The sequence below is a fragment of the Dermacentor albipictus genome, chromosome 2 (assembly GCF_038994185.2).
Source record: "Dermacentor albipictus isolate Rhodes 1998 colony chromosome 2, USDA_Dalb.pri_finalv2, whole genome shotgun sequence".
Classification (NCBI taxonomy): Eukaryota; Metazoa; Arthropoda; class Arachnida; order Ixodida; family Ixodidae; genus Dermacentor; species Dermacentor albipictus.
Window position 1 is genome coordinate 70053984 of NC_091822.1, and position 71500 is coordinate 70125483.

Consider the following 71500-nt stretch of genomic DNA (forward strand, 5'->3'; position numbering starts at 1 on the left):
TCGTTCCGCATCACGCGACGGTTCGCACAAGCCAGAGAGGAGGAAAGGCTTGCCGCAAGCCCCTTTCTTCCTCGCCCAATGAAAATGTCTAAATAGCTTAGATGACAATCGTAGTGCCTGGTATAGGCTCATGAAACTGAATTTTTTTCGTGCATAATCCGCTCTCGAGCGAATATTCTTTACCCCTGCCGCTTGTGTGTTGTCAGCGACACCCTTGACGAGGAACTGGTTTTTGACGTTACACACTGACACTGCTGCTGAGCAAAGCCCTAGCTGACTCGCACACGTCGGGCCTGTAAAACGCGGCATGACGAACAGAAATTATGGATGATATACAGGCTGAAGAGCACAGCCTGATAATATTTTTTATTCGAGTAGGTATCGTATGGTATGCGGTATCTTATAATCACGATAATTACAGTTCGAAGCGAAAATTCGGGACTTTTAGAAAGGGTGCGTTGCCTGAACTCCTTCGACTGGCATTCGATATACACCCAGCAAACCGCCACTCACCGGCCCCCACTGGCGCGCGAGAACGGCTCCGAGACTCTCTCGAACAGCTGCGCTCTACGGCTTACACAATGTAACGTATGTTATTCAACGGTGAGAACTTAACACATTTTTCTAGTGTTTTGATCCTTCTGAACGAATGTAAATACCAAATACCATTGAGTAAAAGCTTCTTTTTCCTTAACTTTATGCAGAGCATGACGTTTACAACAATAATTTGGCTAACGCTAAGCGCTTCTTCCCTGAGTTTGGTATGAAACTCAAAACGTCGAAATGCGTTTTTGAATTGGTGTTTTACCATGCTATACGTCAGCCCTTATGTAACTGCACTAGTGATTCGGTTAGTTAGCTTTACGTAGTTTCCCTGCACGCATTCATGCCTAACACGCCGGAACGCGTGGGCGTTGGAGGCAAAAAAGAAAAAAAAATGAACACTGTGGAGGCACAGACGCAGCAATTGAAAAAATAAAAGTGTCATGGAGGTGCCGGGGTTCGAACCCGGGACTTCTCGCATGCAAAGCGAGCGCTCTACCTCTTTTTTTTTCTTTATTGCCTGACTTTGACAAAGACAGAGCAGCAATAGCAATACATAAAACAAAACATAAAAGATACAATGAACACGTCGTATTGACATAAACAGCCTGGTGGGAGGCTGGCTTCGCCACATTAAAATTCATTTAGAGCCATCAATGGCTCCACCCTTGACAGCCACTCGGGAGTATCCCCACCGGCCTTCAAAATCTCAACAAACCGATGCACGGTTTCACGGAAATAAATTCGCGTTGGTCGTGCGTCGGGATCGCAGTAGTATCCTGCCATTAGAGAGCGCCAAATACTGTGGAGGCCAATTAACATGATTAAATCAAACGGAAAACCATCCTCGTTAGCAATGGGTAGATACCGTATTCCATGAGGGTCGAGGGGAAACTGTTTCTTTAACGTTCTTTGTAGTACGTCCCAAAAAAATACCCCTCCCCAACAATGAAGAAAAACGTGATCTATCGTTTCTGGTTGTTTGCAGATAAGGCAGTGAGATCCCCATGGAAGAAATAAGCCCTTTTCCTGTAAAAACATTTTTACTGGCAATGTTCCAGTGTGTAACTTAAAAAAGAAGGTTTTAACCCCTGGCGCAACTTGCATTTTTTTACTCTCTTTAACACGTCCCTACCAGGGCCTCCACTGTACAGGGCTCTGTACATTGGCTCTGGCAGAACAACGTCACACAAATCTTTGTACAATTTTTTCTTTTTTACAGTTGATAAATATTCATTTGAAAACCTCGTCGCAAGGAATCGTACACTTGCGACAACTTCTCTAAAATATCCAAAAATGCCTCCCGTGAGTGTTTCGGTTGAAACAACAAAGTCTGGCAACGCGCGTCCGAGCCTTACTTGGCATGCGGTGCGCAAAAAAGGATCGCTGACGTCGCGAAGGAAAAGAAACCTGTTCACAATCTGCCGCAAAAAAAGGTGTCCCAGGCCCAATCCACCATTCTTGACTCCTCTGAACAAATTTGTTCGGCTGCACCTTTCCCATTGCGCATCCCACACGAAAATGGCAAAAATTCGATGCAGCTTCTGTACATTGAGTCTTGCACAATGTAACACCTGCATTACATACCACAGCCTACTAATAAAGAACAGATTGCACACGGTGGCTCTAGCAAAAATCGATAAGTTTGTTTCTTTCCACCTTTCCGCCTTTCCACGTGTATCATGCGTCTGCGCTGTCCAATATGTCGCGCTATCACGGTAGCATTCTAGAGGTACTCCCAAGTACCTCGTTGGGGTCGTAACCCAGGACACGTTTGCGAAGCGGTCGGGCGTCGATTGCCATTCTCCGTGCCAGAGCCCTAGTGATTTTGCTAAGTTCACTCTGCTGCCTGTGACTTGGCAGAAGTTCTCTACACATTTAATAGCCTCGGTTACACCTTCCCTACTGGTTGAAAAAACCGCCACATCATCCGCATATGCCAACAGCTTGACTTCCGCTGCTTGCAATCGGAAACCGGGAATTGTCTGTTTTTTCATGATGTTTAAGCACATCGCCTCTATGTAGATGCAAAACAAAAGAGGGCTAAGGGGACAACCCTGGCGTACCGACCGCTGCACGCTAATGGGGGCCCCCAGACTCTGGTTAACGATCAATCTCGTCGTGCAGTTCCGATACGCCAGGGCCACACCCTCGCGAATAACAGAACCAACGTTAACATGGTCTAGTATGCAAAGCAAAATTTCATGCGCGACACAGTCGAAAGCTTTTTCAAGGTCTAATTGTAAGATGGCCACGCGGCTATTTGTAATATCGCAGCATTCCAGCACGCATCTTGCTGTGTGAATATTAGTCGTGATAGATCGTCCTTAATCCCGCACGTTTGATGCGGCCCAACGATTTCCTGGATTACTGACTGTAATCTTCGCGCTAAAACTTTCATATAAATTTTGTAATCCACATTTGTGAGTGCGATTGGCCGGTACGCTGTTACGTATCGTAACCTCGCCGCTTCGTCAGTTTTGGCGATTAAGACAGTGTGTGATCTTGCATAAGACGGAGGCAATTCGTTAATTTTGTAAGCTTCATTAAACACTACCGTCAATATTGGCGCGATTCCACGCTTAAAAGCTTTGTAAAACGCCGCGCTTAACCCGTCCGGTCCTGGCGATTTACCAGGATTTAAATTGTCTATCGCCGTTTCTACCTCTGATTCGGTTATTGGCAGCTCTAACCTATCCTTCTGCTCATCGTTGAGTCGCGGCAGTGCCCCAAGGAACTTATCCTTAAACGTGTTCATGTCGGCAACCTGTAATGCGAACAATGCCTGATAGTACTGAAAAAATGCACGCTTAATATGTTCGTTGTCATCCGATAAGACGCCCCCCCATTCTATGTTGTCTATCTGATTTCGACGAGCGTGGGCTTTTTCAATTCCGAGTGCTCGTTTAGACGGTGTCTCCCCAGCAGCTACATGTTCGGCTCTCGCCCGGACCAGCGCACCACGATAACGCTCCTCTTCTATCACTTCGACTTTTTGTTTCGTTTTCCTAATGTCATCGATCCATTTACCAGGCGCTTCGCATTCTTTCTCGAGCAGTTTTGAAAGCATAGACCTTAGATTACGTTCATTTAGTTTCTCCTCGTACGCCATAGAACAAGACCGCTCTATTGCTTTTATTTTAAGTTGTTCCTTACAAAGCTCCCACTGTTGCCATGTTTTCAGTTCTTTATTCGGCTCTATTTTGCCGATTTCTTCAACTACCGCAAGGTTGAAAGCATCGTCTTTGATCAGCTTGTTATTTATCTTCCACAGTTCCCAGCTAAAAGCACTGCCACGTTTTTTTGCCCCAATCCCGCACTCTACTAAACAGTGGTCTGAGAAAGACACCGGCACTACTTGATAACTGTTGCATTTTGGAATCGCGTCCAACGTTACATAAATGCGGTCCAGACGGGCATGACTTGCACGCTGGAAATGTGTGTACTTCACACCACCCGCGCCTTGCATACACTCCGCCACATCCTCAAGGTTCCATTTGTCTATGATTTGCGACAGTACCTCAGTACTTGCGTCCCTGAACCCCCGATCACTAGTCTTATCACATGCACTCAGGACACAGTTGAAGTCGCCCATGATAATCAGCTGTTTATCGAAGCTGAGACGCTGCTCAACACTTCTAAAGAAATCGACCCTTTCATCCACAACATTTGGTGCGTACAAACATAAAACACGCCATTCTGTATCGCTGAGTGTGAAATCGACAGCAACACAACGACCTGACAAGCACGAGAAATCAGCATGCACGACCAGAGCCGGCAACTTCTTAATAAAAAGGACACAACCAGCAGATGTGCCGATGGCATGGCTTACAATAGCATAGAATCTAGACGTGAAACGTCGCACCATGCTCCCGGTCTCTTCCTCACCGTCAACTTTTGTTTCCTGCACTGCCAATATATCAATGTCGTGCTCCGTTAAAAGCCGATACACCTGACTTTGCTTTTTCTTTCCTGCCAAGCCCCTGACATTAAGTGTAGCGACCCTCAACGGAGATGCAGGAGCCATTTTCGCAAGGAAGTGAAAAGGCCGAGAGCATGGTGCTTACCCTCCGCGTCTAGCGCGTGGCTAGACGCCATCGTTGAAGCCGGAGCCAGCCTGTGCAGGCTCCGAACCTTGCAGCGTAGGTGCTGTATCGCCGGTTCGCCTCTCAGACGAAACGTTAGGTCGCTGCCGGAGACTGGCCCGCCTGGCTTGAGTTGTTTTTGCAGGCGGCTCCTCGACGCTGGTGGCTGCCACCTTATCCCCATCGTTGCCGGTGTGGCCATAAGGGCGCTTGGCTGGCGCGGAGACGCTGACTGCGCGGCCGCCGCTCGGGTCAGCGTTCGGCGAGCTGTTCGCTGGGTCGACGACTGTGGGTGCCGGAACGCTCTTCCCATTCTCCGACGCCTTCGCCCGAGACGCAGGCAATTCCTGCTCCTCGGGGTGCGTCTCTCCGTTGCTTGACTTGGTTGTGTCACTGCTGGCAGGCAATTCCTTCTCATCGGGGTGCGTCTCCCCATTGCTTGACGTGCTTGTGTCACCACTGGCAAGCCCCGACGGGTCAGTCATTCCTGCTGGCTTGCCCACTTCCTCGGCTCCTTTCGCTGCCTCCTCCGCCTCGTCGACGTCCATCAGCAGCTCCGTCGACTTGTCTTGCGATGCCGGCTCCGTAGCAACCGCATACGTGCGGACGCAATCGCTGTCGACGTGACCATAGCGTCTGCATTTTGAGCACCGTGGCACCTTGCATTCACGTCGAACGTGGCCCGTACCACGGCAGCGTAGGCATTGCATAGGCCGCCCAGGTGCCACCACAAGGGCCAACTCTCCTGCAACGCGTAGCTGGTGAGGTAGGTCATCGACCTTCAAACCGGGTTTCAGCTTCAGGAGCACGGTCCTCGTTGTGGAACCTTTCTCCTTGACGCCTGAGACACGCCATCGCTCCCGGGTCACTTCGGATACGCTGCCGTAAGCAGCGAGAGCCGTCCGAATGTCGTCGTCCGCCACGCCGTGCAACATCCAGTGCAGCCGTAGTTTCACCTGTTGGCTATCTGGATCGAAGATAATGCAGCGGCGTCCTTTTACTTCCAGTTCTTTGAGAGCGGCCAACTTCTTAGTTGCTTCAGTGCTGTTGAGAGTCACCGCCCAAACATGGTTGATTTGGTACGCCCCCAACGCCACGACGTCGGGAAGCGCACCAGCGTTGGCTAGGGTGTCGCGGAAGTCCTCCACCCTGTAGGGCCTAACTCGTACGTCGCCGTGCAAAAACACAGTATTAACTACAACACGTCCGGTGGGCAATGTAGGCAAAATGATCTCGTAGTCCTGACCATCATTGTCTTCAATCCTGTTTCCGCGGCTTGCAGAGGCCGCTATCGCCGCTCCGCTGGAGCACATGATTCCGCGTCCGCACCGAACGGTAGCCGGAAGAAGAATGAGCGCTCTACCTCTGAGCTACACCCCCCCCCCCTTTTTTTTCTTTATTGCCTGATTTTTGGTACATAACTATTTACAAGAGGAAACAATCACCGTAACAAAAACCAAAGTAGAACATTCATTTGCTGTTGTGCACGTATTCAACCAGTATTGTACTGGCTGAGTGTAATCAAAATTCACGCAAATTAACCAACGGCTCTACTCTTGGGAGCCACTCGGGTGGTTGCTCTGTCGCCTTATGGAGAGCGACAAACCAGTGCATCTGTTCCCTGAAATACATTCGTGCAGGCCGCGCATCTTTATCAACATGGTATCCCGCCATTCTCGCGCGCCAAATACAGTGGAGGCCCAAGAGCATAATTAGGTCAAAAGGCACCCCGTCCTCGTTATCTATGCTTAAGTAACGAATGCCATACGCGTCTAGTGGAAAGTCTTTCTTTAGTGTCCTCTGCAATACATCCCAGAAGAACACGCCTCCCCAACAGTTTAAAAAGACATGATCTATTGTCTCTGGCTGCTTGCAAATTAAACAGTGTGTTCCCCACGGTAAATACACTCCCTTTGCCTCCAAAAACTTCTTAACTGGTAATGTTCCCGTGTGTAATTTAAAGAAGAAGGTCTTTGTTCCTGGCGGGACCTGCATTTTTTTTACTCTTTTTAAAACATCGCTGCTTGGGCCTCCACCGTACAAGGACCTGTACAGTGGCACTGGGAAAAGGACGTCACACAAAGCACAATACAGTTTCTTTTTGTTCACAACGGAAAGGTAATCATTCGAGAAGCGCACTGAAAGAAATCGGACACTCGATACGACCTCTTTGTAAAACCCTCGAATCCCTCCCGAAAACTCTGCGGTTGAAACCGCAAACTCTGGTATTTGTCTACTCAGCCTTATTTGACATACCGTGCGCAAGAAAGGGTCGGTTGAGTCCCTAAAGAACAAGAACCGGTTTACCAGCTGCCGCACAAAGAGGTGGCCCAATCCCAGCCCCCCATCTTTTACCCGGCGGAACAAGTTGGTCCGGCTACAGCGCTCCCATCCCGACGCCCAGACAAAGATGGCGAAAATCCTGTGTAGCTTCTGAACGTTGGACCGTGAACAGTGCAATACCTGCATTACGTACCAAAGCTTGCTGATAAAGAACAGGTTACAAACGGTGGCTCTGGCAAAGATAGAAAGGTTAGTGCCTTTCCACTTCTCAGCTCTCTCCTGTGTGTCTTTGACCTGCCCTTTCCAGTACTGCTCGCTATCACGATAGGCATCGAGCGGGACGCCCAAGTACTTGCCTGGGGTCGTCACCCAATGCACGTTGGCAAAATGATCTGGCTTCGTTGGCCATGATCCATGCCAGAGCCCGAGGCACTTCGACCAGTTAACTCCACTACCAGTGACATGGCTAAATTTACGGACACATTTGACAGCCTCGATTATGCTCCCCTGATCCTCCGCAAAAACAGCGACATCATCTGCATAAGACAGCAGCTTCACTTCAACTGCGTGAAGCTTAAATCCCGTAATTCTATTGTTTTCAATCAATCTCATGCACAGGGTTTCAATATAGATACAAAACAACAGAGGGCTGAGGGGGCAGCCCTGACGCACAGAACGTCGCAGGCTGATGGGAGCCCCTAAACTCTTATTCACGATCAATCTGGTCGTGCAGTTACGGTACGCCAGGGCGACCCCCTCGCAGATTACAGATCCGAGATTGGCATAGTCTAAAACGGCAAACAAGATTTCATGAGCCACGCAATCAAAAGCCTTCTCGAGGTCAATCTGTAAAATGGCAATCCGACTATTACAATCATCACAGCACTCAAGTACACTGCGCGCCTTGTGAATATTAGTAACAATGGTCCGGCCTTTAATCCCACATGTCTGGTGAGGCCCGACGATGTCCTGTATCACTGTCTGCAATCTTCGCGCCAATATCTTCATAAAGATTTTATACTCGATATTGGTGAGTGCTATGGGACGATACGCCGTAACATATCTTAATTTCGCTGCATCATCAGTTTTAGGAATGAGTACTGTGTGTGACGACCCATAAGACGGAGGCAAAGTGTTCCATTTGTAAGCTTCGTTAAAGATTACATTCAATAAAGGGCTAATTCCGTGCTTGAATTCTTTATAAAAACCGGCGCTAAAGCCGTCTGGTCCAGGCGATTTTCCTGGGTTTAAGTTGTCTATGGCCTGTTCAACTTCGGATTCTGTTATCTCTAGTTCCAATCTTTGCTTTCTTTCGTCATCCAGTCGGGGTATAGCACGCAAAAACTCATTCCCAAATGTGGTAGCGTCTACTTTGTGGTACGAGAATAGCGCCTGGTAATGCTCATGAAAAGCTGCTTTGATGTCGTCAGTGTCTGTTGATAAGGTCCCGCGCCATTCTATGCCGTCGATGTGGTTCCTTTCAGCGCGTGCTTTTTCTAACCCTAGCGCTCGCTTCGAAGGCGCTTCACCTGCAGCTGTGTCTTCAGCCCTTGCCCTCACCAGGGCTCCCCGGTAGCGTTGCTCTTCGAGTTGCTTTAAATGTTGTTTCACTTTTCTTATGTCTTCTATCCATTTGCCCGGTGCCTGAGATTCCTGCCTGAGCAGTTTATGAAGAAGCGTCTTTAACTCAGTCTCTTTTTGTTTCTCTGCAAAACGAATACAGGTGGCCCTCTCTATTGCCTTTATTTTTAGGGTTTCCTTACTCAGCTCCCACTGCTGCCATACGTGAAGTTTTTTACTGGGGTCTATTTTCCGTATTTCTTCTCTTACTGCTCGGTTAAACGGTTCATCCTGAAGAAGCTTGTTATTTAATTTCCACGTTTCCCATGAGAAAGGGTTGCCTCGCTTTGGGATGCCTATGCAGCACTGAACTAAACAATGGTCAGAAAACGCCACTGGCACTACCTCGTAACTGTTACATTCCGGAAGGATGTCAACAGACGCATAAATGCGGTCGAGCCGTGCGTGACTAGAGCCCTCAAACCGTGTGTACTTTACAGCACGCGCTCCTTCGAGGCACTCTGCAACATCCTCAAGGTCCCAGTTCTCTAGCATTCGCGACAACACTTCCGTGCTTTTGTCTCTAAATCCCCGAACACTTGTTTTATCCCGCGCACTGAGGACACAGTTGAAATCGCCCATTACTATGAGCTGTCTTCCTTTGCATAGACGCTCTTCTATGTGGTAAAAAAACTGAGTCCTTTCATCCACCTTATTGGGCGCGTACAAGCACACAATACGCCACTCGTCGTTGCTGAACGAAAAATCGACGACAACACACCGGCCCGACACACACGAATAAATTGCATGCACCTCTAGCCCCGGCAACTTCTTAACAAAAAGGACACAGCCAGCGGATGTGCCCACCGCATGACTGACTACGGCAGAAAACCTAGACGTGAAACGCCGCACCAAAACGCCGGTCTCTTCTTCACCGTCGACTTTCGTCTCCTGCACGGCTAGCACATCAATGTCGTGCTCCGTTAGAAGTCGGTAAAGCTGGCCTTGCTTTCTTTTCCCTGCCAGTCCTCGAACATTTAGAGTAGCGACTTTCAACGGACACGTTGGAGCCATCTTAACAATAGGGGAAGAGACCGGCAATATGGTGCTTACCTCTCGCGTCTAGCACGAGGCTAGACGCCGCCATCGCCGCCAGTGCGGTCCGGCGGAAGAACATGAGCGTGTCCTAGGGACTCCGAATTTCCGGCACGCTTGTCTGCCGGAACGTTAGGGCGCGGCCGAAACGATGAACGCCGGCCTTGAGGCGCCTTTGCCGGGAGCTCCTCGGCTCCAGGCGTCGCAGTGTGGTCACCGTCGGCGCTGGTTTGGGCGTGGGAACGCTTCGCCGCAGCGGAGACGCTGGTCGACGTGCGGGCACCACTCTTGTCCGGTTGCAGCTCGTTCGGACCCTTGGGCTCGACGACCTTGGGCTCCGGAGTGTTCTCCCCCTCCTTTCCGGTTGTCTCGTTTGACCTAGGCACGTCATCCGCTGGTTGTTGGCTCGCTGAACCATCCCTAGCGAGGGCGTCTCCACCGATAGACGCTAACGAGTCGAGTGGCCCCGTTTGCTTGCCCGCCTCGTCCGTTCCCCTCGCTGCATCCTCGGCTTCAACGACGTCCATGAGTTCGGCGATCTCGTCCGTCTTTCCCAGCCCGGTAGCCGCCGCGTAGGTACGGACGCAGTCAGCGTCCGCGTGTCCATAGCGTCTGCACTTCGAGCACCGGGGCACCTTACAGTCACGGCGAACATGGCCCGTGCCATGGCAGCGCAGGCACTGCATCGGCCGCCCGGGTACCACCACAAGGGCCAACTCACCGGCGACTCGAACCTGGTGGGGCAGGTCGTCCACCTTTATTCCCGGCTTGAGCTTGAGCAGCACGGTTCTCGTGGTTGAGCCCTTCTCTCTCATGCCTTGGACGCGCCAGCGCTCCACACCCTGGACTTTCGGCAGGTTTTACTTATTGTAATTATTGCGTAACTACATTTAGTTACGAAGACATGAAGCCTGCTTCGTACAGGCCGTGGATTGGACAACCTAATTCCTGAGCTCTGGCAGTTCGTGTGTCGCTTTGTGATAATCAGCTTAACCAGTGAGTAAATCAATGCCGAAACTTGAATAGACGCTGAGGAATGCGCAACGAACGAAGTATAGTAGATGTAACCTTAAAAAATAAATACGTTGATTAGTGTATTCGATTCAAACGCAAAGAACACGATGTCCTATTAAACATTAGGATCAAAGGATGGAGCCCGGTAGCTAATCCGCTCAGCATAACCGATGACCGCTTCTTGATTAGAGTAAAACGGTTGCGAAGGGGTAAAAATGGCAGTAGACGGCGGCAGAGACCGGTCTCTCTAATAGATGGCACAAGGCGAGCGGCACTGGCAGGCCAGTCCATTCGCGCCAGCCTGGACAGAGCTGTGACCTCAAACCGCCATTTGCACCGAGTCTTGAGCGCAGTAGGTTCCGGAGAAGAAGCACAGACACAAGTGCTTCTCGTGCTTAAAACAAAGTTGACCCAAGGGTTTTAAGGAGACGAGTGCATCGGTAATTAACTAATGCACCAACGGGTTCTCTTAATGCGCTGTTGCACAAATTGGGCAGCGCACTGCAGCAGACACGTGAAGAGCTCAGCGCACCTCGCAATACCTCCGCGCTTTCGAAGGGCGAGGTTGCATGGTAAAATCTGCGTGGCATGGCCGACAGCACGTCCTGTTTACGCATAGGTGGCGAGAGTTCCTACGAGAAAGAAAAATCGTCGTGCACCAGGTCAGCGACGCGGCCTGGGCCAAAAGAAAGGAGACCACCAATATGGCTCTTGCGTGCTCTGTAGGCACTGTTTCGACGTTTCTCCTAAAAAAAACGCCAGAGAAAGAGAGCATCCACGTTTCCTTGGCCGAAACGACACCTGAAGATATGAAGATACGACACCTGAAGCTTTGACGACCATGCGTCTTACGCACGAAGGACAATGAAGTTGAGCTCGGTGGACACGCACTAAGGCGTGGGACTTATCGCGCGGTTGGTAAAAAATCCAGCAACGGGCGGCGTTCGTGGTATGGCCACAGCCCAAGAAGCCGACACGCACGTTGGAAAAACACAGGTGTCAATTTTCGTTCTTTTTTTTTGCTGCAGCAACGGCGTCCGTGGTGCCTATGCCTCCGCATACTGTCTGACAGGTGCAACCTCCTAAGGGTCGGAATAGCAGTCGTCAGCCACTGACTGCCGGCCATTGCGGCCTCTCGTCGACGCCGGGCCCGTCGAGGAGCAAACTGAGCCATGCCGTAGCGGACGCGTAGCGCGTTGAAGAAGGAGCCACCCGTGAAAAAATATGGGATCAGAATTCGCTCCAGCTGCGCTCGCTGGGGATGTTGTGTTTCTAAAATCGTAGAGGGGCAAATGCAACAGCAATCGATCGCTCACGATGATCATGCGCAGTGACTTAAACGAGCTGCGGGTAGTCAGGCTCTTTTTTTACTGCAATGAAGATGACGCATCGTTGTTGAAACAATCTCTGCCCATTTTCACTGCTCAACTAGTGAGACTAGCGTGGGTACTACGCCGTAGGAGATTATTTGTGGTTCAAGTGCCAGACAAACTGACGAGAGAGGGCCTTAGTGGTACGGTTCTTTCAGTAGTTCCCTTGTCAAGGTAGTACATAACTGCTGCTAGATTCACGAGTCATGCAATCATATTGTTACGTAGGATGACGCAGACGAAAAGCTATGTACAAATATATTTACAAGGAAAATACGCTGCGCTAGGCCAAGAGGCAACAGCCCGCGCTAGCATCTAATCGTCGTCGTCGTCTTCACACTGCTGGCCTTTCGTGATCGCACATATTGTGCCGTAGCACTACCCCCGGCTGCAAAAGCGCCGTCCCGGAGCGACTAAAGATCGGACTCGGAAGCAGTGTAGTAGGCCTTGAGCCTACTGACGTGTACGACATCACTAGATGCCACAGGAGAGGACGAGGTTGAGCCCACAGGAGCAATTTCGTAAGTCACAGGCGTCACCTGGCGCAGCACGCGGTAGGGCCCTGTGTATCGTGAAAGAAGCTTCTCGGAAAGTCCGACGTGACGAGAGGGCGACCACAGGAGCACGAGCGCACCAGGTGAAAACTGTACGTCACGATGGCGGGCGTTGTACTGACACTGCTGAGTGGTCTGTGAGGCTGTAAGTCGAGCACGGGCAAGCTGGCGTGCATGGTCGGCGAGGGCGATGGCGTCGCGCGCATACTCGCTTGTTGAGACCGCAGCAGGAGGAAGTGCCGTGTCTAGGGGCAAGGTAGGTTCGCGACCGTACAGGAGATAAAAGGGAGAAAATCCGGCGGTGTCGTGCCGGGAGGAATTGTACGCAAATGTTACGTAAGGAAGGGCAATGTCCCAGTCGTGGTGGTCCTTAGAAACGTACTTGGCCAGCATATCGGTAAGAGTACGGTTAGCCGCTCTGTCAGGCCATTGGTTTGAGGATGGTATGAAGTAGTCAGTTTGTGTTGAATGGAGCAGGAACGCACAATGTCAGCGATAACTTTTGAGAGGAAGTTTCGACCACGGTCAGTAAGCAGCTGTCGCGGGGCGCCATGAAGCAAGATAATGTCACGCAAGGGAAAGTCCGCGACGTCAGTGGCGCAGCTGGTAGGGAGAGCCCGAGTGATAGCGTATCGGGTGGCGTAATCAGTCGCGACGGCTACCCATTTGTTCCCAGAGGATGACGTGGGAAAGGGACCGAGCAGGTCTAATCCAACACGAAAGAATGGTTCCACAGGGACGGGGATCGGCTGGAGATGACCGGCAGGTAGCACCTGAGGTGTCTTCCGACGCTGGCAGGGATCACAGGCAGCAACATTGCGTCGAACGGAGCGAGCGAGACCAGGCCAATAGAAGCGGCGGCGGACGCGGTCGTACGTGCGGGTTACCCCAAGATGTCCTGCAGTGGGTGCGTCATGCATCTCAAAGAGCACAGCCTGTCGTAGATGTTTTGGCACGACAAGAAGAAGATCAGGGCCATCAGGGAGAAAGCTCCTTCGGTACAGAATGCCGCCCTGGAGGACATATCGGCGAACGGATGCGTCGGTAGGTGTAGAGCGCAGACGCTCGATGAGTACTCGCAGCGATAGGTCTCGGTACTGCTCATCGGCGATGTTAGCGAAGGCAGACACAGAGAAAATGCCGTCGGCGGTACTACTTTCGGCGTCGTCAGGCTCGTCTACCGGGTAGCGAGACAGGCAGTCAGCGTCCTTGTGTAGCCGGCCAGATTTGTAGGTGACAGAGAACGAATATTCTTGGAGGCGTAAGGCCCAGCGACCAAGTCTTCCTGAAGGGTCTTTCAATGAGCATAACCAACAAAGCGCGTGATGGTCTGTGACAACGGAAAAGGATCGGCCATATAAGTATGGGCGGAATTTCGCAACCGCCCAAACTAGGGCCAGACGCTCAGTGATGGAATAGTTGCGCTCCGCGGGTGAGAGGAGCCTGCTGGCGTAAGCGATAACACGGTCGTGGCCACGCTGGCGTTGTGCTAGTACTGCTCCAATTCCGTGACCGCTGGCATCAGTACGGACTTCGGTAGGCGCAGAAGGATCGAAATGGGCCAGAACGGGAGGCGTTGTGAGAATGTCGATTAGATGAGAGAATGCAGAGGCCTCGTATTCGCCCCACTGGAAAGGAGAGTCTTTTTTCAAAAGGTCGGTTAGTGGTCGTGCTATGAACTCAGTAATAGCTAATTTCGCGGAGTATCGATGTCAACTGTTCCATGGGCTCTTAATTTAACTCTTGATTTGGAAAAACTGAAGTGACTTTTTGTTCATTAATTTTATCCAAACCATCCAATTTTTCGCCGGTACCCTACGTGCCATTTGTACAGGGGACCATCATCATCATCATCATAATTATCATCGATTATGTTTTCGAATACTTTCTTAAAGACCAAGGTTAGCGTCGCTCCATTACCACAGTGCCCACTCGGTGAATAAGACACAATAATATTTTACAGCAACGCTGTTAGCCTCTCGGTGTTCGGTATTTTCGTGTCCGTCCGTGAGCAGAAATTACCATCGTCAGTAATGGCTCATACCCCGCTAAGCAAGCAAGAAGCTGCAGAAATGCAAGCAAGAAGCTGCAGTTTGCAAACCGCTTGCAAGCTGCAAGCGAGAAGCTGCAGTTTAGCTTGGTTGCTTTTTTCTAGCTTATGCGCATCTACCCACGGGCTTTCCGGTGGCAAAGAATGCTTGACCCCGTATTCAGAAATCTATGTAAATTTGGAGCCCATGCTTGACTTGATATAAAGGACGCCTGTTGCGAACTCGCCTAAGACGCTCATTGCGTTTCCTTCTGCGCGTTCACGACAGGGGTCACTTAAATGAAGTCAAGTGTGGGCTTCAAGTTAATATGCATTTCTGAATACAGGGGTTAGGCTTTAGTAGGCGCATTCTGCCTCTTCAATACAATCGTATCAATTGGGCCCGAACGCCGGGCTCGAGCGCGCCTAGACGGAGCAGAGCGGCCTAAAAGGAACAGCAGCTGCTGCAGTATAGGGCGACAGGCGTTGCGTGAGGGGAGAGTGCGTCGCCGCGATGCCACGTCACCTTTGCTGTCGCTCTCGCAAACCTGCGTTATGCGCGCGTTCCTTGTGTCCAAGCAAGCTCTCGCCTGCGTTCTGATTGCGCCTCGGTAAAAGGCCCAATGAAAGTGCGCCAAGCAACGCACTCGCTTGCCCGCTGTGTGTTCATAGCTCGAAGGACACTCAGCAGCGTTCAATTGGACATTGAGCTACCCCAAAATCTCAACATGGCCCACTCCCAAATTTCAGTTGGCCCACCCCTACTATAAGCTGCCCCCATGCATGTTCCAGGGAGCCCTCTGTATCTCTATGGGTATTCTCTTTATCTTTTATTCTTCTGCTTTAAATTGTTCCTTATCGCTTAAAAGCCTCCAATCATCTACATTTATACTATCATAACGATTAAATGTCTTAACTTCACTTTGCAAACTACGCATTTTTGTGCAGATACAAGGCATTGCAATTTTCGTCTGACAGGGCTCGGGAGCTCGCCAAAAATGCTTACTCATTAAAATTCAATGGTTCATCCCCCTCGTAAAGCAGATGCTACAAGCACTCAGCAAAGCGAAGCGAACAGCACATACATTCATTGGAATCACGCACACAACGTACAGAGCTGCGTGCGTTTCAATAACGAACAATCTGAAAACAAGCATCTATCATCATCAGCAAAGGCTCATACCCCCATAAGCAAGCAAAATATGTAATGGCTGATGCCCCCACCAGGCAGCGGCTACAAGCGCTCCGCAAAGTGAAGCGAAAAGTGCATACGTTCACTGAAGTCACCCATACGACACAAAACAGCATGCGTTTCAATAAAGAACAAGCTCAAAACAAGCATCCGAACCATCAATAAAGCATTGCATACCCCCCTCAGCTGTTGTAGTGGTAGTTTCGCAACAGCTTCGCCGGACAGCCACTTTCACAGGGCGGGGATGGCGAATCAACTTTTTACATCCTAAGCTATTACGGGCTCATTCCAACAACCATTTCGGGTGGCGATGGCGGCCGCCGCCGCCACCGCCGCCGCTGCCCTGTGTCCGTAGCAGCTATCGCAGTGAGTGAGTGAGTGAGTGAGTGAGTGAGTGAGTGAGTGAGTGAGTGAGTGAGTGAGTGAGTGAGTGAGTGAGTGAGTGAGTGAGTGAGTGAGTGAGTGAGACAACTTTATTTGGTCCACTATAGACGTAAGCGAACTCCACGTCACCTGGCTAGGCCCACTGGGGGACCATCAGGTGAAACATGACGGCCCTCTCGCGAGCCCTCTGGACTGCCAGGATTTGAGAGGTCGGATCCTGGGCCCTAATTAGCTTCATCATTTCCTCTTGGGTGAAAGGGGGACCGGCAGAGACGCAGCCCCACAGGACATGTTCGAAGTCCGCATAATCACCACACAGAGGGCAGTCCGTGCTTGGGGACCGTTCGGGGTACATGCAGGGAATGAGCAAAAAAAATTTCGAGGACGCTTAAGCGTCCCCTTTAAGAGTAGAACGCGATAGCTTTCAAATATCCCTGAGTGCTTGTCACGCTTACCGGCAAGCGCAGCTTTCTTGCGGATGCGCGGAGCCGAGTGAGCCGCGCCGCTCGAAAAAGGGGTTTGTGTTTGAGTTTCCACGTAACAAAATTATGTTTTTTTTGGCATATTCAAATTAAACTCCGATTCTATGATGTCTGTAGGTTGTGTTTAGGTCATACTTTACGATTTTTCTGACGTATATTACTTTGAGGAGCTCAATTAGTTCATAAACGCATCCGCGCCACGCGGAGCGCCTGCGTCGATGTGGTTCGGAATAATCTTTCGCGAAGCGACGTCCGACGCCGACATCAGATTGTTTGTGACACGGGGCACCTAACGCCATCGCGTTAAAAAATGCCTAGTTCCCGCCGGGATGGAACACGGGTCCGCTGTGTGGGAATCGGCTGCAATACCACTGAGGCACTTGCTAGCATGCAGCGGGAAAATTCCCCATGAACGCGTCCTAGCGCGCGAGGAGAAACGCGATGTGACATGCGCGCCGCGTAGCGTCGATAAGTGCAACGTTTTGGTATGCAGTTGCATGTTATTACACCAGGTAGAACGTCATGTAAGCAGACGCACAGGTAGCAGTACAAGGCAGTTAAAGAAGGCTTAAGGAAGATAAAGAAAGAGATGTATGCTAGAAAAAAATATACATTGCGTACCTGATTAAATCAAGCTGGCTAGGTGACTCTGTCACCGCCGAGTTTCGAACATGATGCCAATAAATCATCGTCATCATTAGCATCGTATCGTGCCGCTTTCCTTGCGATTAAAGTTATTTTATATGCTACCAAAGGTATATACCGTAACTCTACTTGCGATGTGAGATGCGCGTCACGTAGCGTCTATCGTGCGCCCCATTGCAGTTGCATATTATCACACCAGGTAGCACGCCACGTAGCAGTTTTTAGGTAGCGGTACAAGTCAGAAAGAGAAGTCTTGAGGAAGAAAAAGAAGATTACGTGTAAATATTGATGTAATGAAAACATGTACGGCATACCTGATTAATTCAAGCAGGATAGGTTATTGTTTTCCACCATACCGTTCCAGAGGGAATGCCCTAAATCATCATCGTCATCATTGCCATCGATCGTACCATTTGACATGCGCGCCGTACAGCGTCGATGCGCACAAACTTTGCATTGCAGTTCCATTATATTCCACCAGGTGTCCCGACATGTAGCAGTTGCATACTGCACGTAGCTGGACCTGGTTAACCCAAGGAGGCTAGGTGACTATTTGTCACCATCTTGTTTCGAAGGGGATGCCAATAAACCATCATTATCATCATCATTGTCAACAGCAACGTACTGTGCCATGGGCCAAGGGATATGACACTGGGATGATTGTGAGGTCAATCCCACCGCTCGTAACCAGTTGTCAAGATTGGAGTCGGGCATGAATTAGATGGTAGCTGGCCCATGCCGTCGTCCAACTTATCCACGCTGAGGACGTTGTTGAAGGGAAGGACTGCTTCTCATCGAGAACGAGGAATATGGGCTTATTTACAGTATCTACATAAGCACGTTGCAGTTCATCAGTCTGGCATGACTGCGAGAGAAAGTACACTGAGTAGCCGCACAACAGCGGTTTATAAACACTCGGTCCTCCCTCGATCAATAGGTGAGGGAAACGTTCGACCAGTCATCGCAAACAAGCCGCCTCTCTGCGGGAGAACTTAACCTTTTTATATAATTCTTTTTTTAATTTTCTAAGGTTAAACGCGTACGTTTTCTGTGTGTAATTTTCGCTGAGGAGAGCTCTTAGTTCCATTAGCGCGTGTCCTGCGCGGACGGAAGGAAGCTGATTTTTGACTGGGTTGCTCGTGTGTTGAGGGCAGCCGTGTTCGGACTTCTCTAATAAGCGTGCGTGGAAGTAGCCATTAGAAGACGCATTTGTTTAAGGGTTCTGCGGAGTCCGTAAGTAACGCAAGTTTAGTTGTCTTTTAAAGTACGTGTCCTGTATGGACTAGAGAAAGGAACGAAAGTTAGCGGGATGAAACGTTTGCGTACGACGCAAGTACGCGTTTCGAATAGTGACCACAAAGCTAAAGCGCTTGTGAATACGTACTTGTGGAGTTGACCAAACTGTTCAGTGGCATAAGTAGGTGCGATAAGTATGCCACAGCGATAGGGTGAGAACAGGCTGTTCAAGAAGTTAGGCCACTTAAGTTATGCTCGGCTGTTTTATTAATTGTTTGCAACGACCCTTTGTTTTGCAACGACATTATCACTCTTCGGGGAGATATGGATAGCAAATTAGAAAGGTGGTTGGAACTGCTTTATCAAAATTCGGGAAAGAAAAGATCAGGATTCAATTTGACTTAGTAATAGCCTGGCGAGGCAAGGGTGAAGAGCCTGCGCTTACACGTGGTGCAGCGCTATGTTGTTTTGTTTGTTTGACGTACGTTCTCCAGTGCCCAGGATCCCGAACTTCGTCACACGAGGCTCGACACCAGTGCCCTACAGGTTCTTTCAGCGTTCCTCATGGCCAGCGAATTGATTTCACCGGCCATCCCGAACTTCCGGGGCGAGGAGGAGCTGTTAGATACGGGACCTTTTCCTGAGCCTCCTTCGAGTTCACCAGACCACATCGAATCGCATCACAGCTAATTAAGGAGCGCAGAAACACATCTACCACGTTCCCGAGGCGCGGCACGTGCAAACAAGTTGGCGGCCCCCACCTCTTGCGCCGCATCTGGCGTTATTCACTGCTTGACTCCTCCGGAAAGCGTAGCAGGAGCCTGGCATTGTTCCAGGTAACGTGGGTCCCGAGGAAAGCTGCTTTGCAGCTCTGAAAGTTCAATCGAAGACAACCCGTCTCCCCCCATCCGCCTATTGTGACGGCGCTTGCAAGCCGCAAGGCAACGATGGCCGTAATGCACCGTGAAGCCCTGGGAGCAATCCCCCACGTCCGCCTTTGTGACGGTAGTTGCAGACGAGGAAGGCAATACCGCAGACAAATAATCCCTCGGACAATTGGAGCCGAAGGAGTGACCCTCTGAGCCGAATGTGACGTACACTCGCACAGGCGCCTACCAATGGCCGAAAATGACGACACCTGAGCGGGCTCGCCGATTGGCCGAACATGACGTGACTTCGAGACAACGAAGGGGTTAAAAGCCAGAGACCGGGAGCTCCAAGAGAGCATTCCTTCATTCATCTCTTTCGAGCTTCTTGCCAGGGGCCGCAGCGTCCGAGTTGCTGCCGCCTCGTAATGACTTTGTGACTGTTAATTTCTTTGTAGTATCACTGTAAATAATGTAAATAAACCTCCTGTTTTCATCTCAAAGTCCTCCTGAACCTCGGCCAACTCCCGCACCCAACGGCAAGGTCCAAAAATATCGGGGGGGCAGCAATTGGGATTGTCCTCCAGATCCAACAACGCGCAAGACGTTTGCGTGCTTGCGGGCCTACGTGCGTGTGGAGCAAGTCTTTGCTTAATCTATATTACCCTGTTTTTGCAATCACTTAAATAATTATCTTAAATACTGACACAAAAACTTTCACATATTAGCGTGAAGCCCTCCACCAAGGGAGCTATTATGACTGCTTTGAAATGGCAGCGCGATTGAAATTCACTTGACTCAGAGGCAAGTGGAGGGAGACCAGCACTTGCCACGCTCTTCTTGAGTAGCAGCTCAAGGTACATGCGTTTGCATCAGCTACTATTTTATCAGAGGTGCGCAACGGGCAAAATTATACTCCCCGGTATATGCGGATGCGTAAAGTGTAGTGGTGCCGCAGTTTACTTGAGCCTCTAATAGTCTGACGCAAATTTAAATCTGCACGAAGACAGTTATTCAGTCGTAAACGAACATAACTTAGCAATGACAAAGTGATCACGGGAGGTTGTCACCTATACGGGTGCGCAACCTGCACATCCGCCCACACAAGTTTCGCGAGCTTTCTTCGACAAGCTTCAAGAATTAATTCCCCTCCAAAGAGGCAATGCCGTTCCAAAGCCAGGTATTAAGGCAACATCTACGAAATAGTAAACAGGCTACGATAAACTATCCACAAGGCCAGAACTATCATTAAACAGCAGTTTTTACAGATCTGTTGAGAAAACTAGCGCGTGAAAAAGTACGAGTGTTCCCATGCTCAAATTACACCACATGTCGGTTTCAGTCAAGCGCCACATCTCTTAAAAAACGCCTCGTTTTTACGTCAGTATTTTCAGTGCAAAACTCGCAAGGAACCGTTAGGATTGTTTGCGCACCAAGTCTAAGCGTAGCATTGGCTCCTTTCTTTCGACTGTGGCGCTTGTACGCAGACTAACGACCGAATGTTCAGGGCTACACGGTACACAGCCGCTACATTAAGCTATACTTTACTTGTCACGGCTATAGGCAAGTCACATCGCTCACGCGGTATGTTGCTTCACCGCAGAAAGTTTAACGCGATAGTCCAGCGTGGGCGCAATTTGTCTGTATTGATCACGGCGGAGGACGCAGCACGAGTTGTTCTCGGGGGCGCGGCCCTTTGGAAGTGGCTCGGCTGCCGAGCGGGCCGCCCCGCTGCAGCACACCCGGTGCCGCTTCAGCTGAACCACCTGAAGTAGAGCCACGCTAGAAGGCTGACGCAGGCCCAGTTGTAGCACGTCGCGAGCACGTCCAGAAAACGGCACATCATGCACTTATCCTCGAGGTGACCTGCGTAAGGCAAAAGTTCAACAAATTTTGGGCCAGTTTTTTTTTTCAGTCAATTTGAAAGAAAGGACGTTTCGAACGCCCAAACCTAGACCAGTGCGGATGCCTGAAGGCATTGTTTTGAAAAATGAAAATGCAATACATTATGCGGGCCTGAAGACACCTCACATACCGCTGCTGCCCTAAAAGTGAGCTCAATGCTGACCTCCGATTGCAGCGCCCGGCACGAAACAAACAGCGCGATTGATTCCGCACGGAAAGCACGAATGTGTGTCACGATCGCACTCATGATGCCTCGGCTTAAAGATCACATATTGCTCATACGCCCATATATACGCTCACACTCATATATACACTCACATGTGCGCTCATGTATACGCCCACAAATAAGCTTAGATATAAGCTCACGTATGCGCTCGCATGTACGCTCGAATATACATATGCTCACATATACGCTCGCATATATGCTCGCATATACGCCACGTATACGCTCGCATGTACGCAAGCATGTACGCTCAAATGTACGCTCACATATACGCTCGCGTATACACTGTTATATACGCTCGTAAAATACCACCAACGTACGACCTTTAGAAGTGCTTCGACGGGGGCTAGTTACTGTGGCATTACTGCATGTTGATGCTTGTGCTGCAAAAGTGATGCACTCAGGTACACTAACACGATAAACAAGAGACGAAAACGTACCTTGCGCACTAACAACTGTTCATTCATTCGTTTACGCTCGTCCTACACACACACATTTATTAGATAGTAAAATATAGCACGTTCAGATGCAGGTAAATGTTGGGGTGGAAAAGTAACAAGCACGAAACTGCATCAGAAAACGCGTATTACACACACGGTATTTACGTGGATTTTATCAAGGCTTATGATAACATTGACCATAATATACTGCTTAAGAAACTTGACAGTTATGGTATCAGTGGGCACGCGTTAAAGTTGGTCACGTCTTACCTAAATAGCTGAAAAACAGAATGTACAAATTAAAAGTTAAGGCCCACACTTGAAGCTTATCGCGAAAGGCGTAGCACAGGTTAGTATTCTCGGACCTGTTTCTTTTTATATATACCTGAACGATCTTGTAAACACCCACAGCGAAGGGAAATGTGTTCTATGCGCTGATGATGTGTCATTATTTATATTCGGGAAAGAATAAAATTACCAACTTCAAAATAAAGGCAGCTTAATTCTCTCTCAACTGTATAAATGGTCTGACGTAAGTAATTCAGAAATAAAAGTAAACAAGACGTAAGGTATATTATACAGACCAAAAATAAACAAGTACATCGCGTTCATAACCCCTTATATGCAGCGACATCTACAGAGTTGGTCGATAGTATTAAAATATTCGGGGTAACTTTTCCGCAAAATACTACTCGGAATGACCACATCAATCATGTTTCAAAAAATTGGCACAAGTCGTCGGTACGACAGGTCGGTGTAATAACACATTACTTACATTCAGACTAAATACTCTTATTTACCATTCTCCATTCTTCTTGTACCTTTATTACTGCCTTATAAAGCGTGGGGTACTCCGACAATCACAAATATGCAAAACATATTTACTGAAAAAAATGTATAAGAACACATGTTTAATGTTTAGAACGCCTGCATTACGTCTAACCGATTCCCACAGGCACATGTGCTGCCCATATTTGGCTTGTACCAGTACAGACTAATCATGGCTTTAAAAAAACAATTAAGGAAAAATCGCAGATTCCTGAATAGCCTTACCACATTTCAACATAAGGCGACGTCATTTGCCATTCGACAAAGAAATTTCCAAAACGGTAGCTGCAAAAACGAAAACAATTGTCGAATACACTGCCTACACTTTTGAATTAAGCCAACAGAACTGGAATTGATATTTCAAGAACTACACAACCAAACATTATAATTTATTTTCTCTTTACGTAAATAAATCATTTCATTTGAGTGAGATATCGCCACGTTACATTTACTTATTTTCATGCACGTAAGTATGGTTTCAGTCAAGACATTTTGTTAAGTTTTTTTTTCTCCTTGCTATCTGGTCTTTTTATCTCAAATCAATTAGACAATGGAACAGCTTATCAAATGATATATTAAATGTGTGAAATAACGAACTATCCTATTCTATGCTGTGACGGCGCTCTTGTAAAACAACTGTAAGTGTTATATATCTTGAAAATCTGTTTTTTTCACCTTACTTGTATGTCTTTTTCTGAATGCTATTGTTGTGCTTCAGTTTGTAAGTATAACTGCGCAAAAGCATTTCTGTTTTGCTGGTTGTGTTTTGTTTCCCCCTACGTAATGTCATTATGGCGATGTAGATACTGTGTATATAAATAAATAGACACGTGTTTCTACAAAAGCGTAGCAGTTTGGGCGAGTTGGTATGTCATGACTGTTTTAGGCTTGTAGCGCAGCTCGGAAGAGCAAAAAAGGAATAAGGTAGGGGTAATCAAAGGGAACGGGAAACAGAGTGAGCGCTAAGTAGCATACGGGTCACGAGTTGTAGCAAGAGAGGGGCCCGTTGAACTAGAAATGAAGGTCAAAAGCGTAGCAGTTTGGGCGAGTTGGTATGTCATGACTGTTTTAGGCTTGTAGCGCAGCTCGGAAGAGCAAAAAAGGAATAAGGTAGGGGTCATCAAAGGGAACGGGAAACAGAGTGAGCGCTAGAGTAGCGCTCACTCTGTTTCCCGTTCCCTTTGATTACCCCTACCTTATTCCTTTTTTGCTCTTCCGAGCTGCGCTACAAGCCTAAAACAGACGTGTTTCTACGTTTACTGAAATGTCTCATGTTTGTTGCTATCGCAAATTGCAGTGCACTAAGAGGACTTATACCTATAGGGCCTTTCATCTTTTTCACGGGAATGAAATTGTATTTTAGTTTATTGTATTGTATTGTATTGTATTGTATGCGAAAGCCCGTAAGCAGGCTTTCTCACATAGCTAGAGTGATTTAACCAACATGGCCATCTTGGCATCTAAACTGTGATTCTAGCCCGAGGTCCTCCATCTTCGTTATGTCAAAGAAGGTGTGTGTTGAAGCGCACTCGCAAGTTTTGCCTATCATCTATTGTTACCGTCTTGTGCAAAACCTTTTCTTTTAAGAACTTGACAGTGTCTAGACCTAAAGCTACTGAAGGTGCACTGACACCCGTGCATCCAAACTTCTCTCATGAAAAAAAAAGCCTTCCATTGTTTGTTCCTTGTTCCTGTTTACTGGGATAGAAATTATTCGGACACTCCAGGTGAATTCCCGCCATTGTTGTCGTCATCGCCGTGTGGTTTCGTTAAAGCTGTGCGCTGTAGGTGCGGGTGAAAGCATGCGAGGACCAGCCGACAAGGATGGTGGCTTGGCTTGGCTTCTTAGTCTTCTTAAACTTCTTAATCTCACCCGCCCACCTAACTTTATGCCACCCCCTGCTACGCTTCCCTTCTCTTGAAATCCAGTCCGTAACCCTTAATGACCATCGGTTATCTTCCCTCCTCATTACATGTCCGACCCATGGCCATTTCTTTTTCTTGGTTTCAACTAAGACGTCACTAACTCGCATTTGTTCCCTCAACCAATCTGCTCTTTTCTTATCCCTTAACGTTACACCCATCATTCTTTCCATAGCTCGTTGCGTCGTCTTCAATTTAAGTAGAACCCTTTTCGTAAGCCTCCAGGTTTCTGCCCCGTAGGTGAGTACTGGTAAGACGCAGCTGTTATACACTTTTCTTTTGAGGGATAATGACAACCTGCTGTTCATGAGCTGAGAATGCCTGCCGAACGCACCCCAGCCCATTCTTATTTTTCTGGTTATTTAGTTTCATGATCCGGATCCGTGGTCACTACCTGCCCTAAGAAGATGTATTCCCTTACCACTTCCAGTGCCTCGCTACCTATTGTAAATTTCTGTTCTAAGCATGTTCAATATTATCCATATTATACTTCCTTATGTCAGCTGTCTTTCGCTTGTTGATTAACTTGGAAAGTTGTGCCAGTTCTATTCTAGCTGTAGGGTTAGAGGCTTTCATACATTGGCGTTTCTTGATCAGATCTTTCGTCTCCTGCGATAGCTTACTGGTATCCTGTCTAACGAAATTACCACCGACTTCTATTGCACACTCCTTAATGATGCCCATGAGATTATCGTTCATTGCTTCGACAGTAAGGTCCTCTTATTTAATTAAACCCGAATATCTGTTCTATAGCTTGCTCCAGAATTTCCCTATTTTCCCTCTTACCGCTAACTCATTGATCGGCTTCTTATGTACCAGGTTCTTCCGTTCCCTCCTCAAGTCTAGGCTAATTCGAGTTCTTACCATCCTATGGTCACTGCAAGGTACCTTGCCGAGCACGTCAACATTTTCTATGATGCCAGGGTTAGCGCAGAGTATGAAGTCTATTTCATTTCTAGTATCGCCATTCGGGCTCCTCCGCGTCCACTTTCGGCTGTCCCGCTTGCGGAAGAAGGTATGCTTTGTATAGCTTTCTAATAAGTTGCTATTTCAATCAATGCTTTGCCTTTCGGGCGATACTGCGACTTCCTTCATTTTTTTTATTTGCAATGTCGGTCTTTAATGATAAACAATTACCTAGACTCAACTAGATGTCAAAATTAATGATGTCATGGCTATCTCTGGCGTGGACTTGATGCCGGCATCGCCACTCCTGTCTCCTTCTATTTTTTTTCTTTTTTGCATCTTTTTTGGTTTTCCAAGCCTCTTCTCACGGTGCGACAAGCCGCTTTCCTACTTCAGAAGCCTGCCACTACATATTAGCTTAATATTCTTCGTCAGTGTCCTTTTCAAGTGTTGTCATGTATTAGGCGCCGTACTGCCTCCTGCAGAGGAGGCAGTACACCGGGGAGGCAGACTTGGGAAGCAGCTTCGGTCAACGTTTCTCTCTCACTCACCGTAGTCTTCAGAGATGCGCTGGCGCTTCATGCCGGCCGCCGGCGCCATTTCGGCCAGGTACGTCGCGTAGTCGCCGCTGCGTTTCCCGCTGTCGCTGCTGACTTCGGCGGCGGCGAACAGCGGGTCGCTGCTGTGCTGGCCATGCCGCACCGTGGGCTCGCTCCAGGGTTCTGCGGTGTTTTCCCCAGGCAGGGTGAAGATCAATCGCCGACGTGTTCGCCTCGGGGACGGGTATTCCGGGCTCGGAGGGTCGACGCTATCGTTAGGCGGTGGCATGCCGAGCCTGGTGTCGCAGGCAGACTGCAGACTGTTCCGTTGCGAACGGCGATGACAATGCGGACGATGGCAATGATGACCATGCCAGACATTTGGACGCACCCACAACGGGTACGGATCGGCCAAGAAGCGGGCCGTAGAACAAAACTTGGCAGTTAATTGATTATCCCTACGTGATTTGAATGCGAAACCATTATAAATTCGCTAAGTTACTTAAGAATCAATCTCTGCCTTATTACACCTTGCTCTAATTTTTACCAACTTTAATTCCTCTCAGCCCACCTTAATCCCCCTCCATCCTTGTTTATCCACATTAATCCACCTTATTCTAAACCAATGAACTGGGCTAGTTGGTGGACGTTCATCATTGTATTGCGCTTATAGTGTTGCACTGACGAACATAAGGGACAAGACGCGGACTTACGTAGCGCAAGGGATGTAGAAGCCCGATGTACTCGAAATATAATAATATTTTTAATATTCTTAATATGCGCTACGTACGTCCGCGTCTTCCACGTCATCCACGTCTACCAAGAAGATGCTGCGGAATCTTGACGACGGTTCGATCGCATACCTCACCGAGAAGATCAACGAGACCTGGAAAAACGGCAGCGTCCCAGAGCAATGGAAGACCGCCAACGTCGTCCTGATCCCCAAACCCGGCAAGGCTCCGAACGTGGACAACCTCCGACCGATCTCTCTCACCTCCTGCGTTGGGAAAGTGGCGGAGCATGTCGTTCTCAACAGACTAAACAGATATCTCGAAGAGAACAACATCTATACTCACAACATTATTGGCTTTCGTGCCGGCCTCTCGTCGCAGGACGCCATGAAGATGATCAAACATCAAATCATCGACGGCAGTACCAGAGACACCAGGGCCCTGCTCGGACTCGACCTCGAGAAAGCCTTTGACAACGTTCTCCACGAATACATTCTGGCCTCCGTGGCAGACCTCGGGCTGGGCCCCAGACTATATAACTACGTCCGTTCGTTCCTGACGGAGAGGAAAGCGAAGCTGCGGATCGGCGACTTTGTCTCCGACGAGTTGCTCCTGGGCCCACGGGGCACGCCGCAAGGCTCAGTCATTTCTCCTGCACTCTTCAACATCTGCATGATCGGCCTCTCGAGGAATCTGGCCCAAGTTGAAGGTATCAAACACACCATCTACGCAGACGACATCACCATCTGGTGCACCGGCGGTAGCGAAGGGCAAGTGGAAAGCGCCATGCAAGAGGCGGTAGACGTCACGGAGCAGTACCTGCTACCCACCGGACTCAGATGCTCCCCGACCAAATCTGAGCTTCTCCTTTATAGAAAAGAAAAAGGGCGCAGACCCAAGGGCTGGAAACCGGTCTCGGAAAGTGACATTCACCTATTCACTCGGAGCGGTGACCCGATACCCCGGGTCGAGACCATCAGAGTCCTGGGTATGTTTATAGAATCACGCGGCGGCAACGGCACTGCGTTACGCAAGATAATTGCGAAAACCGACAATGCTTTTCGCCTTGTCCGAAGGGTCACGAACAGACATCGTGGCCTCAAGGAGGACAACCTGCTTCGGCTCATCAACGCCTTTGTGCTGTGTCACTTCACCTACACGGTGGCCATGCACAACTGGCTCAGAGCCGAGCGGGAAAAGCTTAATGCCCTCATTAGAAAATTCTTCAAGAGAGCCCTCGGGCTGCCCGTCCGAACGCATACAGAGGACCTGCTTCGGCTCGGCGTACACAACACCATGGAGGAGATAGCCGAGGCTCAAGAACGGGCCCAGCTAACTCGGCTGTCCACCACGACGGCCGGCAGGCGTATCCTCGAGGAGCTCGGACTCGCACCAACCAAGAACTTGGCTGAAGACACCCAAATCCCCAGAGAACTAGGGGAGAAGATCGTGGTCGCCCCTTTGCCCCGCAACGTTCGTCCCGTTCACAACGCAGGTCGTCGCAAGGCAAGAGCATTGAATATGCTAAAGCAAATAAACAGGGACAAAATCGCAGCAAGCTTCGTGGACGCAGCTGCATACCGTGACGGCAAGGCTTTTGCAGTTTCCGTCGTTGACACACTGGGTAAAGTTATCAACTGTGCTTCCGTCCGGACGACGAACCCAGAGGTGGCCGAGCAAGTGGCCATTGCACTCGCCATGCAAGACGGTCGGAGAGACAGGGTGTATAGCGATTCGAAAGCCGCCATCAGGGCATTCCAGAAAGGCCGGGTAGCCCGGCAGGTAGTTCAAATTCTCAAAGGCGCCAAACACGGCAACACCTCCATGCACTCGATTTTTTGGTTCCCTGCACACGTGGGGGCGATTGAGGGGGTTCCTCTGAACCTCAACGAGTCTGCCCACCAGGCTGCGCGTGGCTTTACCGACCGCGCTGCCCTCGGGTCGGGTGACTCTCTCCCCGGACACCGAGACGCTCCTCTCACACACAACGAAATAACTAAATTCTTCTACTTAGAGAGAAGGGTTTTCCCCCCGCCTCACTCCAAGTTAAGCAGGCCGCAGGCGGTCACACTAAGACTTCTGCAAACGAACTCGTACCCAAATCCGGCGACCCTTAATAGCATATATCCAGAGGTTTATACCAATTGTTCTTGCGTGGCCTGTGGTGAGGTAGCTACGTTGCCTCATATGCTCTGGGAGTGCGGGTCGCTGGGCCCGAAGTTCACCATGGAAGAGTGGGACGCCCTCCTGCGAAGTCCCGTCTTTGAGGATCAAATCCTGGCCGTCCAGCGCGCCCGCGATCGGGCCGGCAGACTAGATCTGTCAGTCCCATCGTGGGATTAGCCAGGTGCGCGTTTTATCGCGCTTTGCTGGACCAAATAAAAGTTTATTCACTCACTCACTCACTCACTCACTCACTCACTCACTCACTCACTCACTCACTCACTCACTCACTCACTCACTCACTCACTCACTCACTCACTCACTCACTCACTCACTCACTCACTCACTCACTCACTCACTCACTCACTCACTCACTCACTCACTCACTCACTCACTCACTCACTCACTCACTCACTCACTCACTCACGTCCGCGTCTTGTCCCTTAGGTTCATCACTGTAATACTAAGCGCAATACAATTATGAGCCACCTCACTCTACCTTACTCCACCTTAATACACTTTAATTCATCTTTATTTAGTTCACGTTGGTGATTTTTCCTGCCACCCTGATAATTTTTACTGCTGTTTTTAGTGCTTTCGCATTAAAGAAACGGTGGTGGAGAATGTTCCCTTCAATCGCTTATATGTGCGACGAAACAAGCGTGGAAAGCCAATTTTGTGTGCTTGCTTTCCCTTTACTGATGGCTCATGCCCACGATGGTGCTTTAGCCGAGCTTCAGATGAAACGATGACAAAGCGTTTAGTTCTGACAGGAAAGCAACGAAACAACGACCCACGTGCGGATTTCCATAGCCTCTCATATAAAAGGCAGAAGTCACGGATATTGTCTACAGTATCAGATTTCGCAATTATACATTGAGCCATAATATCTACCCCCGAGAGAGACCACAGTCGATAGTGAATGGTTCACTCTGAGTTTAAAGAAACCCTTGAAGTGATAAGGGAATTTCATTTTCTTGTAGATGCCACCACCATCTACGCAAATATGAAAGCATTTGCCATTGCTTACACCGTTGTTATGAGGTCTGTTTTCAGTTAGTACTAAGCCACGTGGGTATCGCAGGAAATGAAGTGGCAGACAGACTAGCTACTGTGACGCACGCATTAAAGGGACTCTAAAGTGAAAAATGATTTCTTCTGCATCAATAAATTACCGTTCTACAACACCAAAAACACCATTCTTACAACGATAAGACGTTTGGTAAGCCAGAAAAAGCGCAAGAACGAAATACGGGAGGCGACGCCTACTTAAGTTCCCGCACCTGGAGGCTGTAACGTCTTCGATTTTGATGGCAGCTTCTAGGGCCTACTAATTATATATAGCGGTACAGATTGAGTACATTGTGTTCTAAAGGAACCAAATATTAAACATGGCAAGTTTCGGGAACCTTTATTCAGACAACGCGCCACAATTGCGAAAACATACTTTGGAATCCCTGACGTCACGTTGACGTACCGGCGCGGGGATTTCGGCGCGAAATTCAAATACTGATATTTGGACCTTCATTTTATCATCTAATAATCAAACTATTTTTTAAATGACTGCCTGGAGGGTTTTCAAATAATGCTAGATTAGTCGAAACTGATTTATTGCTTCGCTTTAGTGTCCCTTTAAGTATCTTGTCACCAGCAACATTTACTACATCAGACGCAAAGAATGTTTTTCAGTGAACATACGATGAACAGGCAATCTCATTACTCCTTTATACAGTTGACCCTTTACTGCAGTTTTCATCGAGCTAAAAGATTGCCCGAACGTTCGGCACGCTCCTCTGTCGCCTACACGTATAACTCACACTTCCCAGTCCTTGTGTCGCATCAAAAGCAGAATGTACCCACATTGTGGCTTCTGTGATAACCCAGACGCTTGAATTGATCATTTAACATATAACTCCTTCCATATTAACTTCTTTTGATAGCAAAGTTCTTCAATCGTAATAATGCCCTGATAGGCAGAGGCGCGCCCGGACCACCGTTCGCGATGTTTCTATTGCACATTAGCCTGATGGACTACCTATGAGTGTCATTACGTGTTTTTGTCTGTTCTGCATTGTACGTCTTGATCAACGCATTGACGTCACGACTGTGTTGTCCTTTCTGAGGTGAGGCCAATGCGCAAAAATGAGTGTTGTATAATTATATGCATACTTAAAGTTCCTGTGTTGACTCATTTCTCCTGTATGACTATAGGTGAGCTGTCCCACCTTCTGTGCCGTGGTTTGGATGCTCATGCCCACATACAGTGTGCTCATATACGTGTTCTCAAAGAGACACAAACTGCGCGCTTGTGACTATAGTGCGTGTATGCGTTAGTGCTGGTTGATTTCTTCTTGCTTTCTGTCTTTTTGTTATTCTTACTGAGTAATGTATTTGGGAATTTAGGACAGCCGGCTCTAACCAGCCCTAACTTTTCATTTTGCTAGATAACATAAAAAGAAAGAAGAGAAAGACATATTCGGCGAATAAAAAAAAACGAAGACTGACATAGTGCACTAAAATTTATATAGAAATCGTCTTGAAACAATTTTAACTTCATCAACGGCTGAGCAAGCATCCATTTGACAGCATGCAAAAGAGAACACTTCCATAGCAAGATCAACTGCCGTGATTTCAAGGTTTTACCCACACAAAGGCCCGATTTCTCTCCTTCTTTTCTTGCTACTTTTAATATGGCGATTGCAGGGCAACGTCTCGGTGTCGCCGCCACGGACAACTGCGACAACTGTAGTGAAGGAGGGGCCCTAGAACACACTTGCTCATGTGGTTCAGCGCTTTCGACGTAGCGCGGGAAACGTTGAATCACACCGTGGACATGAGGCGAAAGGTACCACGGGCCAAGATGCTAGTCGGTCTTTAGTTGGCAGCGCTTGTCCCCCGCGAAACCACCCGAAGTCGTGTACCTGGTCCAGCAGGTTGTATGGCATAACCACGCTCCACTGACCTCTATAGCTCGATCCCTCTCGTAGGCTTCACGTTGATCGACCTGCAGGTTTTCGCTGAGCCAAGACACCCCTGATTCTCTCACTTGGACATCGGGGAGTGCTCTGTTGAGTCACTCCACAGTTCCATAAACGTGTCGACAGAAAGTAGTGTAGTGTTCGCTTAGGAAACTGCAGCAAGATGTTCTGAGAAAATGTATCACGATGCACATGCCGGTATACTCTGCGGTTTGAAGTAAGCCCCAGCAAACCGCGCAAGGCTTGGGTTCGGCACATAGCCGCAAGCTCTGGCGACGCTGTGCAAATTCCTTCGACTCAAAGCACCCGGTGATCCCGCCTGTTGTAGAGAATGTAGGCAGGTCTCGCATTAGGGACAGCGATGATAAGGTCGATATGCCCGGCACGCTGCATGTTCACTGTGTGCTTATGATCGCCGGTTGAATAATTCTAAGATATCTCTCGAAAAAAAGCGGCTTCTAATCACTGTTCAACAGCCTAATAAATATTCAGGCACTTGGTTCGGACGTGTTTCCACCCGGCTTGTGATCGCCAAGAGACGATGGTTTGGATGCGAAGCACTCTTGTCGAGCGTAGCCCACGTGTGCGATGCGTTTCCAGCTTCAAAATGCTTGAAATGAGCTACTTCTTCGCCAGACTTCGCCAGAGCCGTATTCATGAGTGTTGTGGCAGGTCAAGGTCGCGTCTCTCGAGCACGACGACGCGCCATCACTATCATTCGCTACATGATTGGACACAGTCCTCAGATCAGGTCACTGTAATGGCACCGTTTGTTCCCGCTTAGCAAAGCTATTTTCTTCAGAGCGACGTACGACTTATATGAGTGACATTTACGCGAGCGTCACGCAGTTTTGTGAAGGGCTGCCGCAAGTCTCCTAAAAACCTGTGCGAGCAGCTCTACTGCCCGGTTACTCGTGAGAAGCTCAAAGAAGTCGTATATATACGGCATGAATTCTGCCTCGGCTCCCGGCCCAGACGAGATATCGACGTATTTTAACACGAAAGTGTTCTCTACCTTTACCTCTACTCTTTCGCCGAACCTGACTGCAGTTTAATTCCGCTAGTGCCGTTATCGATGCCGTCAAATTGCTATTCTTGGGCATCTTGTGGACGCTACCGAAGTACCCCCCCCCCCCCCCCCCCCGCCCGATCTGGAAAAAATCTTAGCTGGGAACGACTTCCCTCACCAAAGGTTTGCCTAAGATGTTCGGAGCTTCGTTCGGCTACGCTCTTACTTTCGGCAATTCGTAAATACTCTTGCAGTCGTAGCGAGGAAACTTACTGTTCTTCACAAACAGGACGTTCCTTTTTCATGGGTTTCTCACCAAGACGCCGCTCTCTCCCAACTCACCACACTTCTCTCTAAAGTGATCATCATGGCACACTTCGAGCCACCAGTCCGCAACGTCCGCACTGGTGCCAGTGGTTATGGCATAGCATGATCTTCGATTGTAGAGCGAAGTGACATGGACAGAGACTAGAAATATTACGCCGTAGGCACTCTACTGACTCAACGTCCACATGGACAGGACTGTGTTTTAGCTTATGCTAGCCGGCTCCTGTCTGCCTCGGAGAAAAATCACTCGATTACTGAAGGTAGGTGGGCTGCATGCGTGGAATTTTGCAAAATTTCGCCCATAAAAATTCTGCCTACCGCTCATGGTAGTCGCCAACCACTATGTCACTCGTTGGCTCGCTCCTTTAAAAGAGAATGCTGAAACTCTATTAATGTTTTCTAAGTATACGTAAGCATACCTTCTTATTTAATTTGGCCCACCTCCAAATTTACTTGGCCCACCCCCACATTTCAAGTTGGCCCACCTCTAAATTTAATTTGCCCTCCCCCCAATTTAAGTTGGTCCAGTCCCAAATTTCAAGCTGGCCCACCAATATATTTAAGTTGGTCAACCCCCAAAGATCAGTCGGCACACTCTCAGATTTCAACTTGGCCCCACCTCAAATTTATGCGGGCCCACCTCAAATTTCAAGTTGTCCTACCTACAAGTTCAATTTGCACCCCCCCCCATTTTAATTTGGTCCAGTCCCAAATTTCAAGTAGGCCTACCAACAAACGTAAGATGGTCCACCCCCAAAGTTCAGTTGGCCCACTCTCAGATTTCAACTTGACCCCATCCCCATATTTAGGTGGGCCCATCCCCAAATTCGGCTCATGTCCAAATTCGAAGTTGGACCACCCCCAATCTCTAAGTTTGCGCACCCTATAGTTTATGTTGGCCCACCATACATTTCAAATTGGCAATCCTACAAATTTCAAATTGGCCCACTTGAAAACTTCAAGTTGGCCGACCCCCAAATTTCAAATTGGCCCACTCCAAAATATCAGTTGGCCCACCTACACATTTCAGGTTGACCCAACCGGAAATTTCAAGTTGGCTCACTCTAAAATTTCAGTTGGCCCACCTCTACTATAAGCTTCCCCATGCATTCACCAAAGAGCCCTGTGTATCTCTATGGGTAAATAGTTGCTTACGGTTTATAAAGCATCTACATTTATACTACTGTAACGACTAAATGTCTTAAATTTGCAAATTGCGCAGTTTTGTGCAGATACAAGGCATTACAATTTTTGCGTGATGGGGCTGGAGTACTCACCTAAGAATGCTCACACATTAAGGATATCCTACATGCCGACTCGCCCCCTGAGCCCTTGGACCTATGGACAAGAATACTCGTACTCGATTGCCTACAAGACAGGACGGTTGCACCATGGCACCATTTGTTTATTCCGCTTTCCTGTGGCCGACGCACGCTTCAGGTTGTGAAATGATCGAATTCGTCATTTTCGTTTCTCAGATTCTATATATGGGTGATGGGCAGCGTTGTGATTCCTACTTGAGACTGCTTAAATAGCGCCTCGAGTCATCACCCATAGTGCATGTTGTGCATAGTGCATAGTGCATCACCCATAGTGCATAGCGCATGTTCATCTCAAGGACAGCATCTTATATCGGCGTAATGTGTGCCCTCATGGTCCCGACTTCCTGCTGTTCGTACCAACTCGTCTATCTGCGCCCCACAGTCCTCCGCGAGTTTCAAGACAGCCCAACCACCAGTCACCTTGTTGCAAGGAGGAACGAAAAATGTAGAAGGGAGCATTACGTCACGCAGCCAGCCTTGGCAAGCGAACGCTCCGTGAAGCCACAGTGATGGCGCAACACGTGACCTTTTGCGCCGAGATCTCGTAACAAGAATCGAGATTTGATGAGACGTTTGGTTCCCTGTAGCTATGCCAGCAGTTTTTATTCGGTGCGCGCGTGTTCAGTTGCCCTACCATGGCTCTGCCTGCAGAGCGACAACACTAAAACCAACCACGCACTTTGACGTGCGTTCACGTGTTGGGCCACCACTGGCCCAGCCGATTTAGGCTTCAGTCGCGTTGCGGTATGCTCCCTCCTCTTGTTTCCTTCCTCAATGCCTTGGTGTGTCTAGCACATACGACCGCGTGCGCCACCACTTCCATTGCCCTGGCCTTGCCCGCTCAGTGCAGCGTTACGTCAGTGCCTGCGAGCTCTCTCAGCGTCGCTAGAAACCGTCCATGCTCCTTGCTTGTTACCTGTAGCCATCGACGTCCCAACTGAGGCCTTCTTCCGTGTCGGCTTGGACCTTCTGGGTCTTTTTCCTACATATGCTTCTGGAAATTAGTGAGTTGCCGACGCTACCGATTACACGACGCTCTGCGCAATGTCGAGCGCTTCCGACCAGCTGCGCTGCAGAAGTAGTGGAATTTCTCCTCCGTGACCTGGTTTTAGTGCATGGTGCCCCGCATCAGCTACTGACGGACCGAGGCCGTACCTTCCTTTCTTTTGGAAAGTCATCAACGATATTCTGTACTGCTGCTCCACCCACCGCAAGCTAACCACATTGTACCATCCGCATACTAACGGGCTTACCGAGCGCTTGAACCGGACACTCGCCGAAATGCTTCCAAGTACGTGTCGGCCGACCACAGTGATTGGGACCTTCCCTTGCCATATGTGACATTCGCCTACGATTCTACACTGCACGATATTGCTGGTTAATTCCCCTTTTATCTATTGACTGGACGTGGGCAAAATTGCCGTTTGATGCGTTCCTTCCTTCAGCTACAGCCTCGGCCAATGAATATACACGCAAAGCTGCCCCTCTAACCATGCGCGTTAGCTTGCTCGTAGGGCTTTCTAGTTTTCAAGAAAACCAGAAGCGCCCTTACGACTGCAGTGCCGCTGCGACGCACGCTTTGCCCTGGGTATACCCTCGTCCTTCTTTGGTCCCCAAGCCGTCGCGAGGGCTTTCTCAAAAGTTGGTTTTTCGACACACAGGCCCTTATCACGTCCTTCGATAAATTACCTACGTCACGTACCACATCGAACCCGGAAGTCTCGCTACGTCTTCTGACCTGTTGTCCCGTGACGTCCTCCACGTTTCGTGGTTGAATGTTTACTATCGTTCCTTTGATGCGGCACTTTAGACGCGCCGAGATCGCGCTTCTGCCACTAGGGGGTTCTGTTACTTGGCACTCGCAGAAGAGAGCGGCCAATGGATGAAGAGGACGTGCCATGTGCTTACGTGGACTGGCTACACAGGTCTAGTCTGGCGCTGTCCCCTATATGTCATTTCTGCAAAGAACAGGAAACCATTGATCATTTTTATTAACTTACCGCCGATTCGCAACCCAGAGAGAGAAATACTACGAAATTCCATTCCTAAAATTAGGCATTGCTACAAACGCTGAAAACCTTCTCTCCTTTGAGGCAAATATTTTGGGTTTTAGCCACAGGTACGTATGCAGGGCCTTATGAAACTTCCTTGGTGACACAAGGACAATAGCGAGTTAATTTACTGACTTATTAACAGCGGAGCTGTTTAAGTTTTCAGTTCCGCCGTGGAGCGTAACCAGAAAACTGCGCCCAGCTGTCCGCCGCCTTGCGTTGTCCAGCAACCACCTGCGAGAGCACCGAGCCACGTAACATCCTCGCACCCCACGCGCGTAGGGCGGAGTCGTGACCTCACAGGCGAGTAAAAGCTCGGAACATCCGGCACGGCGACACACCTCTCGCCTCCTCTACTCCGTGCGTACTTGCTCCTGCCATGGGAAGATCGAAGAAAGTCCGAACGCCCGCAGAAGTGGCTTACCAAGAATTAAGGGCACCTCTACTGCTAAGCGAGAAGCAATGCGTCGCCGCCGAACTGATCTTGAACACGGTGCCGAAGCTGCGGCTCCGAACGCTCGACGTCACCGTCAAAGCGATCCCGGCCTCCGACTGCTCGAAAACATCAAGCGTCAAGTCCGCCGAGACAACAGCATAGCAAAACCTAGCATAACCTCGCATAACCTGGAAACCACTTGGGCAAGCCTACCAGCAGCTTAGCAAAACCTAGCATAGTCTCCGAAACCTACAAACAACTTAGGCAAGCCACGAAAAATCTTGGTGATCACGAGCGGCGCAGTTGACTCCAGCCTTGCACCACTAGTGCAAGCTGCACACTTTTATTTATTATTTTACAAGACTCAAAGTTACGTTAATTTGATGATTTATTATTTATTATATTCAGCAATTTCCAATTAAATTGATTAATATATATTGCCTTCTAGCGTGTTCTCCTTTCAAAAGCGCCCGTTTTCTTATAACCGTTTTCCGTGTAACCGCCAGCTTCATGGCCAATCCCCATAGTGGGTACGCGCCATGGTATAGGAAGCAAGCAAGCAAGGCTTCCATCTTGGCTAGTGTTTGTGATACTTGTAAACGTAGCATTCAAATAGTTTATGCCTCGTTTATTTTCACGTAACAATATTATCTGCTACATTCGTTACCATTCAGGCATATAAAAGCAAAATCGTTTCATCACATGCACATGCGTACCTGCCGGACAAATACCAAGCTACGAACAGAACGGTCACGTATTCCAACTCACATCCAATGTGATCAAGGATGACAAAGATGATTTTCAATACTAGCGAGACACCTCGTTGGACTCGGATACACAGTAAACGGGCAGCTGCGACTTCTTATAGGGTGACCTCCGATATGGCAATAGTCGCGGCGCCGTGCCGTATTCCGAGAAGCCATGTCTGAACATTTTCAGCACCACTTGTCTTAAAGAATGCGCGGCGCTTGAAGACACAACCACGTCTCTACACATACGGCATAGGTAGCTTTGGTAGCGTAGGCTAAGCATCCATGGCCCGTACAAATTCAGAAGCGGAAACGTCTGAACCCGTCCCGGGGGTGTAGCTCAGTGGTAGAGCGCTCGCTTCGCATGTGAGAAGTCCCGGGTTCAAACCCCGGCACCTCCATTTAAGCATCTCTTCCTTTTTCCTTTGCAGTTCTACTAAAGGAATTTTTTATCATGCTTTGTAGGGAGGAAGAAGAAGACGCCGAGTAGTACGGTCGTGCCCACACCAGCTCCTGCTTTCTTCGATATTTTCGTTGAGAAATTCATCTCAATCTCTATGATTTCTGCACCGACGGATGCATAAGGAAAAGAGGAACCCACAGATACCAACGTTTCTACGATGGGTGGCCTTTTCGTTGGTTTTTCGAGCTGCTTCTCTTCCGTGACGCCGCGCTCCCCTCAGTCTGACGGCAAGGCCTAACCAGCGCTCGCCGGGCAGGGTTAGCCCCGCCTCGTCATGGCAGAGAGAATGGTTGTTGTAACGGATGGAGACGATCTTCCGCCGGAAGAATTTGGTGAAGAGCACGGCTGGCGCTCCGCCGCTGTCAAGAAAAACGCCCTGCGCGTTTCTCGTCGCGACAACACCCATGAAGCGGCAAGCAGCCAGGGGCACCGCGAGCGTCTCAATGGCAGCAGAAAGCCCATTAGCCTAAAGCACAAGATCATCAAGTCGTCGCGAATGCCTCAGCTCCCGAAGGAACACTTGAAGATTATCGCCCGCCCCAGGGGTGGTCTGGATGTTCAGAAAACGGGCTCCGCTCGGCTTGGTCGGGCCGTCGCCGCCGCGGCAGGACTCACGTCCGAGCAAGCTAGCCATGACATCGTCTGCCCCAACGCAACACAATATATTATCGTCCTCAGCACCGCGTCTCGTGATAATGCAGATGCTTATCTAAAAATGAATTGCATCACCCTGGGCATCAAGCAGTACGAACTCAGCACTTACGAAGCCGCACCGCACGCCACGTGTAAGGGTGTCATACGTCAAATTGATGTGTCGGAGAGCCAGGCCGACCTGCACAGAAGCATTGTCAACGAGAGAAATCCGTTAGCCCTGGGAGCCAAGCGAATCAAGAATAGCGAAACGGTAGTCATCGTTTTCGACGGCTACAAGGTCCCCAACTTCGTATTCTACGGCTCGGCGCTAGTCAAGTGCTCCTTGTACCTCAGGCAGCACGACTGCTGCTATGCCTGTGGTAGACTAGGCCACAGAGCCGACGTCTGCCCAGCGCCGGAGGACAAGCTATGCAGGAAATGTGGGGCCAACAACCCCGCCGACAACCACACCTGCTCGCCTACTTGCAGCCTCTGCGGGGGCCCGCACGCCACAGCGGACAAGATTTGCAAGCAAAGGTTCCAACTCCCGTACATCGTTCGGCGGAGGAGAAGGGAACGAAATGCGGAATCCAGGAAGCGAGACCCGTCACCTGCGCAGACAAGCGCCGACAGCGAACCAGCTAGAACATCGAGCAGGCGCTCCCGCTCAAGAAGCCGCTCGAGGTCCAGCTGTTCCCGGTCCAGGTCCAGGAGCCGTTCCAGGTCCAGGTCCCGCGGCCGCTCCAGATCGGGAAGCCATTCCCGGGACCCACAGAACAGGGTCCGGTTCGAGGAGCCAGCCGGTGCTGGGAAACAAGGCGCCACTTGGGCAGACAGGGTGCGGAGTGGAGGGAGAACTGCCGTAAAGGTAACTGAGGGTACGGCGCCAGAGCATGGTTCGTCGGAAATAGCTCAGCTTAGAAAAGAAAATGCCGAGATGCGCAGCATAATCGAGTTAATGCGAGCCGAAATAGCAGAGCTCAGAAAGGCTAATCAACCTCACCACGTCCCAGTCCCTAGTTCAACCCCCTCAGGAATCCCTTCGGCGACCCCGTCTCCCCAAACCCCTCGGGGACCTCACGCCGTTCCAGTCCCTAGTTCATCCCCTTCGGGGACCCTCTCTCCCCAAACCGCAGACGTTCCCATGGTCGTGGATGCGAGCCACTCGGGCAACCCAGCCAAAAGAAAGGCCGTTCCCAGCATGCCCGAAAATGTACCAGCTAAAGCCAAGTCCGAAGTCAGAGAAATGTTGAATTCAATCTGCTACGAGATCAAGAAGATTACCGAACGACTATCTGCAGTGGATCAGCGACTCTTGGTCGTGGATCAGAAGTTAGACGCGCAAAATGTCAAAATTCAATGCTTAGAAAACAGAATGCCAGAGATAGAGTCCAAGGTGCAGCAAATGGACATCAGGACGTCAACCCATGTACGTCCAGTATACTTCACGGATGGCGCGTTGGTACCTACGCCGCCACCACTGCACATTCCCGGACCGATTAACAGAACCACCTCCCTCGATACCCTAGTAGCAACGCCGGAAGGCGCTCTATACAGCAAGGATGGCGCCACACACCCAATTTAGGATTTCGCAGTGGAACTGCAGGGGACTCCGCCATAAAAGATGCACCCTGCAGCAGTTTGTTCGCACTCACAAAGAAAAGCCACGTGTTATAGTATTGCAAGAAACGATGACTGATCAGGTTTCACTCCAGGGATACAAAGCTCTTACTCTCCGTGGGGATGGCAGAGGAATCTGCACATTAGTCAGCAACAAGTTCACTTTCGTCGCACACGATCTAGGGGTCCGGCCTAGCAAGACGGAGACCTCCCTAGTAGAAGTCATCCCAAGCCAATCCAATATCTCTAGCATTTTTATACTTAACGTATATAGCAGCCCGAGCGATCACAGACAACGTTTCAAAACCATCATCACTAGGGCAACGAAACTCGCCGGAAACTCTCCCCTGGTTGTGGCCGGCGATTTCAACGCCCCCTTTCACGCGTGGAACTACACGCACGACACGGTCAAGGGCAGAAGCCTGTGGCAGGAGGCGGGAGATGCGGGACTCTCTCTATTGACGGACCCAGCCTTTCTCACCAGACGGGGCACCTCCTCGACCAGGGACTCTGTCCCGGATCTCGCCTTTGTTAAAAACGCTGGCTCAGCCATGTGGTCGAATCTGCTCATAGACCTCGGTAGTGATCACTACATCACGGTCACCAGCTTACAAGTGAAGCAGAAAAGAAAGAAGGCGTTCTCGGTGCCTGACTGGGACAAATTCCGTGAGGTTCGCAAGGCCCGCGCCGCCCGTGGAGAAAAGCCGGAGAGTCTCGTCCAGTGGTGCGCACTAATTCTGCAAGATGTCTGCTCCACCACCAAAACCATAGAGACGGGTCTACAGACAGACAAAATGGATAGCAGGCTAGCCCACCTTCTCGAGGCTAAGCAATCACTTCTCGAGAGGTGCAAAAGCCAACGCTTGAATCGCAAGCTCAGAAAAAAGATAGCCGAGATCAACAAGCAGATCGACGAGCACTGCCAAGCCCTGTCTAGGCAGCAATGGGACGAAATTTGCAATTCAATCGACGGGCAGATGCGCACGGGAGGGAAGTGGAATCTTCTCAAACACTTGCTCGACGACTCCGGCACCAAGTCAAACCAGAGAAGTGTCCTCGCTAAAGTGCTCCACGAAGCCAAGAAGTCGTCTTCGGAAAAGGACATGCTGGATATGTTGGCTAAGAAGTACCTGCCGCTCAAAACTGTGGCCGATGAGGCGGCATACCCAGTATACAAAGGGAATCCGAATTCCGCGCTGGACGAGCCTTTCAAAATCAGTGAAATCCGCCACGCCCTACACGACCTCAATGGTAGGTCAGCACCCGGCCCGGATCACATTAACAACAAGGCTCTCAGAAACCTAGAGGACGCATCGATCGAGTTTCTTACAGATGAGATAAATCGGATTTGGGAGCAGGGAATTGTACCTGAAGAATGGAAGTTGGCGAAGGTCATACTAATCCCAAAGCCCGGTAAACCGCCGAGCCTGGACAACCTCCGCCCAATCTCACTGACGTCATGTGTAGGGAAGGTGGCCGAGCACGCCATCCATAAGAGAATTGCCGAGTATATCGAGACCAACGACCTTTTCCCTCACAACATGATAGGTTTCAGGCCAGGCCTCTCCACTCAGGACGCCATGAAGCTTATCAAGATCTAAATCCTGGAACGCTGCCCTCGGGACACGAGAGCCATCCTTGGTTTGGACCTGGAGAAGGCCTTTGATAACATCCGTCAGGAGTTCGTCCTCGACGCCATCTCCAAGCTCGACCTGGGCTCGTCCTTCCATGCCTTCGTCAGGTCTTTCTTGAGCAAACGATGCGCCATCCTCAAGGCTGGAGATTTGAAATCGGGGACAATGGAGCTGAGTAGAAGAGGCACCCCCCAGGGATCAGTCATCTCACCACTCCTCTTCAACATCGCAATGGTTGACCTCTCAAGGTATCTAGGCAAGGTCCAGGGCATCGGTCACACGATCTACGCGGATGACATCACTGTCTGGTGCGCGGGTGGCAGTGACGGACAAGTCGAAGCCGCTCTCCAGGAAGCTGTTGACACTACAGAGCGCTTTTTACCCACACGGGACTCCGGTGCTCCCCAAAGAAATCGGAGCTCCTTCTCTACAGCCCAAGTAGAAAGGGCCGCAAGCCACAGAACTGGAAACCCCCCACTGAAATTGACATTAATCTCTACACTAGTTGCCGAGATCCCATTCCCAAAGTCACGTCCATTCGAATCTTGGGAATGGCACTCGAAGGGACAGGCACAAATAGCATCACCATTCACAAATTAGCAAAGAAGACGGATAGCGTCATCGGTCTAATCAGGCGGGTAGCTAACAGAAGGAGAGGCCTGAGCGAAGAGAATCTCTTAAGGCTAGTCCACGCTTTCTTGTTGTGCCATTTTACGTACGTAGCGGCCATGCACGTCTGGGAGAGGGCCGAGCGAGACAAACTAAATGCCATGATAAGGAGGGGGATCAAGAGCGCGCTCGGACTACCAAACTACACACGCACCGACCGACTCCTGCAGTTGGGTATTCATAATACCCTGGAAGAGATTGCAGAAGCACAAGAAAGGGCACAGATTCTCAGGCTCTCCGGCACCAGGGCGGGCAGACGATTCCTAACTGAGATGGGCGTACCCCCTGCCACTGTCGAAGACGCCTACCAAGGCCTACCGAAAGAGCAAAAAGATAACATCATCATATCGCCCGCCCCGCGCAATATGCATCCCCAGCGCAACGTAGAAAGAAGGAAGGCCAGAGCGGTGGCGCTCCTACGCCGCGCAACAGAACTCCCTGGAGGCAGCTGCTTCGTTGACGCGGCCCAGTATGGCAACAGCGCAAATTTCACGGTAGTGTCAATCAACCACAGGGGTTCGACCGTTAACGCGGCTTCGGTACGAAGCGCGTCGTCGCTTGCGGCGGAGCAAGTGGCCATTGCCTTTGCCCTCCTGGATGACGGACATGCCAATATCTTCAGCGACTCCAGCGCAGCCATCCGCACCTTCAGCGTCGGCGCCGTGTGTAAGGAAGCCTGTCGCATCCTCGACGGCAAAAGCATCACCACCCACACTCTCACGTGGTTCCCCGCTCACATGGGATCTATCACGGGAGGCCCCACAAACCTCAACGAGCTGGCCCACTCCAAGGCGCGAGGTCTCACTTTCCGCGACCATGGAGAACTGCAACGCCGGCCCGCAGCGGTGGAGAATAGAGATCAACCGACCACACATAACGAAATTGCGCAGCACTTTTATCTCGGCAGGAGAGAGTTTCCCCTTCCACACAAGAAGTTAAATAGAGCGCAGGCATTGACCCTCAGATTACTGCAAACGGGCTCATATCCCAGCCCGGTTTTATTTCACAAAATTTATCCCGACACCTATGCCACTAGTTCTTGCAGGCATTGCAATGACATCGCTAGCCTAGATCATATGCTCTGGCGTTGCCCCTCATTACGAGGCACAGAAGAAATCAATGAAGACAAGTGGCTCTCCGCTATCAAGAGCCCTGATGCCGGGGTGCAACTATGGGCTGTCCAGAGGGCCCACGATGCGGCGGTCGGGCAAGGCCTGACTGTCCCAACGTGGGAGCGGCCCGCAGCGCGCTGAGTCGCGTACCTCAGGACCTAATTAAAGTTTCGCATCCATCCATCCATCCATCATGCTTTCTAGAAAACTGTCACCGAATGACGAAGGAACGCGGGATTTGCAGGCCATGCATAGCACGAAGAGTTACATTTTAATCATTACAGATTAGAACAGTGCACTGACCAGAAAATATAGACGTCTGAAAAAAATAAGAAGTCAATTTTAAATTAGCAAGCAGTTGTGCCACAGACGCCGACTACAGGGGGGCTCAGCAGCGACCTGAGTCCCTCGCCCCACCCTTCCCGGCGATGCCGAAGAAGCCCTCCCAACGTCTGCTTCCGTGTCCCGATTTCTCGTTGCCAGACTTGAGTCACCCTCATCTTCCAGCTGCCTTTTAAGCTGTTCTTTACGTCTGACTTGCTAAAATTTTCATTTTACTAAATCCGTGTTGTTGGCCCGGGCGTGCTCCGGTTTCTATCAATTCGTAATTTTCCTAATATTTTGGCGAATGTCGATAACACACGGGAAAGAGCATTATAGGAATTCAGCAAACTAACCTTCACTTTCATTCGTATTGGCAGCTCCTACCTAGAAAATAATTATGTTGCTAAATATCCACACTGCTTCCAACATTGCTCTCCATGGTTTCACCGCTAAGGTGTTAGTGAGACTAGAAGCGTTGAAACGCGCTATGTGGGTGTTTTGCGGTGTCCTGTGAGAACCACATAGTGTGAGGAATGTTAACGGTAATACCTAGAAATATTTATTAAATTGTTTCGTTCATTACTAGCTACATCTCAATTCCTAATTTATCTTCACCTTTTTTTTCCCTGCTTAGCGGCGCGAATCAAGAGCTCACAAAAATTACCCCGCTTGTCCGAAAGAAGCAAGCGTGGTAACAATTCTATATTTTTATAGAAAAGGGGCCATTTTACGCGTCACGTTACCGAAAGCTTTACAGGCGCATTTTACACGAACCACGCAGGAAGTTCTCCGAATCTTCTAAGTGAACTCTGTACGGCACAATTAGAGATAACATTCCGAGGCAATGGGATGCATATCATGCGTGATACGTGGCAACGTTTCAAGGGCGTCATTAGGTTACAGCCCTTGCGAGAAAAAAAGCCTTCAGCAAGTCCTCAAAGTTCTTATCAGCTATCTGTCCCGGCGTCTCCAGAGAACAGTACGTCCCACCAAATTTACATATTGTGAAAACAGAGGGCATATTAAGCGTAATATGCGGACAAAGGTTAACGTTTCTGGCATAATTATTAGCGTTGGAAATAAATACTCAAGCCTCGTTTTCTCCTTATTTTTATGTTCAATATGGAGTTCATAATCAATTTACCCGGTGCCTTCTGTGAATTAGACAAGGTACATTGTTTATATCTTTTGACTATTCGAGGGAAGGTATAGGTAAGCTGTAGGAGAAGTAAGAAGTGTGTGGCTTTATGAGAGCCTTCGCAGTTAATTATGCGTCCGAGTGGTACGGAGCGTTTTAGGTGCGTTTTACGAACGGCGCAGAATTTAGCCCGCTGTCCTGAGAGCAATGCAACTTGCGCCAAGATCGAATTTGTGAAAATAAGGGAAACTTTATCACCAATCAAAATACAAAGTTGAATGCGTGTTGTCAAATTACAGTATTGCTTCAGCGTTTGCTTGAAAGCGCCAGTTGGTCGTTATTCGCTGTTTCCGAGTGTCCCATGATATTTGTCCATGGTACCAACTTGACAATAAGTAAATACGGTTTCCATATGGTATAACATTTCCGGCGTAATTGCAATTATTGAAAGTAATTACTGAACACTCCTTTTGTGCCTATTTTCATGCTTTCCACGGGGCAAGATAGGCTTCCACGAGAACGACCTCGACAAGCTAAACGAGCAGCTTGTTAAGTACTTGGATAAAACAAGGGGGAGAATGTGTAGGCAATGCTCAGTGTGGGCGCGTCAATTTCAACCTTTCCAGTAAATTTACGTGCAAATTTGTGGATGTTGGGCGAGGTTTCATGGTTGATAATTAGTCAAACTTCAATGCGTGTCGTTCAATAATGGACTAAAATTTAGCGCAATGTCCAGAGGATATCTAAGAGCCAACGAAGTCAAATTTTGTGGATATGGGCCCCGATAGGGGCTGATGATGCGCGTCGCATACGTTTTCGCAGCCAAGATAAGTTTCCGCACACAGCGTGTAGGTACCGATGCAGCTAAAGGCTACGCAGTGATTCCCCGACGACCTTGTATGAAGTGACATGGCGTAAATTTCACAAAGGACGGGCGAAAATTACCTCCGAATCGTTCTGCAGCACGCGACGGTTCCCACAAGCCAGAGAGGAGGAAAGGCTCGCCGCAAGCCCCTTTCTTCCTCGCCCAATGAAAATGTCTAAATAGCTTAGATGACAATCGTAGTGCCTGGTATAGGCTCATGAAACCGAATTTTTTTCGTGCATAATCCGCTCTCGAGCGAATATTCTTTACTCCTGCCGCTTGTGTGTTGTCAGCGACACCCTTGATGAGGAACTGGTTTTTGACGTTACACACTGACACTGCTGCTGAGCAAAGCCCTAGCTGACTCGCACACGTCGGGCCTGTAAAACGCGGCATGACGAACAGAAATTATGGATGATATACAGGCTGAAGAGCACAGCCTGATAATATTTTTTATTCGAGTAGGTATCGTATGGTATGCGGTATCCTATAATCGCGATAATTAGAGTTCGAAGCGAAAATTGGGAACTTTAAGAAAGGGTGCGTTGCTGGAACTTCTTCGATTGGCATTCGATATACACCCAGCAAACCGCCGCTCGCCGGCCTCCACTGCCGCACGAGAACGGCTCCGAGACTTCCTCGAACAACTGCGCTCTATTGCTTGCACAATGTCACATATGTTAGTCAACGGTGAGAACTGAACCCAATTTTGTAGCGTTTTAATCCTTCTGAACGAATGTAAATACCAAAGGGCACTGAGAAACAGCTCCTTTTTCCTCAACATTATGCAGATCATGAATTTCACCACGAGAATTTGGCTGACGGTAAGCGTTTCTTCCGTGTGTTTGGTATGAAAGTGAAAACGTCGAAACGCGTTTTTTTAATTGGTGTTTTACCATGCTCTACGACAGCCCTTATGTAACTGCACTAGTGATTTGGTTAGTTAGCTTTACGTAACTTCCCTGCACGCACTCATGCCTAACACGCAGAAATGCGTGGGCGTTGAAGAGCAAAAAATAAAAAAAAAACACTGTGGAGGCACAGACGCAGCAATTGAAAAAATAAAACTCTCATGGAGGTGCCGGGGTTCGAACCCGGGACTTCTCGCATGCAAAGCGAGCGCTCTACCTCTGAGCTACACCCCCTGGACTTTCGAGGGGTTTTGCTTATTGCAGTTATTGCGTAACTGCTTTTAGTTTCGAAGACTTGAAGCCTGCTTCGTACCGGCCGTGGATTGGACAACCTTATTCCTGAGCTCTGGCCGTCCGTGTGTCGCTTTGTGATAATCAGCTTAACCAGTGAGTCAATCAATGCAGAAACTTGAATAGAAGCTGAGGAATGCGCAACGAACGAAGTATAAGAGATGTAACCTTAAAAAATAAATACGTTGATTGTTGTTTTTGATTCAAACGCAAAGAAAACGATATCCTAATCAACATTAGGAGCAAAAGATGGAGCTCGGTAGCTAATGCGAACAGCATAACCGATGACCGCTTCTTGATTAGAATAAAACTGATGCAAAGGGGTAAAAAATGGCAGCCGACGGCGGCAGAGATTGGTCTCTCTTCTGGATGGAACAAGGCGAGCGGCATTGGCAAGCCAGTCCATTCACGCCAGCCTGGTCAGAGCTGTGACCTCAAACCGCCATTTGCACCGAGACTTGAGCGCAGTGGGTTCTGGACAAGAAGCACAGACACAAGAGCTTCTCATGCCTAAAACAAAGCAGACCCAAGGATTAAAAGGAGACGAGTGCATCGGTAATTAACCAATGCACCAACGGGTTTGCCTAATGCGCTGTTGCACAAATTGGGCAGCGCACTGCAGCAGACACGTGAAGAGCTCAGCGTACCTCGCAATACCTCCGCGCTTTCGAGCCTAGGGCGAGGTTGCATGGAAAAATCTGCGTGGCATGGTCGACAGCAGGTCCTGTTCACACATAGGTTGCGAGAGTTCCTACGAGGAAGAAAAATCGTCACGCACCAGGTCGGTGACGCGGTGTGGGCCAAAAGAAAGGAGACCACAAATATGGCTCTTGCGCGCTCTCTAGGCACTGTTTGTACGTTTCTCCTAAAAAAACGCCAGCGAACGAGAGCATGCGCGTTTTTTTGGCCGAAACGACACCTCAAGATATCAGCTTTGACGATCACGTTTCTTACGCACGAAGGACAATGAAGTTGAGCTCGTGGAAACGCACTAAGGCGTGGAACTTATCGCACGGGTGGTAAAAATTTGAGCACCGGGCGGTGTTCGTGGCATGGCTACAGCCTAAGAAGCCAACACGTACGTTGCAGAAACACAGCTCTCAATTTTTCTTTTCGTTCTTTTTTTTTTGCTGCAGCAACGGCGTCCGTGGTGCCTAAGCCTCTGCATGCTGTCTGACAGGTGCAACCTCGTAAGGGTCGGAGAGGCAGTAGTCAGCAACTGACTGCCGGCCATTGCGGCCTGTCGTCGACACCGGGCCCAACGAGGAGCAAACTGAGCCATGCCGTAGCGGACGTGTAGAGTGTTGAAGAAAGAAGGATCCACCCGTGAAGGACTATGGGATCAGAATTCGCTCCAACTGCGCGTGCTCGGGATTTTGTGTTTCTAAAATCGTAGATGCGCAAATGCAGCAGCAATCGATCGCTCACGATGATCAAGGGCAGTGATTTAAACAAGCTGCGGGTAGTCACGCGGTTTCTTTACAATGTCTGCTCATTTTGTCTGCTCAACTAATGAGACTAGCGTGGGTACTACACCGTAGAAGATTATTTGTGAATTAAGTGACAGACAGACTGAAAGGTTCACTCGGTAGTTCCCGTGTCAAGGTAGTACATACCTGCTGCTAGATTCACGAGTCGTGCCATCATCTAAGCCCAGTAATAGCTAATTTCGCAGACTGTCGACGTCATCTGTTCCCTGGGCGCAGAAATACTTTTTTTTTCAAATTCGGAAAAACTGAAGCGACTTTTTTTTCGTTAATTTTCTCCAAACCATCCAATTTTTGTCCGGCACCCTACGTGCCATTTGTACAGAGGACCATCATAATCATCATCATAATCAATTATGTTGTCGAATACCTTTCTTAAGGAGCACGGTTAGCCTCGCTCCATTCCTACAGTGCCCACTCGGTGGATAAGAGACAATAATTTTTTACAGCGAAGCTGTTAGCCTCTCGGTGGTCGGTATTTTCGTGTCCGTCCGTGAGAAGAAATTACCATCGTCAGTAGTGGCTCATACCCCCCTAAGGAAGTGAGAAGCTGCAGAAATTCTGATAATCATCTTCTAATACATAAGCATTGTTTGGCTCGGCTGTGACTTAGTTCTTGCATAGTTTTGCTTGGTTGCTTTTTCTAGCTTATGCGCGTCTACCCATGGCCTTTCCGGTGGCAAAGAATACTTACTCCCGTATTCAGAAATCCATCTAAATTTGGAGCCCATGCTTGACGTGATATAAACGATGCCTGGTGCGAAAACGTCCAAGACGCTCATTGCGTTTCCTTCTGCGCGTTCACGACAGGGGCCATTTAAATGAAGTCAAGCGTCGGCTTCAAGTTAATATGCATTTCTGAATACGGGGGTTAGGCTTTAGTAGGCGCATTCTGCCTCTTCAATACAATCGTATCAATTGGGCCCCGAACGCCGGGCTCGAGCGCGCCTCGATGGAGCAGAGCGGCCTAAAAGGAACAGCAGCTGCTGCAGTATAGGGCGACAGGCGTTGCGTGAGGGGAGAGTGCGTCGCCGCGATGCCATGTCACCTTTGCTGTCGCTCTTGCAAACCTGCGTTTGCGCGCGTTCCTTGTGTCCAAGCAAGCTCTCGATGGCGTTGTCATTGCACCTCGGTAAGGCCCGATGAGCATGCGCCAAACAACTCAACGTGCTCGCTTGCCTGCGAGGTGTTCATAACTCGAAGGACGCTCAGCAGCGTTCAGTTGGACATTGGGCTACCTCAAAATCTCAACATCGCCCACTCCCAAATTTAAAGTTACCCACCCCCAAATTTCAGTTGGCCCACCCCTACTGTAAGCTTCCCCATGCCTTTTCTAGGGAGCCCTCTGTATCTCATTGGGTATTCTCTTTACATTTTATTCTTCTGCTTTAAATTGTTCCTTATCGCTTAAAAGAATCCAATCATCTACATTTATACTATCGTAACGATTAAATGTATTAACTTTGCAAACTAAACGTTTTTGTACAGATACAAGGCCTTACGATTTTCGTCTGACAGGGCTCGGGAGCTCGGCAAATATGCTTACTCATTAAAATTCAATGGCTCATCCCCCTCGTAATGCAGGTGCTACAAGCACTCAGCAAAGCGCAGCGAACAGTGCATACATTCATTGGAATCACGCATACAACGTACAGAGCTGCGTGCGTTTCAATAAAGAACAAGCTCAAAACAAGCATCTATCATCATCAGCAAAGGCTCATACCCCCGTAAGCAAGCAAAAAATGTAATGGCTCATGCCCCCATGAGGCAGCGGCTAGAAGCGCTCCGCAAAGTGAAGCGAAAAGTGCATACGTTCACTGAAGTCACCCATACAACACACAACAGCATGCGTTTCAATAAAGAACAAGCTCAAAACAATCATCCGAACCATCAATAAGGCATTGCATACCCCCCTCAGCTGTTGTAGTGGTAGTTTCGCAACAGCTTCGCCAGACAGCCACTTTTGCAGAGCGGGGATGGCGAGTCAACTTTTTACATCTTAAGCTGTTATGGGCTCATATTCCAACAACTATTTCGGGTGGCGATGGCGGCCGCCGCTGCCCTGTGTCCGTAGCAGCTATCGCAGGGAATGAGAAAATATATTTGGAGTACGCTTAAGCGTTCCCTTTAAGAGTAGAACGCGATAGCTTTCAAATATCCCTGAGTGCTTGTCACGCTTACCGGCAAGCGCAGCTTTCTTGCGGATGCGCGGAGCCGAGTGAGCAATGCCGCTCGAAAAAGGGGTTTGTGTTTCAGTTTCCACGTAACAAAATTATGTTTTTTTGGCATATTCAAATTAAATTCCGATTCTATGATGTCTGTAGGTTGTGTTTAGGTCATACTTTACGATTTTTCTGACGTATATTACTTTGAGGAACTCAATTAGTTCAGTAACGCATCCGCGCCACGCGGAAGGCCTGCGTGGATGTGGTTCGCAATAATTATTCGCGAAGCAACGTCCGACGCCGACATCGGACTGTTTGTCACACGGGGTTCTTAACGCCACCGCGTTAAAAAATGCCTACTTCCCGCCGGGATGGAACACGGGTCCACTGCGTGGGAATCGGCTGCAATACCACTGAGGCACTTGCTAGCATGCAGCGGGAAAATTCCCCATGAACGCGTCCTAGCGCGCGAGGAGAAACGCGATGTGACATGCGCGCCGCGTAGCGTCGATAAGTGCATGTTTTGGTATGCAGTTGCATGTTATTACACCAGGTAGAACGTCATGTAAGCAGACGCACAGGTAGCAGTACAAGGCAGTTAAAGAAGGCTTAAGGAAGATAAAGAAAGAGATGTATGCTAGAAAAAAATATGCATTGCGTACCTGATTAAATCAAGCTGGCTAGGTGACTCTGTCACCGCCGAGTTTCGAACGGGATGCCAATAAATCATCGCCATCATTAGTATCCTATCGTGCCACTTTCCTTGCAATTAGAGTTACACTATATGCTGCCAAAGGTATATACAGTAACTCTACTTTCGATGTGAGATGCGCACCGCGTAGCGTCTATCGTGCGCCCTTTGCATTGTAGTTGCATATTATTACACCAGGTGGCACGCCACGTAGCAGTTTTTTAGTAGCGGTACAAGTCAGATAGAGAAGTCTTGAGGAAAAAAATAAGATTTCCTATAAATATTGAAGTAATGAAAAACATGTATGGCATACCAGCCTGATTAAATCAAGCTGGCTAGGTGACTCTGTCACCGCCGAGTTTCGAACGGGATGCCAATAAATCATCGTCATCATTAGTATCGTATCGTGCCACTTTCCTTGCAATTAGAGTTACATTATATGCTGCCAAAGGTATATACAGTAACTCTACTTTCGATGTGAGATGCGCACCGCGTAGCGTCTATCGTGCGCCCTTTGCATTGTAGTTGCATATTATTACACCAGGTGGCACGCCACGTGCAGTTTTTAGGTAGCGGTACAAGTCAGATAGAGAAGTCTTGAGGAAAAAAATAAGATTACCTATAAATATTGAAGTAATGAAAAACATGTATGGCATACCAGATTAATTCAAGCAGGCTAAGTTATTGTTTTTCACCATACCGTTTCAGAGGGAATGCCATTAAATCATCAGCAGCAGCATCATTATCATCATTGCCATCGATCGTACCATTTGACATGCACGCCGAATAGCGTCGATGCGCACAAACTTTCCATTGCAGTTCCATTATATTCCACCAGGTGTCCCGACATGTAGCAGTTGCATGCTGCACGTAGCTGGACCTGGTTAACCCACGCAGGTTAGGTGACTGTTTGTCACCATCTTGTTTCGAAGGGGATGCCAATAAACCATCATTATCATCATCATTATCAACAGCAACGTACTGCACCATCGGTCAAGGGATATGACACTGAGAGGATAGTGAGGTCAATCACACCGCTCGTAACCAGTTGTCAAGATTGGAGTCGGGCATGAATTAGATGGTAGCTGACCCATGTCGTCGTCCAACTTATCCACGCTGAGGACGTTGTTGAAGGGAAGGACTGCTTCTCATCGAGAACGAGGAATGTGGGCTTATTTACAGTATCTATATAAGGACGTTGCAGTTCATCAGTATAGCATGACTGCGAGAGAAAGTACACTGAGTAGCCACACAACAGCGGTTTATAAACACTCGGTCCTCCATCGATCCCTAGGTGAGGGAAACGTTCGACCAGACATCGTAAACGAGCCGCCTCTCTGCGGGAGAACTTACCCTTTTTTATATAACCTTTTTTATTTTCTAAGGTTAAACGCGAACGTTTTCAGTAAGTGGGTAATTTGCACTGAGAAGAGCTCTTAGTTCCATTAGCGTGTGTCCTGTGCGGACGGAAGGACGCAGATCTTTGACTGGGTTGCTCGTGTGTATTGAGGGCAGCTGTATTCTGACTTCTCTATTAAGCGTGCGTGGCAGTAGCCATTAGGAGACGCGTTTGTTTAAGGGTTCCGCGGAGTCCGTAAGTAACGCAAGTTTAGTTGTCGTTTGAAGTACGTGTCCTGTATGAACTAGAAAAAGAAACGAAAGTTAGCGTGATGAAACGTTTGCGTACGACGCAAGTACGCGTTCTGAATAGTGACCACAAATCTAGAGCGCTTGTGAATACGTACTTGTGGAGTTGACCAAACTGTTCAGTGGCATGAGTAGGTGCGAAAAGTACGCCACTGCGATAGGGGGAGAACAGGCTGTTCAAGAAGTTAGGCCACTTAAGTTATGTTCGGCTGTTTTATTAATTGTTTGCAACGACCCTTTGTTTTGCAATGACAATATTACTCTGGCCTTGTCTGCATTCGGGGAGATATGGATAGCAATTTAGAAAGGTGGTTCGAACTGCTTTATCAAAATTGGGGAAAGAAAAGATCAGGGTTCAATTTGACTTAGTAATGGCCTGGCGAGTCAAGGGTGAAGAGCCTGCGCTTACATGTGGTGCAGCGCTATGTTGTTTTGTTTGTTTGACGTACGTTCTCCAGGGCCCAGGATCCCGAACTTCGTCACACGAGGCTCGACACCAGTGCCCTACAGGTTCTTTCAGCGTTTCTCATGGCCAGCGAATTGATTTCACCGGCCAGCCCGAACTTCCGGGGCCGGGAGGAGCTGTTAGATACGGGACCTTTTCTTGAGCCTCCTTCGAGTTCACCAGACCACATCGAATCGCGTCATAGCTAATTAAGGAGCGCAGAAACACATCTACCACGTTCCCGAGGCGCGGCACGTGCAAACAAGTTGGCGGCCCCCACCTCTTGCGCCGCATCTGGCGCTATTCACTGCTTGACTCTTCCCGAAAGTGTAGCAGGAGCCTGGCATTGTTCCAGGTAACGTGGGTCACGAGGAAAGCTGCTTTGCAGCTCTGAACGTTCGGTCGAAGACAACCCGTCTCCCCCCATCCGCCTATTGTGACGGCGCTTGCAAGCCGCGAGGCAACGACGGCCTTAATGCACCGTGAAGCCCTGGGAGCAATCCCCCACGTCCGCCTTTGTGACGGTAGTTGCAGACCGGGAAGGCAATACCACAGACAAATAATCCCTCGGACAATTTGACTCCAAGGAGTCACCCTCTGAGCCGAATGTGACGTACACTCGCACGGGCGCCTACCATTGGCCGAAAATGACGACACCTGAGCGTGCTCGCCGATTGGCCGAACGTGACGTGACTTCGAGACACCGAAGGGGTTAAAAGCCAGAGACCGGGAGCTGCAAGAGAGCATTCCTTCATTCATCTCTTTCGAACTTCTTGCAACGGGCCGCAGCGTCCGAGTTGCTGCCGGCTCGTAATGACTTTATGACGGCTAATTTCTTTATACTCTCACTGTAAATAATGTAAATAAACCTCCAGTTTTCATCTAAATATCCTCCTCAACCTCGGCCAACTCCCGCACCCAACGGCAAGGTCTAAAAATATCTGGGGGACAGCAATTGTGATTGTCCTCCAGATCCAACAACGCGCAAGACGTTTGCGTGCTTGCGTGCCTACGTGCGTGCGGAGCAAGTCTTTCCTTAATCTATATTACCCTGTTTTTGCAATCACTTAAAGAATTATCTTAAATACTGACACAAAAACTTTCACATATTAGCGTGAAGCCCTTCACCAAGGGAGCTATTATGACTGCTTTGAAATGACGGCGTGATTGAACTTCACTTGGCTCAGAGGCAAGTGGAGGGAGACCTCCACTTGCCACGCTCTTCTTGAGTAGCAGCTCAAGGTACATGCGTTTGCATCTACTACTATTTTTTCAGAGGTGCGGAACGGGCAAAATTATACTCCCCGGTATATGCGGATGCGTATAGTGTAGTAGTGCCGCAGTTTACTTGAACCTCTAATAGTCTGACGCAAATTTACATCCGCACGAAGACACTTATTCAGTCGTAAACAAACATGACTTAGCAATGACAAAGTGATCACGGAGGTTGTCACCTATACGGGGGCGCAACCTGCAGATTCGCCCGCACAAGTTGCGCGAGCTATCCTCGACAAGATTCCGAAATTAATTCTTCCTCCGAAGAGGCAATGCCGTTCCAAAGCCAGGCATTAAGGGGACATCTACGAAATATTTAGCAGGTTACAATAAACTATCCACAAAACTAGAACTTCCCTCGGCTATAGGCAAGTCGCAACGCTCACGCGGTATGTTGCTTCACCGCCGAAAGTTTAACGCGATAGTCCAGCGTGGGCGCAATTTGTCTGTATTGATCACGGCGGAGGACGCAGCACGATTTGTTCTCGGGGGCGCGGCTCTTTGGGAGCGGCTCGACTGCCGAGCGGGCCGCACCACTGCAGCACACCCGGTGCCGCTTCAGCTGAACCACCTGAAGTAGAGCCACGCTAGAAGGCTGACGCAGGCCCACTTGTAGCACCTCGCGAGCACGTCCAGAAAACGGCACATTATGCACTTATCCTCGAGGTGACCTGCGTAAGGCAACAGTTCAAGAAATTTTAGGCCAGTTTTTTTTTTTTCAGTCAAGTGGAAAGAAAGGACGTTTGGAACGCCCGAACCTAGACCAGTGCAGATGCCTGCAGGAATCGTTTTAAAAAATGAAAATGCAATACATTATGCGGGCCTGAAGACACCTCACATGTCGCTGCTGCCCTAAATGTCATCTCAATGCTGACCTCCGATTGCAGGGCCCGGCACGAGACAAACTGCGCGATTGATTCCGCACGGAAAGAACGAGTGTGTGTCGCGATCGCACTCATGATGCCTCGGCTTAAAGATCACATACTGCTCATGCGCCCACATATACGCTCATATATACGCTCATATCAAGGCTTACACATACGCTCACATGTACGCTCACATATACGGCCGTAAAATACCACGAACGTACGACCTTTAGAAGTTTGACGTAATAGTTTTGCGGAAATTCGCAAGGTGGATAGAAGTGTGTAATAAAGGGGAAATAAGACATCCACCCGTTCGTAGCAATTGCTACAAAGGAAACCCATACGGGCTCCATGAAAGAAAAGCCTCGCAGTTGAGGAAAAATTCGTCCTGGTCCGGGACTCGAACCAGGGACCACCGCCTTTCCGGGGCAGCCGCTCTACCATCTGAGCTGACCAGGCGGCTAGCAGATGGCAGGGCGAAGTCGAATTCATCAACAAGTCGGATTCGAAGTCAAATTTTCCCTTTATTACTGACCTTTAGAAGTGCTTAGACGGGGCTAGTTAGTATGGCTTGACTGCATGAAGATGGTTGCACTGTAAAAGTGATGCACTCAGGTACACTACCAGGAAAACGAACACGAACCTTGCGCACTAACAACTGTTCATTCATTCGTTTACGCTCGTCATACATACACATATTTAATAGATAGCAAAACATAACATGCTCAGATGCAGGTAAACATTGTGATGTAAAAGTAACAAGCGTGAAACCGCATCAGAAAACGCGTATTACACACACGGTACTTACGTGGATGTTATCAAGGCTTATGAGAACATTGACCATATTATACTGCTCAAGAAACTTGAAAGTTATGACATCAGAGGGCACGCGTTAAAGTCGATCACGTCTTACCTAAACAGCAGAAAAACAGATTGTACAAATTCAAACTTACGGCCTTACAAGCTTATTGTGAAACGCGTACCACAGGTTAGTATTCGCGGACCTGTTCCTTTTAATGGAATAGATGAACGATTTAGTAACCACCCACACCGAAGTGAAATATGCTTTACACGCTTATGATGCGTCATTATTTCTATGGTATAGACTGCAATTAAGAACTTCAACATAAGGCCAGCTTGATTCTTTCTCAACTGCATAAATGGTTTGACGTAAGTTGTTCAGAAATAGACGTAAACAAGACGAAAGGTATATTATACAGACCAAAAAACAAACAAGTACATAGCGTTCTTAAGCTCTTATATGGACCGAAATCTACAAGGATGGTCGATAGTATTAAAATATTCGGGGTAACTTTTCCGCAAAATACTAATCAGAATGACCACATCAATCCTGCTTCCAAAAAATTGGCCCAAGTCGTCGGCACGACACGTCGGTGTATAACACATTACTTACATTCAGACTAAATACTCTTATTTACCATTCTCCATTCTACTTGTACCTTTATTACTGCCTTATAAAGCGTGGGGTACTCCGACAACCACAAACATACAAAACATATTTACTGAAAAAAATGTATAAGAACACCGTTTAATGTTTAGAACGACTGCATTACATCTAACCGATTTCCACAGGCACATGTGCTGCCCATATTTGGCTTGTACCAGTACAGACTAACCACGGCTTTAAAAAGACAATTAAGGAAAAATCGCAGTTCCTGATTAGCGTTGCCGCATTTCAACATAAGGCGACGTCATTTGCCATTCGACAAAGAAATTTGCAAAACGGTAACTGCAAAAACAAAAACAATGGTCAAATACAAAGCCTACACTTTTGAATTAAGCCAACAGAACTGGAATTGATATTTCAAGAACTACACAACCAAAGATTATAATTTACTTTCTCTTTACGTAAATAAATCATTTCATTTGAGTGAGATATCGCCACGTTATTTTACTTATTTTGATGCACGTAAGTATGGTTTCAGTCAAGGCATTTTGTTAAGTTTTTCTTTCTCCTTGCTATCTGGTCTTTTTTTCTCTAATCAATTAGACAATGGAACAGTTTATCAAATGATATAGTCAATGTGTCAAATAACGAACTATTCTATTCTATGCTGTGACGGCGCTCTTGTAAAACAACTGTAAGTGTTACGTATCTTGAAAATCTGTTTGTTTCACCCTACTTGTAAGTCTTTTTCTAAATGCTATTGTAGTGCTTCTGTTTGTAAGTATAATTGCGCAAAAGCATTTCTGTTTTACTGGTTGTGTTTTGTTTCCCCCTACGTAATGTCTTTATGGTGATGTAGATACTGTGTAAATAAATAAATAGATAGGTGTTTCTACGTTTACTGAAATGTCTCATGTTTGTTGCTATCGCCAATTGCAGTGCACTAAGAGGCCTTATACCTACAGGGCCCTTCATCTTTTTCACGGAAATAAAATTGTATTTTCGTGTATTGTATTGTATTGTATTGTATCGTATTGCATTGTAAACATGTGCCTCAAAGACACGTTGCAATAGACTTTATGCGAAAGCCCATCAGCAGGCTTTCCCACACAGCTACAGTGATTTAACCAATATGGCCATCTTTCCGCTAGTAGCGCTGTTAAAGCTGAGACGCGTTTTGAAAGCTTGGACGGTGCGGGGAACGGACGGTGGCAGGAATGATGTTACCATCCTGCATGTTGACATCTAAACTGTGATTCTAGCCCGAGGTCCTCCATCTTCGTTATGTCAAAGAAGGTGTGTGTTGAAGCGCACTCGCAAGTTTTGCCTATCATCTATTGTTACCGTCTTGTGCAAAACCTTTTCTTTTAAGAACTTGACAGTGTCTAGACCTAAAGCTACTGAAGGTGCACTGACACCCGTGCATCCAAACTTCTCTCATGACAAAAAAAGCCTTCCATTGTTTGTTCCTTGTTCCTGTTTACTGGGATAGAAATTACGCGGACACTCCAGGCGAATTCGCGCCGTTGTTGTCGTCGTCGCCGTGAGGTTTCGTTAAAGCTGTGCGCTGTAGGTGCGGGTGAAAGCATGCGAGGACGAGCCGACAAGGATGGTGGCTTGGCTTGGCTTCTAAACCTTCTTAAACTTCTTAATCTCACCCGCCCACCTAACTTTATGCCACCCCCTGCTACGCTTCCCTTCTCTTGAAATCCAGTCCGTAACTTTTAATGACCATCGGTTATCTTCCCTCCTCATTACATGTCCGACCCATGGCCATTTCTTTTTCTTGGTTTCAACTAAGATGTCACAAACTCGCATTTTTTCCCTCAACCAATCTGCTCTTTTCTTATCCCTTAACGTTACACCCATCATTCTTTCCATAGCTCCTTGCGTCGTCTTCAATTTAGGTAGAACCCTTTTCGTAAGCCTCCGGGTTTCTGCCCCGTAGGTGAGTACTGGTAAGACGCAGCTGTTATACACTTTTCTCTTGAGGGATAATGACAACCTGCTCTTCATGAGCTGAGAATGCCTGCCAAACGCACTCCAGTCCATTCTTATTCTTTTGATAATTTCAGTCTCATGATCCGGATCCGCGGTCTTTACTAGCACGACGTAGATGTATTCCCTTACCACTTAAGGTGCCTCGCTGCCTATCGTAAACTGCTGTTCTCTTTCGAAACTGTTAAATATTACTTTAGTTTTCTGCAGATTAATTTTTAGACCCACTCTTCTGCTTTGCCTCTCCAGGTCATTGAGCATGCATTGCAATTGGTCCCCTGAGTTACTAAGCAAGGCAATATCATCAGCGAATCGCAAGTTACTAAGGTATTCTCCATTAACTCTTATCCCCGATTCTTCTCAATACAGGTCTCTGAATACATCGTGTAAACATGCTGTGAATAGCATTGGAGAGATTGTTTCTCCTTGCCTGACGCCTTTCATTATTAGGATTTTGTTGCTTTATTTATGGAGGACTACGGTGGCTGTGGAGCCAATATAAATATCTTTCAGTATTTTTACAGTCGCAGTATACACCCTGATTCCGTAATGCCTCGATGACTGCTGAGTTTTCGACTGAATCAAACGCCTTCTCGCGATCAATGAAAGCTATATATAAGAGTTGGTTATACTCCGCACATTTCTCCATCACCTGATTGAGAGTGTGAATATGGTCTATTGTTGAGTAGCCTTTACGGAATCCTGCTTGGTTGTTTGGTTGACAGAAGTCTAAGGTGTTCCTGATTCTATTTGCGAGAACCTTAGTAAATAGTTTGTAGGCAACGGACAGTAAGCTGATTGGTCTTTAATTTTTCATGTCTTTGGCGGCCCCTTTGTTATAGATTAAGATTATGTTGGCGTTCTTCCAAGATTCCGGTACGCTCGAAGTCATGAGGCATTGTGTGTACAGAGTGGCCAGTTTTTCTAGAACAATCTGCCCACCATCCTTCAACAAATGTGCTGTTACCTGATCCTCCCCAGCTGCCTTCCCCCTTTGTATAGCTCACAAGGCTTTCTTTATTTCTTCCGGCGTTATTGTGGGATTTCAAATTCCTCTAGACTGTGCTCTCTTCCATTATCGCCGTGGGTGCCACTGGTACTGTATAAATCTCCATAGAGCTGCTCAGCCACTTGAACAATCTCATCCATATTAGTAATGATATCGCCGGCTTCGTCTCTTAACGCATACATCTGATTTCTGCCTATTCCTAGTTCCTTCTTCACTGCCTTTAGGCTTCCTCCATTCCTCAGAGCATGTTCAATTCTATCCATAATATACTTCCTTATGTCAGCTGTCTTTCGCTTGTTGATTAACTTGGAAAGTTCTACCAGTTCTATTCTAGCTGTAGGGTTAGAGGCTTTCATACATTGGCGTTTCTTGATCAGATCTTTCGTCTCCAGTGATAGCTTACTGGTATCCTGTCTAATGAAATTACCAGCGACTTCTATTGCACACTCCTTAATGATGCCCATGAGATTATCGTTCATTGCTTCGACAGTAAGGTCCTCTTATTGAATTAAACCCGAATATCTGTTCTATAGCTTGCTCCAGAATTTCCCTATTTTCCCTCTTACCGCTAACTCATTGATCGGTTTCTTATGTACCAGGTTCTTCCGTTCCCTCCTCAAGTCTAGGCTAATTCGAGTTCTTACCATCCTATGGTCACTGCAAGGTACCTTGCCGAGCACGTCCACATTTTCTATGATGCCAGGGTTAGCGCAGAGTATGAAGTCTATTTCATTTCTAGTATCGCCATTCGGGCTCCTCCGCGTCCACTTTCGGCTATCCCGCTTGCGGAAGAAGGTATGCTTTGTATAGCTTTCTAATAAGTTGCTATTTCAATCAATGCTTTGCCTTTTGGGCGATACTGCGACTTCCTTCATTTTTTTTAATTGCAATGTCGGTCTTTAATGATAAACAATTACCCAGACTCAACTAGATGTCAAAATTAATGATGTCATGGTTATCTCTGGTGTGGACTTGGTGCCGGCATCGCCACTCCTCGATCTCTCCTTTCTTTTCTTTTTTGCTTCTCCAAGCCTCTTCTCACGGTGCGACAAGCCGCTTTCCTACTTCAGAAGCCTGCCACTACTTATTAGCTTAATATTCTTCGTCAGTGTACTTTTCAAGTGTTGTCATGTATTAAGCGGCGTACTGCCTCCTGCAGAGGAGGCAGTACACCGGGGAGGCAGACTTGGGAAGCAGCTTCGGTCAACGTTTCTCTCTCACTCACCGTAGTCTTCAGAGATGCGCTGGCGCTTCATGCCGGCCGCCGGCGCCATTTCGGCCAGGTACGTCGCGTAGTCGCCGCTGCGTTTCCCGCTGTCGCTGCTGACTTCGGCGGCGGCGAACAGCGGGTCGCTGCTGTGCTGGCCATGCCGCGCCGTGGGCTCGCTCCAGAGTTCTGCGGTGTTTTCCCCAGGCAGGGTGAAGATCAATCGCCGACGCGTTCGCCTCGGCGACGCGTATTCCGGGCTCGGAGGGTCAACGCTATCGTTAGGCGGCGGCATGCCGAGCCTGGTGTCGCAGACAGACTGCAGCCTGTTCCGTTGCGAACGGCGATGACAATGGGGACGACAGTAATGAAGACCATTCCAGACATTTGGACGCACCCACAACGGGTACGGATCGGCCAAGAAGCGGGCCGTAGAACAAAACTTGGCAGTTAATTAATTATCCCTACGTGATTTGAATGCGAAACCATTATAAATTCGCTAAGTTACTTAAGAATCAATCTCTGCCTTATTACACCTTGTTCTAATTTTTACCAACTTTAATTCCTCTCAGCCCACCTTAATCCCCCTCAATCCACGTTTATCTACGTTAATCTACCTTAATCCAACGTTTATTCACGTTAATCCAGCAATGAACGGGGCTAGTTGGCGGACGTTCATGATTGTATTGTGCTTATAGTGTTGCACTGACGAACATAAGGGACAAGACGCGGACGTACGTAGCGCAAGGGATGTAGAAGCCCGATGTACTCGAAATATAAAAATATTTTTAATATTCTTAATATGCGCTACGTACGTCCGCGTCTTGTCCCTTATGTTCGTCACTGTAACACTAAGCGCAATACAATCATGAACCACCTTACTCTACCTTACTCCACCTTAATACACTTTAATTCATCTTTATTTAGTTCACGTTGGTGACTTTTCCTGCCACCCTGATAGTTATTACTGCTGTTTTTAATGCTTTCGCATTAAAGAAACGGTGGTGGGGAATGTTCCCTTCCATCGCTTATATGTGCGACGAAACAAGGGTGGAAAGCCCATATTTGTGTGTTTGCTTTCCCTTTACTGATGGCTCATGCCCCCTGTGGTGCTTTAGCCGAGCTTCAGATGAAACGATGTCAAGGCGTTTAGTTCTGGCAGGAAAGCAACGAAACAACGACCCAAGTGCGGATTTCCATATCCTTGCATATAAAAGGCAGAAGTTACGGATATTGTCTACAGTATCAGATTTCGGAATTATAGATTGAGCCATAATACCTACCACCGAGAGAGACCACAGTCGACAATGAATGGTTCATTCTGAGTTTAAAGAAACCCTAGAAGTGATAAGGGAATTTCATTATCTTGTAGATGCCTCCACCATCTACGCAAATATGAAAGCATTTGTCATTGCTTACATCGTTGTTATGAGGTCTGTTTTCAGTTATTACTAAGCCACGTGGGTATCGCAGGAAATGAAGTGGCAAACAGACTAGCTACTGTGACGCACGCATTAAAGGGACTCTAAAGTGAAATAATTCTTCTGCACCAATAAATTACCGTTCTACAACACCAAAAACACCACTCTTACAACGATAAGACGTTTGGTAAGCCAGAAAAAGCGCAAGAACGAAATACGAGAGGCGACGCCTACTTAAGTTCCCGCACCAGGAGGCTGTGACGTCTTGGATTTTGATGGCAGCTTCTAGGGCCTACTTATTATATATAGCTGTTTAGATTGAGTACATTGTGTTCTAAAGGAACCAAATATGAAACATGGCAAGTTTCGGGAACCTTTATTCAGCCAACGCACCCCAATTGCGAAAACATACTTTGGAATCCCGGACGTCACGCTGACGTACCGGCACGGGGATTTCGGCGCGAAATTCAAATACTGATATTTGTACATTCATTTTATCATCTAATAATCGAACTACTTTTTTAAATGACTGCCTGGAGGGTTCTCAAATAAGGCTTGATTAGTCTAAACTCATTTATTGCTTCGCTTTAGTGTCCCTTTAAGTATTTTGTCACCAGCCACATTTACTACATCAGACGCCAAGAATGTTTTTAAGTGAACATACGATGAACAGGCATTCTCGTTACTCCTTTATACAGTTGACCCTTTACTGCGGTTTCCATCTAGCTAAAAGACTGCCCGAACGTTCGGCACGCTCCTCTGTCGCCTACACGTATAACTCACACTTCTCAGTCCTTGTGTCGTATAAAAGAAGAATCTACCCACATTGTGGCTTCTGTGATAACCCTGACGCTTGAATTGATCATTTAACATATACCTCCTTCCATATTAACTTCTTTTGATAACAAACTTCTTCAATCGTATTAATGCCCTGATAGGCAGAGGTGCGCCCTTACCACCGTTGGCGATGTTTCTATTGGACGTTAGCCTGATGGTCTACCTATGAGTGTCATAACGTGTTTTTGTCTGTTCTGCATTGTACTTCTTGATCAACGTATTGATGTCACGACTGTGTTCTCCTTTCTGAGGTGAGGTCGATGCGCAGAAATGGGTGTTGTATATTTATATGCATACTTAAAGTTCCTGTGTGGACTCATTTCTCCTGTGTGACTATAGGTGAGCTGTCTCACCTTCTGTACCGTGGTTTCGATGCTCGTGCCCATATACAGTGTGCTCATATACGTGGTCTCATAGAGACACAAACTGCGCGCTTGTGACTATAGTGCGTGTATGGATTAGTGCTGGTTGATTTCTTCTTGCTTTCTGTCTTTTTGTTATTCTTACTGAGTAATGTATTTGGGAATTTAGGACAGCCGGCTCTAACCAGGCCTAACTTGTCATTTTGCTAGATTACATAAAAAGAAAGAAGACAAGAAAATATACGGCGAATAAAAAAAATGAAGACTGACATCATGTACTAAAATTTATTTACAAATCATCTTGAAACAATTTTAACCTTATCAACGTATGTGGAAGCATCCATTTGACAGCATGCAAAAGAGAACACTTCCATAGCAAGATCAACTGCCGTGATTTCAAAATTTCACCCCCACAAAGGACCGATTGTTCTCCTTCTTTTCTTGCTACTTTTAATATGGCGATTGCAGGGCAACGTCTCGGTGTCTCTGCCATGGACAACTACGACAAATGTAGTGAAGCAGGGGCCCTAGAACACACTTGCTCATGTGGTTCCGCGCTTTCGACGCAGCGCGGGAAACGTTGAATCACATCGTGGGCATGAGGCGAAAGGTACCACGGGCCAAGACGCTAGTCGGTCTTTAGTTGGCAGCGCTTGTCCTCCGCGAAGCCACCTGAAGTCGCGTACCTGGGTCAGCAGGTTGGATGGCATAACCACGCTCCAGTGACCTCTATAGCTCGATACCTCTCGGAGGCTTCAATATGATCGACCTGCAGGTTTTCGCAGAGTCAAGAAACCTCTTGTTCTCTAACTTGGACATCGGGGAGTGCTCTGTTGAGTCACTCCACAGTTCGATAAACGTCTCGATAGAAGGTTGTGTAGTGTTCGCTTAGGAAACTGCACCAAGACGTTCTGAGGAAATGTATCACGATGCACACATCGGTATACTCTTCGGTTTGAAGTAAGCGCAGCAAACCGCGCAAGACTTGTGTTCGGCACTAAGCCGCAAGCTCTGGCAGCCTAAACCGCCTTCGCCCCCAACTGTTTCGTCAGCCCAGGAGAAAGCTCCGTGGCGGCACCCAGCCTACTCAAGGACTGTACTTGTAGGCACGCAACTCGAGCAATATCCGCCGTGGTTGCTTAGTCGCTATGGTGTTGGGCTGCCAAGCACGAGGTCGCAAGATCGAATCCCGGTCACGGCGGCGACATCTCGATGGGGGCGAAATGCAAGAACACCCGTGTATTTAGATTAAGGTGCACATTAAAGAACCCCAGGTGGTCCATATTTCCGGAGTCCCCCACAATGCCGTGCCTCGTGATCCTGGCACGTAAGACCACGCCTTCTTTTTTAAATTCGAGCTACATAACACAGCCCCCGGAACGATACAGCGAAGAATAAAGCTATTTTTAGACGAGAAGAGATGGAACTTCGCGACAGTATTGAAGCGCTGTCCTGCTATCTTGCGCAGATCAAACCACTTTCTTGTTGATACGTGACCAGTGGGCGAAAATGTGACGCCCAGTACCTTGAACCCGCTGACCCATTCACCTTCCAAAGGAGGACCTGAAGGGAACGAGCCGTATTGCATTGTCTTGGTTTTCTCTGCGAGAGAAACGTCATCAGTGTAAGCAAATACTTGAATTTTTCCTTGCGCGGGCAAAGTAAAAACATCTCATGGGCATTGGCTGATCTATACGGGGCAATAGCGGGTCGAAACACAAGGCAAACAGCAAAGGCGAAAGTGAACATACACCCTTGCCTTATGCCGCGTGAAATAACGAACGGGGCACTTTGTTGGACGTTTAGAAACAGCTGTGCTGATTCACCCTTGAACAAGACCGATATTATCGAAACCAACTATGGTAGGAAACCAAAGCGCCAAAACACAGCAAGAAAGTAGTCGTGCTCGACGCTGTGCAAATTCCTTCGACTCAAAGCACCCGGTGATCCCGCCTCTTGTAGAGAATGTAGGCAGGTCTCGCATTACGGACAGCGGTGATAAGGTCGATCTGCCCGCACGCTGCGAATTCACTGTGTGCTTATGATCGCCGGCTGAATAATTCTAAGATATCTCTCGAAAAAAAAGCGGCTTCTAATTACTGTTCAACAGCTTGATAAATATTCAGGCACTTGGTTCGGACGTGTTTCCACCCGGCTTGTGATCGCCAAGAGATGATGGTTTGGATGCGAAGCACTCTTGTCGAGTAAAGCCAACGTTTGCGATGCGTTTCCAGCTTCAGAATGCGTGAAATGATCTACTTCTTCGCCAGTCTTCGCCAGAGCCGTATTCATGGGTGCTGTGGCAGGTCAAGGTCGCGTCTCTCGAGCACGACGACGCGCCATCACTATCATTCGCTACATGATTGGACACAGTCCTCAGATCAGGTCATCGTAATGGCACCGTTTGCTGCGCGCTTAGCAAAGCTATTTTCTTCAGAGCGATGTACGACTTATATGAGTGACATTGACGCGAGCGTCACGCAGTTTTGTGAAGGGCTGCCGCAAGCCTCCTAAAAACCTGTGCGAGCAGCTCTACTACCCGGTTACTCGTGAGCAGCTCAAACAAGTCGTATATATACGGCATGAATTCTGCCTCGGCTCCCGGCCCAGACGAGATATCGACGTATTTGAACATGAAAGTGTTCTCTACCTCTACTCTTTCGCCGAACCTGACTGCAGTTTAATTCTTCCAAGTGCCGTTATCGATGCTGTCAAATTGCTATTCTTGCCCAGGTAGCACACGATGTCTTGAAAACGTCGTATTAAGGGATTCAACGTCTGAAACGGATTTTTGACCAAAATCGACGCATCAGAGACGTTCCAAACAAGATAGCTTAAAAACGAGGGGTGAATACGTTTTGATAACGTTAGAAGCCAGGCACCTTAAAAACGAGGGGTGAATACGTTTTGAAAACGACTCAAGGCGCCACCGCCACGCCACGGCGCGTGAGCCTCTTTAGCGGCTTCTACAATATTCAACAACCCATCAACGCAATCCAACCTTGCGCAAGGTGGCGATACCGTCGTCAAATCTAGTGACTAAGGTGGCCACGTGATTCGTGATGCCGGGTGAGCCGGGCATAGTCGAGTCGTCATGGCGTCGTCGCGTCACCGCACTCGCATTGCGCGGTGGTGTGTTTGCGGCTGTTCGGAATGTGCTGCCGCTGCCCTTTTCTATGTAAGTGTTGCAGTGTTTTGCTGTCAAGAAAACGATATTCTGTGATCAGTTTGGGTTGTGCGATATGTTTGTGTGGTTTTAATTTGGAAATAAGTAGTGTTTTCAATTGTTATGTGACCAAGGTGGACATGTTATTCGTGAAGCCGGGCATAGTTGCGCTATCGCACTCGCATGGCACTATGGTCTGTTTGCGACTGTTCTGAATGTGCTGCCGCTGCCCTTTGTCATGTAAGTGTTGCAGGGTTTTGCCGTCAAGAAAACGGCGTTCTGTGATTAGTTTGGGTTGTGCGATCTGTTTGTGTAGTTTAATTTGGAAATCAGTAGTGTTTTCAATTGGAGGGCGCGGAGTGGAGGGCACTAATCAGCTCTTCAAGTTCATTGTCATGTTATGTGAGACGCCTTTTCACTGACGCTGTAATTAAGGGGTTAAGGGTAGTATAAGGACGACAGTTAGAGGGGCGAAATCGTGCCTTTGTGTCCCTAGCGTCAGGATCGGCCGCTATGCGTGATCCTAACAAGAAAGCATTTTGCAGAATGCGAAGGAAGGCGGCAAAATTTCTGTCTGTGCGCACCTTGCCGATCTCCGCAATAGAGCCGTGATCGTGGTATTTTAGTCTCCCGTTTAGCAAGAGTGTTGCAGACAAGGGAACTGGTTCAAACAGGCTTTTTTTTTAATGATTCAGTACTAGTGCGGTATCCTAAAAGGTGAGGTCAAGGGCTCGCCCTATTTTTTTCCCTCGCGGTATACAGCGCACTGACAGAATTTTGCGTGCACCATACCGTGCTTTTATCGTTTGCGCTTCAGGTTCTCGATTGTGTTTTCGCCCCTTTACCCAAGTGATGGGTATTTCATGGTATTACCGGGTACCACATGTGTCCTTATATTGTGTCCAATATATGAAACGACCGAATTCGATTTTATTTGACGCCTCAAATGGTAGTAATGTATGGAGTCCCTTGTAGCTTTGTGCTTGTTAACGATTTTACTGTTTGGCGAACGGATACAGCATGTACGCTGCATAACTCGCTTGTGGAGACTGCATACGTGAGTCGAGTATGCCCTTGGTATAAAAGAACTTGTAAGCTTTAGGTAGTACGATTGTTTGCAGTTTGGGACATGTGTCGGAATGTACGCTGTGCGCCCTTCACGCTTTACGGCGGCCTGCCGAGTTCGTGCGGGTGCCATGTGTGCGCATGGAGTTCGCGAAGCGCTCTCGCAGTTTATATATATATATATATATATATATATATATATATATATATATATATATATATATATATATATATATATATATATATATATATATATATTTATATATATATATATATATATATATATGTGTGTGTGTGTGTGTGTGCGTGTTCTGTTCGCACGATTCGCACAACAAGCCATGTCGCAGTTCTTTTTCCTTGTGTAACACATTTTCCTTGCGTACGTCTGTGCATAATTTGACACCGGTTTCACATGGGGCTCTTTTAGCCGCTATCCAGTCCGTTACAAATCGAATTTCTCGGTCGTGACTGGCTCCTCTGCGCAAGCTACAAGAGTGATCCAGTCGCATCGATAATTTCGATCCGGATCGGGCTTGATCGCGATCGAGAGTGGCCGTGTGTCACCGGTTTTACACATGGCTCCCACATAGGGAACACTTTAGGTTCAATGCTACTGAGTGAAGAGCAAGTGCATATATATGCCAGTGGTGGTATGTGGGCAAGTCTTTCTGGTGAAGCCAATACTTGTGCATTCAAAACATTTCAATTACCAGCGTAGTGCATCAATGTGTCTACTTCGACAAAATGTAGCACCAGTGCAGATATCTGAGCATACCTGTCCAGGGCAGCAAGTGTGTCTACATTGAAATCACTACCAGTATGTGCGGCAGTTCTATTTCCAGCAGCGGGACTGCACAATAATCAGTAGGGTGCTCTCAAGCTGTTTATCTATGACGCTCTGCCTGGACTGTGTGCCAAATATTTTTGGACGTGAAAGTGGGGGTGAATTGGTAAACATCAGTGGAACTGTGCCTGGACTTTGTGGCAAATGTTTTTGGATGTGAAAGTGTGAGTGAACTGGCAAAGAATTTGCTCTGGGCTACATGTGCTAAACGTTTGTCTCATTCAGAGTGCTTTTTTTTACTTTAGTAGACTGGAGATGTGCGAGAAGTGTGACATGTCACTGTGCTAATTAATGTATTTGCTCGTCTGCAAATTATTCGTTGCAACTTTGTTTTTGCCAGAGAGGTACAACTTTGCCTTTTGTAAAGGGCTTTTTAGATAAAACACTTACTATTTATTATGACCATTGCTTCCTTTGTTACACAAATGCAGCTTCCAGTGCATTCCAGTTTATTTCCATGTTTATGTAAGTTTCTAATATGAGGCTTGCATATTCATTTCTCACGTTCTGGAGTGGCAAGATGCAGCATTACTGTCTCATCGTTCGCTGTACTACAGTAGTGTTCACTTGTTACACTGAATCCCCCGTTTAAGTATTCTGTACTAATTTCACTTTATTGCTTTTTTGTTGTATGGTTATTTTTTCTCGCCATTACCTTCTTTGATATATTCTAAAGGCAATATTTCTAATTTTGCATTATTACTATTTTTTTATTTCTGTCACAGGATTGTTTTATGATGGTATGCGGTGGTATTTCTTTTTGTTCTCTTTTCAAGCTTCTAGCTGATTGGTAACATTGCTTGGAGGCAGTTACCATCCGATTCATACTCTTGCATTTTTCAGTCTACTTCTTCAATTCGCTCCGATGTCACTTCTGCATAACTCTAGTCCATCTAATAGCACGTGCAGTTTACTATTAGACACTTTAGTAGACTCCAGGTTTTTCTGTTCATTTTTGTATGTGTACTTGGAATTTTGTTTATATGAGCTGGGTGGTCGACTGCCCCGGAGACCCACCTACAGGCTTGCGAGGGGGGATACGCAGAGACCCTGAACTTACATAGAGGAACTAGAATTAGATATCCGCCACCACACAAAGACCTCTCAAAGGAGGAAGCGACCAGCTGGCGCAGACTACAGACAAACTCCTTCCCCAAGTTACACGTGCTCAATAAGATGTTTCCGACACAATACAGGGCCACCTGCCCTTGGTGCGGTGCCAAACCTACACTCTACCACATCACCCGGGAGTGCGAACGCAACAAAGCATTCCACAAACACGAACACCCGAGTGCGGAGCAATGGGAGAGTCGGCTCACCAGCAGCGAGCTCACGGCCCAAAGGGCCCTAGTGCAGCACGCGAGCGATGCAGCGCGACTCAGTGGAGCCTTGGAATAGGGGCCCACCCTTGCTGAAGAGAAGTCTCAAGTCGCCAGCGCCAAGAAGATGAAGACGGCGGAGACCTCGTAACCGCGAAACTCTTGAAAGACTCAAAAGTTTTCACTCACTCACTCACTTATGTGCTAGTGAATGTTCGCTTTCGAGTTCATTACGAATCCTTTCAGCGACTTTTGTCATTGTTGATGTGCTTTTAGTTCTATTTGCATTTCTCACACAGTTTGTTCGAACCTTGCATAAGCATTACATTTTAATAAAGTGTTTTTTGCTTTGTCACAATGTTCTCATTTCATGCATTCTTGGCTTGGTCTGGCCACCTGCCAAGACGTGGCCATTTGTTCTTTGCAGGATGTCATTCCCATTGTGGTTGTAAGCATCGTAGCTTACTAAAGGCGGTATTAAGGATTTATTATTCCTAACAGGCTCATTTCGTGCGACTTGGTAGAGGATGCGCCGGCCATGCGGGGAACAGTGCTTGGCACTGCGCCATGTCTCTTACAGTTAACACCGACGCTTCTACTCATCTGGGGCGCGATTGGAGATCATTGTTCGAAACGCCCGATCAGTTTCACCTCACGCGATTGGCATAGGCCGTGCCAACGGGTGCGGCTGACGACGTCTGCGCGGCATAGGCCAGTCGCGTGAGGCGAAACTAAACGCGTGTTTTGAACAACGATGTTT

General features: G+C 48.1%; 3 protein-coding genes and 2 non-coding genes across 5 annotated transcripts; 2 read left to right on the plus strand and 3 right to left on the minus strand.

Moving 5' to 3' along the window:
- Positions 1-20581: 20581 nt before the first annotated feature.
- LOC135908224 (uncharacterized) lies at positions 20582-26424 on the minus strand. The gene is made up of 2 exons (XM_065439980.1): positions 26115-26424; positions 20582-21204 (listed from the first exon to the last, which is right to left on the minus strand). The coding sequence occupies exons 1-2, from the start codon at positions 26389-26391 to the stop codon at positions 21092-21094; spliced, it is 390 nt and encodes a 129-aa protein (XP_065296052.1). The 5' UTR covers positions 26392-26424; the 3' UTR covers positions 20582-21091.
- An 11773-nt stretch (positions 26425-38197) lies between these two features.
- TRNAA-CGC (transfer RNA alanine (anticodon CGC)) lies at positions 38198-38269 on the plus strand. Its single transcript has one exon. It is a non-coding gene; the product is annotated as a tRNA-Ala (tRNA).
- Positions 38270-38372: 103 nt separating this feature from the next.
- On the plus strand, positions 38373-48816 carry LOC139055436 (uncharacterized). Its single transcript, XM_070532901.1, has 2 exons — positions 38373-39832; positions 48665-48816. The coding sequence occupies exons 1-2, from the start codon at positions 38606-38608 to the stop codon at positions 48749-48751; spliced, it is 1314 nt and encodes a 437-aa protein (XP_070389002.1). The 5' UTR covers positions 38373-38605; the 3' UTR covers positions 48752-48816.
- Positions 47400-47471, minus strand: TRNAA-UGC (transfer RNA alanine (anticodon UGC)). Its single transcript has one exon. It is a non-coding gene; the product is annotated as a tRNA-Ala (tRNA).
- Positions 48817-55670: 6854 nt separating the features above from the next.
- On the minus strand, positions 55671-62080 carry LOC135908225 (uncharacterized). The gene is made up of 2 exons (XM_065439981.1): positions 61745-62080; positions 55671-55909 (listed from the first exon to the last, which is right to left on the minus strand). The coding sequence occupies exons 1-2, from the start codon at positions 62019-62021 to the stop codon at positions 55797-55799; spliced, it is 390 nt and encodes a 129-aa protein (XP_065296053.1). The 5' UTR covers positions 62022-62080; the 3' UTR covers positions 55671-55796.
- Positions 62081-71500: the final 9420 nt, after the last annotated feature.

Coding starts and splice junctions, on each gene's coding strand:
- LOC135908225 (XM_065439981.1), bottom strand. CDS start 62,021: ATGCCGCCGCCTAACGATAGCGTTGACCCTCCGAGCCCGGAATACGCG. Junction 55,910..61,744: donor GCGCATCTCTGAAGACTACG/GTGAGTGAGAGA, acceptor TGCCTTACGCAG/GTCACCTCGAGGATAAGTGC.
- LOC139055436 (XM_070532901.1), top strand. CDS start 38,606: ATGGCAGAGAGAATGGTTGTTGTAACGGATGGAGACGATCTTCCGCCG. Junction 39,833..48,664: donor GAGGGAGAACTGCCGTAAAG/GTAACTGAGGGT, acceptor TTTTTGCTGCAG/CAACGGCGTCCGTGGTGCCT.
- LOC135908224 (XM_065439980.1), bottom strand. CDS start 26,391: ATGCCACCGCCTAACGATAGCGTCGACCCTCCGAGCCCGGAATACCCG. Junction 21,205..26,114: donor GCGCATCTCTGAAGACTACG/GTGAGTGAGAGA, acceptor TGCCTTACGCAG/GTCACCTCGAGGATAAGTGC.